Source organism: Ammospiza caudacuta, chromosome 4 (genome assembly GCF_027887145.1).
Source record: "Ammospiza caudacuta isolate bAmmCau1 chromosome 4, bAmmCau1.pri, whole genome shotgun sequence".
NCBI lineage: Eukaryota > Metazoa > Chordata > Aves > Passeriformes > Passerellidae > Ammospiza > Ammospiza caudacuta.
The window spans coordinates 31,521,075-31,593,163 of record NC_080596.1 but is presented as its reverse complement, the minus strand read 5'-3'; the positions used below and the strand labels follow the sequence as shown (position 1 = coordinate 31,593,163).

At 36.7% G+C, this 72,089-nt stretch overlaps 1 long non-coding RNA gene across 1 annotated transcript; it reads right to left on the bottom strand.

The window, feature by feature from the left end:
• Positions 1-35,055: 35,055 nt before the first annotated feature.
• LOC131557179 (uncharacterized) lies at positions 35,056-52,575 on the bottom strand. The gene is made up of 4 exons (XR_009274699.1): positions 52,519-52,575; positions 45,696-45,806; positions 38,762-38,846; positions 35,056-36,439 (listed from the first exon to the last, which is right to left on the bottom strand). It is a non-coding gene; the product is annotated as an uncharacterized LOC131557179 (long non-coding RNA).
• Positions 52,576-72,089: the final 19,514 nt, after the last annotated feature.

Genomic DNA, 72,089 nt, shown 5'->3' with positions numbered 1-72,089 from the left:
ATTCAGCAAGGTGTTTGAACCTACACAGATGGCAGCATCTCTCCTTTGAGGAACACACTTCAAATTTCCATGTACTGCTTTAAAAATGCTGTGTTTCAAGCAGTCATATTGATAATAATTTGATTGCTTGATTGGCTATTGTATTTGCCAGGTGCCCCATCAAAGGAAAGAATGATGAATCTGACTCCATGTTCTCAGAAGGCTGATTTATTATTTTATTATATTATATTAAAGAATACTAAACTATATTAAAGAATACAGAAAGGATACTTTTAGAAGGCTAAAAAGATAATAATGAAAACTTGAGACTCTCTCCAGAGTCCCAGCACAGCTTGGCCCCAGTTGGCCAATGAGTGAAAACAACTCATACAAGAAACCAATGAAACAATCACCTGTGAGTAAACAATCTCCAAACTCATCCCACATGAGCACAACACAGGAGAAGCAAATGAGATAAGAATTGTTTTCCTTTTCTCTGAGGCTTCTTAGCTTCCCAGGAGAAAAATCCTGGGCGAAGGGATTCTTCCAGAGATTGTGAATGTGACAACTGGCCATAATTTGATTAATGGCAATAATTAGTTGCTGGGGAAGGTCGAACATCTACCCAGAGGTTTCATTTCAGCCCACAAATCTTGAGGCACTGGTTATGCTTTGTCACTCAAGTGCACAAGGAGTTATTTCCTGAAGCCTTTACCCCTGTTCCAGGACACCAAGGCTTCACTGCACTGAGTTTTAGCTGCTGAAATTTGGATTTCACATAAAGTCTGATGTACTAAAACCCTGAAAAAACAGCTGTTGCTCTCTTTTCCCAACCTAGTCAGCAGTCACACACAGGAGATAGGGCTAGGAGGAGCCTGAGCACAGACCTCAAAGCAAGTGGAGCAAGCACCCCATGTTTGTAACATTTACAGGGAAAAGAGTTTCAGCTTCATTGAACTGGACTCTCCCAAGTGCTGCAGTTCTTTTGCAGTCCAATTTAGCATCAAGGCTAGGAAAATAATAAGGCTTGTGCAGAATGAGGGGATTGAGCCCTCAGAGAAGCATTGGTAAAAATTTCAGGGGGAGTACCTGTTTTCAGCATTGTAAGAACCAAGCATTTGGTAATATTGATGCAATCAACCTATACTTCAGGTGGAATGGAAGGGCACATGGATATTTCCAGGTGGAAAAGTCCCTTCATAAAACGTGTTTTTTACAAGAAGAATACTACACAGGTTTCCAGCCCTCTGACCCAATCCACCTCCTGCCCAACACAAAGATACCCAGGCAAAATGTTCAAAGAAATAGTCCAGACTGAGGGTTTAACAGAGCCATTTGCTCTCCCAGGTTTTGAAAGAAAAAGGTGAGAATTGAGTTGTCATTAGCAACTAAATATACATTTACCAGCATAGGTATATGGGATTTTTTTGGTCTGGAAAAGGTGAATTTTACAAATGCTGATAACTGCATGCTTACAACAAATTGCATTAAGAGGAATGGAAATAGTTCTGACTGTAGGGCATCCACCTGTGAAATACCACATGCATGCATTTTGCTGGCTCCTGTGAGCTCCCTTTTGAACAAATCAACCACCAAACCACTCAGGAGATGGAAAAGTGGAAAGAAGTGGGAGTTAGGGGATACATTTTGTGATGTGGTATAACACAGCAGTAGTGTTCTAATTAACTTTTATTTTTTTTCAAGTTAGTAACAAAGCCTACCACTGGCGCATTAAACATAGGATAAATGAGAAAATAAATGAAAATAAGTGGGGAAGCTAAACATTGATTTCCTTTTATGTAATTCTGGTAATGATCAGGGTCTCATGATATGCTGCTCCTCTAAAAAGCTGTGTGACCCTATCATTCACAGCCTCGTGCTGCCATAAAGATGATCTGAAGCTGACTACCTGTGAAAACTCATGCAAGAAAGTTTTAGAAGCAGCATAAAATTAAAAAAAAATCACTCAATAGCATGAAATAGCCAGAATAACATGGGTGTTAAATAGCTTCATGATTTCTGGAGATCATGGGTATCTCCTAGCAGTAATTTTTGAAGTTACTCCCAAAAAGAGGTGCAATCATGTTAAAATAAAGGCAGAAAAACCCATGAAGTCTACCATCCACCTTTCAGCTGCAATGGCTGCAACTGCAATTAGCAGCAGCCAGATTTTAGATTTTTCTAAGCTTCCTGTCCTATATGGAGAAGCAGTTTGGTAAGAAATGCTGAAATACACCCTTGGATGCCCTTCACCTGAGTTGCCTTGTGTGTTTCTTACCAGCAGCCAAGGATCTGGGCCATTAAGTTCAAAGGATATAACCTGCTCAAACTTCAGCATTCCATTTAACACTAATTTATAGCTGAACTTTTATGGAACTACAAAAGCTTTACTATCTTTATTAAAGCCACGTTTATTATGTAGTGAAACTACAGCAAGGAGATTCTGGGTTGAATATTTCAGTGATGTAATTTTTTTTAATTTTAATTTTAAAACAAAAATCTTGGAGAAATTTAGTGAAGGCAAGGTCTCTGTGCCCACATACTTCAAATAGAAAATGATGACTTTTTCTGAGGTAAACTTCCACACAGGTTCTTTGTCAGAGTTAGAATTAAGAAAACATCTTTCAGAGTTTGAGAAAAAGCTGTATAAATATTCCTCTCCCTACCTTGCCATCTATTTTACCATCCTTGCTATTTTTCATGTTGACCTGCTCACACACATCACAACGAAGTCATTAGCTGCATTTTAATTTACTTCTCATGCCTTAGGAGGTCATAGGTCTGGTCCATTAACAGAAAATTCTTCTCTCTACTGCAACTTGCATGAATTAAAGAAAAAAAAATGTTTAAAGTCAATATTTGAGCTAAGAAGATGCGACAATTTTAAAAACAATTGGGGAAGAAAACAATGTCTGACACATCAAAGCAGGGATGTTTTCTACAAGTAAAGAATCCATAATGCATGAAAAAACCTAATGGGATGCTGGGGATGTGGAGCCACAAAGATTCTGAAGCACTGACTGTAGGAACAACCACGTGTTGTCTGACATGGGGACCAGTGTTATTAGCATGAAGTTTTTCTCACCGATGGCAACTTTTTTTTAAATATAGTAATGCATTTCTTTATAATTTTTCTTTACTTCATAATCCTAAAAAAGGAAATCATATGCATAATTTGAATTTTGTAAACTAAACATTACAGAGCTCAAGAAATTTCACTTAGTACTCGTGGATTTACTTTTTAATACACTGGGAAAAAAATTTCAAAAAAAATTACAGATGACCAAAACATTCCCAGAATGTTTTGTAATTTTTTTTTCATTCCCAGAATGTTTTGTTCATCTGTAACAGCATATATTCTATAGGAAAATGAAAACTGAAAGGGAATATTCTCCCACTTTCAGCAATAGAGAGAGAATGAGGAAAGGTATTAAGGCAGGCAGAAGCCCCAAAAGCTAGACACAAACCCACAATTTATTTTCAAGACCATCATTTGAAGACCCAAAGGTATAGGAAAGACATTTTTTTTATGATAAGGGTGGTGAAACACTGGAGCAGGTTGCCCAAAGAGGTGGTGGGTGTCCCTTCCCTGGAAACATCCAAGGCCAGGTTGGATGGAGCTTAGAGCAACCAGGTCCAATGGAAGGTGTCCCTGCCCATGGTAGAGTATTTTGGACCAGAAAACCTGTAAATGTCTCTTTCAACCCAAACCATTCCATGATTCTGTGACCTCCTCACTTTCCTTAATGCATGGAAATTTCCCCACAGGCTTAGGGAACACTAAAAGAAGGAGGGACAAACTTACCTGAGTAAGCTGAAGAATTCATAGCTGCTCCTAAAAATGTTGTATATAGGCAGATGCTGCATGGCCTCCATAGAGGAATCAGCCCACTTTTACAAATAAAATCTCAAAGCAGGGCAGAATTTAAGTGTAAAAGTGATCTTTTTCTAAACAAGGGGCAGGGAGGGAAATGAAGACCTCTTTTGCTTCCCTCAGAGCTGCTTTTGAAACATTCTGCTAGTCATGCAGAGAGTGAGAAGTTGTGCACAGGGCACTCCTAACAGAGGCAGAAATATGAGTGAGGCAAATTATTGTAGAGAAGGAACCAGCCTTTTGCAGAAAATCCAGCACAGTGCTCATGCCATATAGTCACCAATGTTAAATTAATAATGCTCCCAGAAAGTTAAAAATGCCTTTTTTCCCCTCACAGTTGCCACCTTCAACTTTCTAGTTAGTATAATTCACAGAAAAGCAACGGAGGTTTTGACAAAGTAATAGTTTGAAAATAGATAAAACTGAGTGAGATGGGACAACTTGAACGAAACTTTTTATTTATTATTTTCATTTATGTGGCTAGATCCCCACGCAAACCTTTTATTCAGCTGTGTCCTTTTTTATTATCTTTATTAAAAAACAGACTTTGGTAGAGTAAGGATCAGAATGGGTGGAGATGCTCTAATTTCTTACAGACCTCTCTTCAGTTTTGTTTCACCATTTTTTTCCAGGGGATTCTTGTTTATGTAGCATCTGATGCTTTTCCCTGTCTCCCAATAACCACAATAGGTATCACAGATACTCCCTCCTACCTTACCTCAGCTGTCTTTAGGCTCTGAAACTTCTGATTTCTCATAATGTCACGAGCAAAAACTGAACTTGTCCCATGAATTTTAATGATTGTTTAAAACTTTTCTTTTAACTGCTAATGCTTCCAGGATTTTTTGCTGTTTGATGTTGAGAAGTATGGACACGTAAAGAAAAGATCAAAGTACACTTTTGGTTAATAAAACTCAGCAAAAATTACTGCTCAAAATGCTGGCAAAATTAGACTTCATCAAAGAATCATGGATGGTTGAGGATTGAGGGGAAACATTAAAAATCAGGGTAGAAATATTTCTTAAAAAACAGAGGAAGGAAGAAAAATTTGGTTTTAGCAGGGCAGCAGGGAAAGATGTTACACATCATTATCAAATTTCATACTTTCATTTTCACATTGGTTTTCAGATAAAGTATCAGAAAGCAGATTTTAAATTCTGTAGATTAATAATATTGGCAGTGACTTATGCGCATATCTTCTGAATGAAGGTAGAATATTTAAATTTGATGTCATAAGACTACATAGTTAGTAGTAGTACTATTTTACTACATAGTTAAATTACTCATAAAATACAGAAAAACTACAGTCTCCTTTTCCAGGACAAGAACTTTAGATATAAATTTTTATTTAAAATACTTTCTTTGCATTTTATTTAGAAAACTCTGTTGTGTAAGGTACCTCCTACATGTTTGAACAGCCATCCTTAATTTGAGTGTGTAGATGAGTACTTGGGTTACTCTTCCATGTTTTTCCTTACAAATTATTTAGAGAAATATAATCAAAAACTTCTGTCTGCCTCTGCAATAAGAGAGAATGCTTCCAGTCACTCCTCCATGTGAGTAATCCAAATAGGACAGGGAGTTCAAGGTGAAAACCCTGCTGATTTTTTAAAGTTGTCCTATTTCACTATTGACTCCTCCAGTCCTTCATGCAAACCAAACCTTACCTGGCCTGGCTGTTACTGGGCACCTGAACAGGTGTTTCATTACACTTCTCCCAAAAGATGGCAATTTTTTCTCTTGATAAGCAAGACACTGAAAAGGGAAATAGATTCCACCTGACAGGTGGGAGCTTTATTAAACCAGCCCCACAGGAAAATGAGAGAGATGAAGAACAGTGTGATCACAAAGTGTTATTTAAATTCTCCAGTGCAGTCAGACTAGAGGATTTGCACACCAGTGTAGGGTGATGGCACTGAGGTTCCCCTGCAGAGCACTGGGACAAGGATTCAGGGGCACTGAGTGCCCAGGGGGCTTCACCTCTTCAGAAGAGGAATGAGAAAGGCAGAGGCATTCACTCAGACTGAGTGAAATTTAAACCCACGCACAACCTCAGCCTTGCCTCTCAAACTGCTCCAGCTGCTGTGTGGGAGCTGAACAAAAAATATGTCCTGTGCAGTGGCAAATTCATTTCTTCTGACCTGGGAAAAAGGTCAGAGTCTGGAATATTCCAGAAAACCAGTCTTTCCCTAAGAAGAAGAGAGCAATAAGAACAAAGGAAGAAGGAAGTAAGGAAATGCCACTACCTTCTACTTTGCCATGTTATAAGTGGTAAATGTTTTCTAAATTGAGACAGTTGGTTTAGATGGGCAGTGGGGCTCGTGGCTATTTTTACTCTTTGACTGCATTTTGCACATAGATTTCAATTGCTGTAACCCAATTAAACTCATAAATGATGAAAGGAAGGAAGTGGCGGAAGGAAGGAAGGAAGGGGCGGAAGGAAGGAAGAAGAAAGAGAGAAAGAAAGAGAGAAAAAGAGAGAGGAAGAAAGAAAGGGGGAAGGGAAAGGGAAAGGGAAAAGGAAAGGGAAAGAGAAAGGGAAAAGGAAAAGGAAAAAGAAAAGGGAAAGGAAAAAAGGGAGAAGGGAGAAGGAATGATAGGTCTTTCCCATTACCTTTTTTCTTGGAATAGAGAGTCATACACTGTTCATGTGTTCATTTGTTATTTTCCATAACTGAGATTAACTAGTGAAAAAAAAAACAACCAAACCCATAAGAAAACCACCATAAGCAGACTCCCTAAAAATTCACAAAGCACCGACCCCCTTTCTGGGAGACATCATTGAGTTAAGGCCTTAAACCTTTCACTTTTGTTATGATTATAATAGATTTAAATTATTTTCAGTAAAGTTTGCAGAGCTTCTTGGGATTTAGCTTTCCAGTCACAAGTTAAAAAAAAATTTGCTTTCAAGCAATTGAATAAATTCTAATATCAGATTCTCTGAGTAGAAATAAACAAACAGAGCTTTGTACTGATTCCTGGAGAAGAATCTTATTCAGTGGATATTTGGCAGTTGGGATTCCAATCTCCTTTTTTTCCTGCTTTGCTCTCACAGGAAAAGCAGAGTATTTTTAACCAGTTACTCACTAGAAACATTTTAGAAATTATGATTTTTAATCTGATTCCTTTACAATGCAGAGGTCTCATATCTCACAAACTATTTGTCATGAACCTTTTTGTGTTTTTCATTTCTTCCTTATAATTTAATATTTCTTCCTTTTTGTTCTTTAATATGCCCCATTTTGCTTCCTTCTTTTCCATTTTTTCAATATACAGTGCATTTCACATCCTTTTACATTTCTTCCATCTTCTTTGCTTCTTTTTTGTCCTATTGTTTTCCTCCAATCCTTTCCCACCACTATTTCTCTTGGAGCTGATCCTTCACTCTTTCCCCTCCATCAATCTTTTAATGGAAAGGTTGATGTCTTGATTTGATACTAAAATAATTTCAGTACCACAGGAACATTCAGGTGTACACAAGGCATGTTCATTTCCAAGCCATTACATTGACATTGGAAAACTGAAACCACTGAATGATTTCACTAGCACAAGATTCAATAATTTCATAATAATTGTGAAGAATTTCACAATAGTTTCACTAGTAATTTCACATTATTCCATTTTGCTTCTTCAGAGGTTGTAAGTTTGCCAGCTAGGCACAAAAATCACGTGTACCAGAGTCATGCCCATCAAAAGTGGAGTCTGTGCCCTGCCCTGCTCAAACTAGGGTCTGCTGCCAGATTGCTTGAAAGAATTCACAGGAAAGCACACAGCTGTGGCAGTTTCCAACTAAATGAATAATGCAGCATCAACATCTGTAGGATTTTTGAAATGCTAAACACCCAGCTCTGAAGCCTCTGACGAGGACACAGATGGCAATGGTGTTGTTCTTGCAGTGGTTCCACCAGGATTGGTTGGAGTTTCATAATCGGACTGGACACTTAATGCCTGAAACAATCCTTTCCTTTAGCAGCACCAGCTCTCAGTGCAGCACAGAATGATAAATGCTCACTTTGTGGGCTGCATTTAATTCCAAGCTTTGTTAAGCTAAAAAAAGGCCAGTAATGAATATGGACATCTTCAAGCATGAATACAGATGCCAACACCAGTTGATAGTACCCAGCAGGTCAATTTAAACTGACAACCCAAGCTAAGGTAGAATAATTAAAATAAATTTTCCATTCAATACAAAAAGCATAAGAAAGACCTGTATTTACTCAGGAAACTACAAACAGCTAAGCCAACTTCTCCTAGATGCAAAACAGTATTATTTCATGGGATAATGTGTATTTTTCTGCTTTTTAAATCGTATCAGTATGCACTGCCTACTGAAAGAATAGAAAGAAATAAAACACAATAAAAATACAATATAACAAATATAATATAAATAAATATTAAAGAAATACAATATAAATAAAATACAATACAAGCAAATGTATCTGTTCATCACCCACTGGTTTTAGGACATCAAAGGAGAGCACAATGTCATATAATTTATTTTTTCCCTTACTTTTTTCCTTCAATAAAAATTGTGTTTCAGAGACCTAGAGCAAATACAAAAAGAAAAAAGAAGCTGTTTTGCTCAAATTAGAATCCATCCCTGGATTCAGAAACAACCTAAAAGAACTATCTGAAAAGTCAACATAAAGGCAACAGTGCTGAGAATCAGAGGAATTAAAAGGAGCTGATAAGGAAAGCCATGACTACATAAAACAAGCTTTGACAGAAGGCATGATGCCACCAATCAGCTCCTCTGGACAGCTGTAGTCTGAACTCTTGATCCCAGACAAAACTTATCTTCTTAGCTGGGATAGGCTCTCCAGAAAAAGTGAGGATTAGCTCCTTCATGCATGGACACAGCTGAGACAAGTCCATTTTAACAAATGTTAAAAACTGTCCCCAAACCATAGAATAATATTTGGAAAGATTAAAATCCAGGGGGGAAGCTCAAGATGCAAACCCAGAAATTCCAGGAAGCCTGTCCAGACAAGGAAGGAAAAGGATGCCCTTCTTTAACAAGGGTTCTTGATTAACCCTATACATAACTTCATAAATAAATTAAAAAAAAAAATCTCTCTCTTCTCCCAGTTTGCTTTAAATTTAGGAAAAGGTAAGAACTTCAGCAAAAGAAACCAAATAAAGAGCAGTTATCTTTCCTCCTTCAATGGTGGAAACAGGATATTCAGAGACAACTTCTGACCTCTGCCAAACTTGGAATTCATAACCAGTGGGCTCTTTAGGCAACCAGCATCATTTCTTGGGGAAGGGATGAAACATTCTTATTCCTGTGAATGCTCTGAGGCAAAATCTGAAAAGGATAGGGTCTTTCATCAGCCACATGGCTCTCCTCAGGAGCTGCTGAGCAGCTTTGTGATCTCATCTTTTTGTCATGCCCAAACTACTTGCCTTTTCCTCCACATCTTGGTAAGAAACAGCTGTGTGCCTCTGCTGCTTGCTGACAGAGATGTCAAGAACAGCAGATTTCTGTTCTCCTTTTGGGTGCTTCTCTTTGAGCCCCTTCAAGTCTTGGGGTCATTGGCAGAAGGCTGGGCAGGCTCTCAGACTGGTGGTGCCAGCTGAGCAGAGCCTGAATACAACTCTGCCTTTATCCTTTCAGCAGAGAAAGAATTTTGTTATACCTAAAATCATATTTGAAAAAAAAAAAAAAAAATAAAAAACTGCTATCAGAAACACTTGGCAGGGTGGGCAGGGGGAGGGAAGACTGAAGGAAAGATAAAGAAGAGCACTTTGTAAAGTCAACAAATCCTACAGGGGCCTGGAGTGGGAGACTCTGGGGGACCATGAAATGGGCAGCAGTTCAGTGGTTGAATGTCCTCATAATATCACAAGAGGTGCAAAACTGTGCAAAAAATCCCCAGCTATAGTTTTAGGAGTGAGAAAGTTGCTATAAAAAAAGAGCCTCTCAGGTCATACTGTAATTTTCCAGGGGGAAAAGAAAGTGTACTGTTCCTCCCATGGGAGAAAGAGACTCATTCACAGCCAAAGGAGAGCCAGGCTGTGAGCTCTGGGGCTGCAAAAGCTGCAGCAGCCAAGATTTAAAACCAAAAAGATTTCTGCTTAAACAGAGAGGCAAAACTCAGGACCTCTGTTCTGCAAACTGAGTGACTTCTTCTACTAAACTAGCAGATAGGAGCAAAACATCCAGATAGGGATTGGAAATACACATGGAGAGAGTGTGTGTGTGTGCGTGTAGCACTGGCAAAAAGAAAGAAAAAAAAAAAAGAAATAAAAGTTTAAAAAATTAAAATAGTCACCTCTAGGATTCATGTTCCTACACAGAGGAAAAATATGTACACCTTGATGCACAGAATATTATTAGCATTTTGCACATGCAAGAATCTGAACTTTAAACTAAAACACAGAGGGCCTCAGCAACTTGCCCAAGGTCAAAATCTAAAATCCATGCAAGGCTCTTTGATTGTGATTTGCTTTCTAATGTAGAGAAAACTCCCCTGCTGAGGGATGTGCAGCATACAAGAGTTCCTTCTACCTAATCTACTATTCATATAAAACTTAAAGAATCTGATCTCAGTGGTTATTTGTTCACATCACAAAGCTACCATGTATTTTGAAGTACAAAGTTGGAGTCCAAAGACTCTGTAGAGGAAAGACTCAGAAACCCAGAACTGAAACAGAAGACATGTTACAAATCAGGATCAAAGGATATGCTGACACATGCAGTCAAGAACCTGAAATAATGTTTCCATGCTCTGTGAATAGTTTGAATCCAGGCTATCTTCTGTTAATATTCATATGTAAAGTATCTATCAAAAAGTTAATAATGAAATTATTGCAGTAATAAACCTCTGCTCTCTTGGGAAACTTTTAAAGTTGGTAAGGATCCACTTTTTTTTTTTCTGCCTCAGGAATCTTCTCCATTTCACCACATCTGCTTCTATTGCTAAATTTCTTAAAACCTTCTGATAGCTACTCAAACACGTTTATATTATTATATAACTATATTATATATATAATCTATATATTATGTATATATATATATGTATATATTATACGTTATATTATTATATAAGTATATTATCTATTTTATCTTTTTAATGTTAAATGTTAAATATTAATAATATAACTATATATAATGTCAATAAAATAAATATTAACTATATATTATCTATTTTCCATTGTATTATACTATATTATATTATACTATATTACATTATATTACATTACATTATATTATATTACATTATATATCAAAATGTATAATGACTATCTAATATAATGTATATTATATTGATATATAATATATTAATATATATGTGTTATATGTTTATGATAATATATATTATATACTATTAATATATCCTATATAATATATATTATATGTTGTATATTTATTGTATACAATCTGCTCTGATGCACTCAGGCATCTATAATAGATATAAAATATATATATATTATATATATGAAACATAAAAACATATATATTATATAAAAATATAAACATATATATATAAATATAAAATTGTATTAAAATATATAAATATGTAAATATATATAATATATTACATACTATATTATATATTTATTATATCTAAGTGTATTTTTATTTCCAGGAGAGAAGCACCACCCTAAATGAGCAAGCTGATCTGTAACAGGCACTGATACCACTGATTACCAATGCAAAGCCTCAGAACAAAGGATCTGTTTGGAAAGATTATGATTTGTAGACTTAAGATCTTAGCAGTGTTTCAGTGTGCTGGAGAACCTTACAGAGTGAGAACAAAATGTCTTATGAAAGTTTAAATTATGTAAAATACTGAGATGTATTATATGAGGCATTTTAAATAAGGGCAGAATAAAGGCTAAATACTTCTGAACTGTCTCAGAAAAATTAATCCTTCTAAATTCATGCACCATTACCAGACTCCCATATTAAAATGCCTTCTGCCTTTAGGCTGATGTGGTTATAATTATTCACTTGTTTTAATTCATATTTTATGTACTGTATGTATTTTTATGCAGCACCAATTGTAGTGGCATCCAACAATTAAAAACAGGCATAAATTAATCTCCCATTTACAGGGGAAACATCTTCAATTAATGAACTAAAGGACCTTCTACAATTTTTAATTAAAGTTCTGAATAAGCCAATACGTATATAAATCTTATGAAACGTGCACTTTTCAGGAGGATCTTTTTAACAATGCCTTGGAGGCCATTTCATCCCTGCTGTAAAAACAAGAGCCTGAGCTTTCTGTCTCCTTAACTACTCCTGGGTGCCCCAGGACCAGGCAATATCCTCCCAGCACCATTCCAGCAATAGTGAGGGTATTTACTTCCAGCCTCACAAGAGTTATGGGCCATTTTCAGCTCTCACTCCCTGAATGACCCTGGCAAAGAAAACTCTGTGGTTCCTCTGTCTCACAGAGGTGCCACCGTGCTGTGTGGAACTGTGTGGAAATTGCAATGTTTTTTCTGTAAATGTTGTTACAATCACCGGGCAGCACTTTCCCTGGCAGTCCTCATTCTCTAACACAGTTCTCATCTTGGATCCAAAGCTGCTATTTTGGATATAGGTCCAAATAAAAAATGAGTATCTGGAGCAAAACCCCCAAGCTTCTTTCTGGGGTGGGATGACTATAAGAAAACTCTTCATATTAATTAGGGTTTTGCAGTTCCAGAATGAGAAACAGGAGTAGTGTGGTGACTATTGCCAAATAACCTGAAATGTCACTACATCCAGCAGCCTAGCAGGCTCTTTCTTGTAGCCACTCACATGATGGCAGCTGAAAGGAGACTCTAGAATATATAAATCTCCCAAGCAGTCATGCTCCCAGAAGGCACTCAGACGAGAACATGTAATGAAAATGTTGAAGTTGGAACAACAGAATTCAGAGCTCATGGCAAACATGCCCCAAAGGAGAGGGAAAAAATTAGAAATAGAGATACATTTCTCATACATATATGTGACAGAAAACTTCCTTTTTTTAGACACTATCAGCCCCACGGCATCCTTTTGGTAAGAAAGCAAGAGATTTTGGCAAAGATCCAGCTCCCAAATAGCTGGGTGCTAAATGGACAAGTGGTTGAAAATTAAAAATCAACATTGCTTTTAACTTGGTACTGACCACCACTTTTCTGCCATTAAGTAAGCACCTGCTGTACAGATAGAGACATCATCCTATGAATACTTGACTGTTGAATATCAGAATTATCAATATTTAATGTGAATACTGCTCCTGAGTATGTTGCACTGCACAAGCTGTATTACAGACTAAATTCCAATAATGCATCCATAACTTAGTTACAGTGGAAATCTGTGACCGTAATAAAATAATATGTAATACTGTGTGTTAAGATTCAAACACACAGTAATAAAAGCATATGTATATAGTACTGATATTTTTGAAAAACATTTTTTAAATCTCCCTGTGGACTTTGGCAAAGCTGCCACCTTTCTTTAGATATAGAATGGCATTTCTGTCGTTACCTTTTGTAGGCTAGGAATATTCATGTTGAAATGACTGAGAGCACCACTCATCAATATTTAGATTTGAAAGACATCTGAGAAGGCTATCTGTACTAAACTCCTCCTCAAAGGATCTAAGATCACATTTAAAATTTTAGAAATAAAGCTAATGTTTGCAAACCTAAATATAGATTTAATCCTATACATCATGAAATATGTCCCTATCCTAAATCATGAGTAGGAAGTCTAATCAAAGATTAACCATCTTTATTGGGATAGCCAATTAGAATATTTTGAATAATTAATTGGTACACTGCTCCATGATTACTCCTGCACAAATGCATATATGTGTATATTTCCATAAAGACAGTTTTTGTACATAAGGGAGAAATGTAATTTTTAACAATAACCATCCTAAAACTTAAGGGCAAAAATAAATTGCTCAGTAAAGAGCCATGTATGTCTCTCTCCAGTGAAATTCTGTGTCTCTGCTTCATTAAAAAGGAACCACTACATGTAGGCAGAAGATTCCTGGAAATTAAATTAACTGTGCCATGCAGAGGAAATAAAACCAAGCAGCTCCACAGCACGGCAAAGTGAAATGATGATAAAGGCAGATTTTATAGTGCTTGCATCTGTCATATACTTGTCATATGTCCATTGTCATATACTTGCCATCCTGAATTATGTGATACCTTATAAATCTGCTTTTTAGTTTAAAAGTTACACAGTGTTCTAAAATTGTCTCAAACCAAGATAGGGACATATGTATAAGTATTTGTACAACCAGAGCTAAAGAGAAAGGTTATATTACAAACTTAAACACTGAGATACTGCCTAATGTCAGAAATACTTCTATTTAGAATTCCTGACTATATGATAGTGTTTAATTCCATTTTCACTTTATTTTCTAGAACCTCTTAAAACCTTACTCCCTGTTATCTTTAGCCCGTTGTCCTGATAAGCTGAGTTCCCTAGGTCCCAGGCCTGGTTTATCTGATCTAAGATACCCTGCCCAATTAACTCTCATCTGTTTTGCAGGAGGATTTATTAGCTGAAGCATAATGACACCCTGAATGCAATGCCTGGCCAACTCAGAAATGAGGCACAAAACCTTGTGTCTCACTCCAAAAGCTTCTATGGGCACACACTTTTTTTTTTGCCCAAATCCTCACCACAATATTCTCCACCTTGGGTTCCCACTCCCCAGCTCTTCCACACATATGAAACTCCATTATCTTTCCTAGATTCCATCTTAATTTTCATGCATAATGAACTGAATAGAGGGCAGTGATTTAATTTCAGTGGACAAGCAATCAGACCAGAGATATCATTCCTGCAGTAAACTTCACTGTCAATTTCAATGGGAGGAAACTTCCACAGGCCAATGTTAAACATTGTTCTGGAAATTGGTTGGGGACAAGCTGCTCACACCACAATGTGGTAACATGGAAGAAAAAAAATGGGATATTATCACTTAAAATAGGAACTTGGTATCTCCAGCAGCACAAGGCACAGGCAGTCCAAGGTAATGCTCCCATCTTGGTCTCCCCGTGCTAAACTTATTAGGATTTCTAGATGGTTCTTTTTATTTTAACTTTAAATAAAATAGGCACAGATGCACTGCTTAGTCTTGTACCTGGGACCTGATCTTGTGAAAAGCTGAGAATCCTGAACCAAAGCACAGCCAAAGAGACCAAAACCCATTGAAAGCTCTTACATAGCAGGCTTTTAATAACTCAAATAATTGTTTTTTCTTGTTTCTGTTCTGCAGGTGTGTGATGGTGTTCACAGGAGTTTCAGGTTAAGAGATGAGGATCTGACTCCATGTTTCACAAGGCTTGATTTATTATTTTATGTTATATATTACATTTAAAATATACTAAAAGAATAGAAGAAAGGATTTCTTCAGAAGGCTAACTAAGAACAGAATAAGAAAGAATGATAACAATGGCTTGTGGCTCAGACTCTTTTTCTGAGCCAGCTGACTGTGATTGGCCATTAATTACAAACATCCAACATGGGCCAATCACAGATGCACCTGTTGCATTCCACAGCAGCAGATAATCAATGCTTGCATTTTGTTCCTGAGGCCTCCCAGCTTCTCAGGAGGAAAAAGAATCCTAAAGAAAGGATTTTCCATAAAAGATGTCTGCAACACAGGAGTCACTGCATGAAAATGATGAAGGATGTTAAACACAACCAGGTACTTTTTAAAAGGTTTTTTACAGGGTGGTTTTCTTCACAGAAGTTACTAGCTAGAGTTTGGCTGAATATGTCAGGTTTATCAGATATGTTACTGACTCCAGCAGGGAGGGTTAGATGCAAAGCCTTATAAACAAGCCCTGTAGATACTGAGACAAGTTTCTCACCTCTGAAATGCTGCATATCCTGTGTTCATCGAGTCTTAAACCTTTTTTCCTTCTTTCCTGAAAGAATCTGTAGACAGGTTCTAAATAAAGAAAACTGCATTTCACTGGAGTGTGGGTCAAGTTCCTCCCTTCTGACTGATGACTGTTCTCATGCAAGGCAAACACTATCTAGAGCCTAAAATTGCATATCTGGACCACATATTAGAGGTACCTTTGAGTCTTAAAGAAGCCCTGCATGTTTTTGGAGGCAGGATAACTGTGGAGATCAAGCAGCATTGGTACTTTCACTCATCTTTAAGCTTTCTGCCAGGAAAGAAAAACTTAAGATCACAGTTCTACAGTATGCCCAGGAATTTAGTATGAAAAACAGCAGCTGATTTTTTCCTATTATAACTTCCCAGTTGGCAGATTTTCAGTTTAGAGGCCCTACAACCTGAGCTTCTGCCAACAGAAGTACAAACAGTTGATTAGAAAATAAATTCCCCACTTTACAGATAGAAAAATGCTATATCTCATCTGTTGCAGCCATCTTTTATGGAAAATCCTTTCCTTAGGATTTTTCCTCCTGAGAAGCTGGGAGGCCTCAGGAACAAAATGCAAACATTGATTATCTGCTGCTGTGCAATGCAACAGGTGCATCTGGGATTTGTAATTAATGGCCAATCACAGCCCAGCTGGCTCAGACAGAGAGCCGAGACACAAACCTTTGCTATCATTCTTTGCTATTCTATTCTTAGCTAGCCTTCTGATGAAATCCTTTCTTCTATTCTTTTAGTATATTTTAAATGTAATATATATAATAAAATAATAAATCAAGCCTTGTGAAACATGGAGTCAGATCCTCATCTCTTCCCTTATCCCGAGACCCCTGTGAGCACTGTCACATCATCAGAAGGGACATTCACAGGCAGAGGACGACAGAGACAGGTTCTCACACTTGGGTACACTGATAACTCTTTTGGAGGAGCCCACCTGGCAAACTGTAGGTAGTGAGCACAGTCCCCAGCACCAGCATCACCCTGAGCAGTAATTCTCAGCTCTGGGTTCCTGCCCCAATTCCTACTTCTCCAGGCTCTCATCACCCTAAATCTAGTCCCTGCATAAATCCCACATACTCAGGGCTGCTCTTTGGTGACAGATTTTGATTTCTGGGAACATTTTCAGTCATAAAAAAAAAATCACATTTTTCTAGCTACTTTAAGCTCTAACACTCATTACAGACATGAACCAACTCCCAAGGTTCTTTGTTGCCTTCCTTGAGGTTGAGATCAGGACCCGGAAACACAAATATTTCCAAACATCACTGTTGTTTTCAGTGAGAACCTGGCTTTTTCTGTATGAAGTATTCATAAGAAAATCTCAAACTGTATTACTCAGTGACTCAATAAATAACTCATGTCATGTTCAGCGCTTTTGGGTGGTAATTAAAGATTAAAGACATTCAACAAAAATGCCATTGCTAAATTAAAACCAATAAAAATTATTCCACATTTAAATATTTGCCTGTTGCCTCTCAGACTTTATTCTAGGTACATGATAGGATTTTTCTAGCTAATCTTACCTGAAGCAAGCAGGAAGCTCTTTTTCCCTGGATGAAAGAAAGAAACCATATTGTCTTGATCATCACACTGTTAAGAATTTTGTGTATCAATTCTTCAAACATGTGAAGAATAAATACATTAATTTCATTAGAGATAAAGGACAAATGGATACAGACTCTACTTTCATACTGCTTGTGTTTCTTTGTTGGAGTTGTGTTTATTATCCAATAAAGGATAATAAATGATCCACACGTGCTGTCATGGTGATAAATATGAAGCAGGATTCCTGTCATGACCCAGGAACTGAGTGATGTCTTCAAGGCTCTCAGACAATGTGCTCCTGGGGACTGGACAAAATAATGTTTTGGAGGCTTATTCTAGGTAATCTGACAGAAAAAAAGTCATATTAACCTTACTTTATAAGCTTGAAGGTCTATCCTTTGTTTTTTAATTTCTGGGTTTGGAGCTGTGGACACAAAAACAAATGGAAAATTGTGTTCAAAAGCACCTTCTCAAGTAAATATTTGTAAATCTTCCTTATTTTCTGGATGAACAGTACTTAGGCCTATACTGAGGTAAGAAGCAGCAAGGAAGAATGAAAATTTTATAAAACAAAGTTTTGTAAAGTTACCTCAGTGGACCAAAATATTTTCACATAACAGATGGCACCTAATGTGGATTTTTTTCACCACTATGATTACATCATAAAATATTCTTCTAGCAGAGAAGAATATTAAAATAAAAATATAAATTTAATATAAACACATAAAATTTATAATAAATATCTATTACATATTAAATATCTAATTTATAAATTAAATAAACTCTAATAAATAATATATAAAATAAATATTTAAAATTAAATCTATTAAAGAAATAAAATAATTATATTATATTTATATTAAATAAATTAATTATAAATAATATATATTAAATAAATATTATATTATATATTAAATACATATTAATATAGCATATAATATATAAAATATTCAATATAAATTCTCCAGTAAAATGCTTAATTCCACTCTCCTGAATCCATGTCAGAAGCTTTCTCACTGTTATCCTGTCCTTGATTTCATTTTCTCCATTACTTTCATTTTCATTTAGTAATTATAAGTTATTCTTTTTATTCTGCATAACCATATGGCAAATTCAATAATAGCATAAGTTTTCAGGTGTTACGTATATTTTAATTTCATCTAATGAAAGATGAAAGGATTATTAATACTAAATATTTTGGCTTACCCTAGCACACTGTATTTAATTTTCCACTTTAAGTGGTGGTATGGGCATTTTTATTAACTGGTCTTTGCTTCTTAGCATCTTACTTTCCTCATAGGCTTCACAATTTTGATACCTTTAAAAGCCTTTGATCTGCCTTGCACCTTAAAATATTTAAACTCTTTTTGATTTGATGTAATCATTCTTGTGGTGTTCTTTTGATGCCTTCATTGTATTCACTGCATTCCTATATCTATTTTTGCTTTTAAAGAGTCCTCTTTGATCAGAGACAGATATTAATTTACCAACGCTATATTCCTGGCATGACCATCTACAAAAATATGCATTCTTTATTTTTAATTTGAGTGGCTTTTAGATTATGCCAATTCCTAACCCTTACCTTCATTCTATGACATCCACGATTGCTAAACACAATGAAAATGCATCCTCTTATATTTGGCACTTTTCAAGATTGCTCCAACATCAATAAAGGTTAAATGAAGGACATAGAGCAGGAGAGCAAAAACTTCTTGAGATATTAAGAAAATATTTTGATGCTTTTTTGCACCGTGCTGTCGGCCGGTTGATATGCAGATACTTGAGCCTTTTATGTTTTGCCAATTTTTTTCTGCATCTTAAAAATTAACTAAGAATAATGCAGTGTGCTTCAGCTTCTTAATAATGTGAGTGAAAACAGTGCAGAGAACTGATGGCAGCAGGCTGGCCATCCAACCTTTCTATGTACTGCAAACTGCATGCTTAGACCTAAAAATTTCAGTGGCCTGATACTTTTCTACCAGATTTTTAATTATAGGTGGTTGTTGCAGTAAGGTAGAAAAATCATAAAGAAAATCTTGATAAAATCAAGCCTGCTCTCCTGGAATCGGGGGCTGGCCTTGTCAAAGCCAGCATTTTGCAAGTTCCCATGTGAAAACAAACCTGCTGTGAGCAATTCATTAACATAACAAGGTAATCCTGGGTAAAATAACAACTTGCACCTGTATAAACAGGTTTTGCACCGTTAGATAGAAAAATGAAAACTATCTTTCACAAACAAGTCCCTGAGAGTTTGAGTGACCAATCAACACAGAATAACAACTTGTTACTAATCGGCAAGAAACTACTAACCAATTGGAGCCACACAGGAGTTCTGTAAAACTGTGTTTTACAAAAAAAGGAATGATGTGATGTGAAGAAACAGGCTTTTTCCACTGCAAAGAAAATGGAGTCCCGTGTGATTTATTCCCATAGGTGGTGGTACATAGCCTTCCAGGAACAGTACGATTCCCTGACTGCCTGATCTCCTGTAGCTTGTGACCATGTGTAATTTACTGGAGAACATTTCTAGGATGCTCATTTCAAGTCTCCTGTGTGGATGATAAAAACTTCTTACCAGACACTCGGCACGCTCAATTAGAGGAAGCATCCCCCGAGTGCCCAGAATGCTGCAATATTGAATATCTCCTTTCTACTACTCAAAACTGTCTTCGAAAGTTTCTATCTGACCAATTTTGGTGTCAACATCCATCTGTGACAGTGGGATTTATCCAGAGGAAAGAAATCCCCAGCTTGTTCACTCATATAGAGTCACAGTCTATTGTTACGAGCAGATCAAAATGGATTTAGGACAACACAGAATCTGTTCTCATTCACTGGGTCATAATAGACCAGAACTATTTTCAGTCTCACTGAAAATGCAGTAACAGAAGCAGAACATATCTGTTCTAGGGATTTGATTATTAAGTTGATCTCCCTGTAGCTGATCAGAGTTCCTAGAATCAAGTGACTGCATAAGAATTTCAGCTTTCATGTGAAAGACATTGGAAGTTTTTCTCCACCATGACTGTCAACACCAGCAGGCAAATAAAACACTCTAACCTCAGAAATGGAGACTCAAATAAGACATGAAATGAATTAATCATTTTATATTTTATTTTCGAGAACTTTGCATTTTTGGGAGACACTGAAGAACTGATTTATGGCAATAAAGTCTTCCAGGACACCAAGACCCCTGCACTTTCACCTCATTTTTGAAGTGATGCTACAAGTCAAGATCAAGGCATATTCCCCATGTTTTGTGCTGTAGAAGTTCAGTTTCCAGTACCTGTCATTCATAATTTCCCAATGGACCACAGCACAACACAGACACTTTGCTTTCCCCAGGCAAAGACATAATTTGCAAGAGAGGGGTCACACTCAAATTTTATCCCCCAAAAAGAGAGAAGACATTTCTTTTGTGACTTTTTTTGGTGACAATAAATAAATCAAATAAATGAAAATTGAGGGCTTTCTTTAGTAAACTATTTCTGCACCTTTCAGTCATGCAACCCTTCCCTCATATCTTTTTCAGTATTAGTTTTATCATAAAAGAAATAGTATAAAGGACATCAGAATCCTGTGCCTTGCTAAACGTAAATGAATTGGTAAAAATGCTTTGACAATATCTTTACATGCTTCCTTTCCATACAAAAAATAATCTTCACATTCTGTATGCCAGACAACCAACACTCTTTCATAATTTCAAGGTCACTATTCCCATTTTAAAAGTACTCTCTGTGAAACAAAGAATATGGTGGAAGTTGTGCTGCACTTTTGCAGCACTGGGTAAAATGGATGCTTTCAAGGTTTAATTATTTGTGTGACTGTATCTCTGCATTATCTGGGTAAATAATATTGAGAAAGGTTAACTACTCTATTAGTGCTGGTTTTTAAATAAATGTCATTTTGGGAAGCTGAATAGAGGGGGACTAACATCAAGATGAAATTACCAACAAAGAAATTGTCCTTTCACTGAAGTAAGCCCCACAGACATTGTAATGTAATTTCTTGTTAATGAAAGCATTAATAGAACTTTATCACAGAAGAACCCTCTGAATTTTAAACTATCATAGATTGTTGTTCAAACAGGGTATGACAAAACCATTTTATATTGATTATATATTTCATTTGCACAGCTGGATGCACTAATGAAAGATTCTGAGTATATTTCCCAGTAACTCAGAAACAGCAATTAAAATAATTAAAATTCTTTCCACATCATAAAAATTTGACAAGTATACTGTCATTTGCAGATCCATCATGAAGGCCTCTGTGATGTACTGGGGGTTTTACATGGACATGTCTGCTGAAATCAAAGGGCAGTAAAAATATATACAATGAGAATATTCTTTGCCTCCCTTCTTGCTCATGTATCCAAGAGCTGAGCATGAAAGATGACCTACAAGGGTTTTTAGTAGACTTCCTGCATTACTATTAAGCAAAGAGCAGCCCCTATCTCCATGCACTCATCCAAGAGGATTTCCTGCTGCAATCCTGAAGTTTATACGGGTTCCTTGTGAGGAACACGAGCACCACAACCAGTTTGCATAGAAATCCTAGACATTAACTATAATTGCATATAAACATACCTGCATATTTCCATATTTGCATGGACAACGGTGTGTGGTGGCTCAAGTTCATTAGCAGCACCAGCCAGCAGCTCTGCTCCAGTGTCCCCATCCCTCAGATCCAGGGAGAGGGCAGCTGGAGACCACAGCAGATCCCATCTGGCCCTGCACATTACATGGCCCCAGCTCCACTGTTTGATGTTCTGAACAATGTCTGGTTTCCTCCTGGGCATGTGAACTGATAATGGGATTGCTTTGGTGCTCCCAATCTCAGCAGCCTTCTCACAAAGGCTGTTTTCTGGCTTTCGCAGCTGCCTGAAAGGGAAAGGGATGTAAGCACCAGAGGTGAAAACAATTGCTGTGTAAGTTACAAGACAAACAAAAGCTGCTGATTCAAGAGACAGGTGTAAACTGGCCACAGTTGAATAGCAATTTTGTTCTCTTCTGATACATGTCATGTCGAGTATTTATTTAAAATACTGTTCAGGTGGACGGGCTTAAAGAAAGTGGCATCATATTTTCACCTGAAACTTGAGAACAGCAGATAAACACTGCAAATGCCTTGCAAGCACTCAAACAGCACCCTGCACCATGTGATCTTTCTGTGTACACAGCATGCCAAGAGATCTGCTTTACACCAGCCACAAAGCCAACGATGGGTTAAACGCACCATCAGGCAATGCAGCATCACTTCTGCTTTCAGATGTTATGACAGTCCATACTTGCTGCTCTAATTCTCACCCAACACTTGGGCTATGGCATAATTTCTAGTTGTCAGTGTAATTCTATTTTAAATTTTGCCAAAGTGCAGTCTTGAGAAAGTCCAAACAGCAGGGGCCAGATTTTAATAAGTGTCTCTGTTACCATCACTTCAGCAACACGATTCCCATTGCTGTAATCACAGGGGGCCTTTAACATGCCTTCAGGGACACACAGTTAAAGCCAAGAAAAATGTCACAATTATTAACAGATTGCAAAGAAAGAAAAGTAAGGAAGCTGTTCTAGCATTGCTGGAAAAGCACTCTGCTAATTAGTGCATTAGAACATTGTTATATTTCTCTCTTCGGCACCAAGTGGTGGTGACATCTATATTTATAGAGGGGTTAAATGACAAGACACTGACCTTTCTTGCAATTTGTAGCTGAGGATTCTCTTACAGTGTCCAAGAACTCCCAGGACTTTTTTTCAGCTGTTGTGTTGTGCATGCCCTGTCTTGTCTCCTTCCCCACATCAAACATGACATGTGGGGGGAATGTCACAGCCCCCTCCCTATCCAGGGACATCCAGCAAGGCACCCCCAATTTATGCTTTTCCCTTCTTCTGTTTTAAGCTGTTTTCCAGCTGAGCTTGACCACCTAATGGCAAACACATGCAGCACTTGCGAGGCTTTGTCTGCCAGTAACCAGGGGAATCTTTTATTCCAGAAGTCCCTAATAAACGCAATAGTAAGCCACAAAGCAAACACTTGGGAAAATTAAAATAAGCTGCTTGTGAGGTCAGTGGGTGCAGCTACATCACTAATTTGGTTTGTTGTAGGGTTTTTTTTGAGAGAGAGGTTTGCTTGTGTCCATATTTGGTGTCCCCTGATATTCCTTAGCAGGAGAACTCTCATTCCAAGCCCTGGCAGATACAACAAACATGGAGCACCCAGGTCTGTCTCCAAAGATTCCCAGTAAATCTCATAAAGGAAACCAGTGTGAAATTCATGCTGAGAAAGTGCAGTGTGGATGCAGATTTAAGGGACATAACAACTCAAATAAAATCTAACCCCATGCCTCTTAGTAAAGTAGATGGACGCACTGAGCAAATTCCACTTTCCCTTATCACTTACAGAATTATTAAATTACTCCAGAAAATTGCATTGAAGTGGGAGAACTAAGTAGAAATAGGAAGTTAAACACAGTAATAGATTCTTTCTCATTTTTGTTAATAGTTCCATAAAGAACAAAACTAATAGTCATGTCATGAGGTGGGGAACAGGATGTGGCCCAGGGAGGAGGAAAAGTCACCTGAGTGAATCAACCAAATGTGCCTCAGGTTGAGTGTCTGCCCTAATCCAATGCAAGAGCACACAGCCCTTTGGGGAGGAAATGCTGAAAAATGGAGCTCTCCGAGCACCCGTACAATTCAATTTTCACTGATCTCCGAGTGGTGTCTGAACCCAATGCTTATTAATTTACTCCAGGAATTGAATTTGGTCCTGTTACCATTAACCAAATCTATCCATTTTTCCTAACACAAAGCATAATAATAGTTTAAAGTCCTTCACTGTTTCCCTGGTGAGACAACTGTTGAGAGCACTCACTGACTTCCAAACTACCCTCCTGGGATATCAACCTGCAAATTTTGGTTATAAAACCACAGGGTTTTACTGCCTATCCAATCAGGTAGCTTTGGACTTTATTTTCAGCATGCGAATAAAAAATTATGAATTTTTTTATATCTCTACAAATCATGATTCCAAGGGCCTCTCACATATGAAAAGAAAATTAAAAAAAAATTAAATTCACAGCTGTTATTTTTATGTAAATAAATATGGAATTTTACAGAAACACAAGCATTTTCCATACCTTAGACTCATTCTGTGTCAAAAGATTATTTAAGACTTCTCTCTAAGCAATAGGTGGTCATTATTCTAAATTTTATAATCACGAAAACATTTGTGACTACCACTAAATTTCGGAGAAAGTGCAGGAAAGTTTTATTTCAATTTGTAATGAAAATATTGCCATCATGAGCATATGTATTTAAAATATATGTCTACAGGAGTTCAGAAATTTCTGACCTACAGGAATTTAGATAAGCATAAATAGTGGGAGCAGAGTAACCTCTTAAATCATTGGTTAGTTATCTGCCTCTAGTTTTGGTCAACTCTGCTTTGCAACTTTCAGGTAATAAAGTTCTTTGGAAGACTCTCCTAGATTAAACAGAACTTGCAAAACAAAGATTCAAAAGAAAAAAGAAATTTAAAAAATCGTAACAGTAACAGGAAAATTACCTTAGGAGCAAGCAGAAAGGAAATGGAGTCCATGTGAATTTCCAGCAAGGAAGGACTCAGAGAATTTCACTGATTTAGAAGTTACAGTAAAGCTACTGCAAAATCATACACAGGAGTGAACTTTATGCACTTCAGGTCCTGAAAAAGAGTCAATATTGTAAAACACAGTGCAAGAGAAAAGGAATTTCTGCACCATCTGGAAAGGACAAGTTTTGCTCCCAGCCCCTGTGAGACTGATGTGTATTTTGGGCAATGCACCTCCATCAGTCAGTCAGGGCCAGGAGATTTGGGAGAGAGGGAGGATTTTCCATCCATTTTGCACTAGGTGTGAAAGAGAAGGACAATGATGTGGCATTTATTTCAGTTCCTCACATCACAGATCATACACAAAAATATAACTCATTGATGTCGCTCTACAAAAGGCAAGACATTTTAGCAGAAAATGCTGTTCTACCTGATTACAGTACTGGTTTAATTAATGCAATTTGTAGCCAGGACAGTAGCAGGATAAGTAAACAAGCTGCTACATTTAACAAGACTGTGTTTTGAAAGTGAAATACGCTTCTAGCATGCTAATGATTTTTTTGTAATTCTAAGAATAAGGATGACACATTCAAAAATAGTTTTCTGCGCACAGTTTTGCTTTGCCTTCTTTATATAATTATCCTTACAAGTTCATCTGAGTTATTATTTAAGCAATTACATGGAGCACACCTTTCTGGAAGAGAATAGTTTACAATCTAGGGCTGTGTAGATCAAATTAGATCTCAGCTGCATAAATCATCCAGGAAATTTCAGCATTTGCGCAACACATTTATTCCGGTGGAATTTAATTAAACCCAGCAAATTAAAGCTGACTACTGACTCATTTCAGAGCATTGGAGCAGAGACACAGACAGTGACACTGGAAGAAATTTGCAACCATCTAGGACACTGTCATCTCTCAGTAGCCCTCAATTAGCAATTAATAATTTTGTGAAATTTAAATTTGATTTGCACTGTGCAAAAACCAATTTGAGAAGGGAGACCTGTTAAGTTATTCATTTCAACAAGGATTGTCACTGTCATACTTTCTGAAAAATCCTCTTTGCCCAGGATTTTCTCCTCAGCTTCTCCTGTGTTTGCTACTCTGGAATGTGGTCTGGAGGTTGTTCATCCAACAAGTGAAATGTTTTAACTTAATGGCCAATCATGGTCCAGCTGTGTCAGACTCTGAGGAGTCACGAGTTTTTATTATTCATTCTTGTTAAGCCTTCTGTGTCCTTTCTCCTTTTTTAGTATAGTTTTAGTATAGCATAATATATAATAAAATATAAAATATAAATAATACAAATAATATAATATAAATAATATAATGTAAATAATATAAATAATATAATATAATATAATGTAATATAATGTAATATAATATATAACATGATATATGATATGCTATATTATATATAATGAATATATTATAGTATATTATACTATATTATTATATATAATATTAATATATATTAGTTTATATTATTTTATATTATACTATAATGTATAATAATTATATATAGTATTATTAATAATATACATCAATATATTATTATATATTTTAAGATATATAATGAATATATTTTATTAATATAATATAATCATAAAATAATAAATCAGCCTTCTGAGAACATGGGAGTCAGATTCTCATTTCTCACCTCGCCCTTGGGGACGCCTGAAAATACCACAAAGGCTCTCAAAATGTGCAAGCACTTAAGTACACACATTTTGAGCCCCACAAGCGAATTGTAAGCACACTGGATACTGTGTATAAATACATGTACCTAATCCAAACTCCCTTGGTGCAATTCCAGACAATTTCATCTTTGTATCCCCATGGACAACAAAAATAATCAATTCCTTTAAATCTTAAAGCAATCTATATATTTTGAAAACTGTCATTTTGCCCTCTCTTTTATTTTCCTTTAGAAAAAACAACCCTACATCCAGGAGTCTTTTTGCTCTCCTTGTCTTCCCTCTGGAGCTGCTGATTTTAGAAGTTGTGCAATTTCCACAATAGTTCACAAATCCAAAAAAATTGTCTTACAAGACTGAGTGGCCAGAAGCCTCGCCACAAAAAAATGAAGGTTCAAGAGCTTAGGCTGTGGCCCATGACAGGGTATCACCAAAATGCACAAGCTGCATTGATGCTGCAGTAACTGAAGAGGAGAAATAGCTTAAATATTCCACATCTTTCCTAGAGAAATAGATTATACAAAATAGCCTTGCTATGTTCCCATAGGTTTAAGCATTTAAGCATTTTCAAAACAAAATCGGCCTCAAAAATACACATTTTGAAAGCAGAGGGAAACATAAATCACTGCAATTGCTAAAACAAGTGAAAAATAAGGGATGAAACTAAAAATAAGTATCACATAGCACAGAGAATTTCAACAGAGTAAAATGGTGCTCAGGACATGTTCACAACATTTAAATAGCTGAGGATGATTTTCCCTTAACTGGAGAAAAAAAAAAAGCCCTCTGTGGAAGCAATTGCAGAAAGAAAAACTGGTAAGTAAATTTAAAAACAAAATCACAGCAGAAGGAAAGAATCAGAGTTGGCATCACCAAAAAAACCGTGAAAAAAGAAATCTTCTGATTTGCTCTTGAAGATGAGGAGCACTTAGCTAGGGCAGATAACAAACAGATAAGTCTCAACATTAAATTTTTCCAACAGAGCCATCTTCTGTGTGGTTTTATCATCTCATGTGCTAAACCACAGAGGCTGTTCATACAAGCACAGAGGAAAAGCACAGACATCCTTTGTTTTACAAGGTGGAAGGCTCTGAAACTGCTCTGTGAGCTTGGGAGGTTGGGGCTCAGCCTGGAGAAGAGAAAGCTCTTCTATTAGGAGAATATTTGCAGACTTGCATTACTCAAAGGGAGCTTATAAGAAAGTTTGGAGAGACTTTTTAGTAGAGCCTGCTCCAACAGGACAAGGAGAAACGGTTTTAAACTAAAAGCAGATGGATTCAGACTAAGTGTCAGAAGAAACTTTTTGTTATGAGCATGGTGAAACACTGGCAACTCCTCATTCCCAGAGAGCTGGTGGATGCTCCATCCCTGGGAACATTTGAGGCCAGGCTGGATGGGGTTCTGAGCAACCTGGTCCAGTTGAAGATAACCCTGCTTGCTGCAGAAAGGCTGGACTAGATGGCCTTTGAAGGTGCCTCCTGCCTAAACCATTCTGTCATTCTGTTTCTAGTCCTACACTTCATGAAGCCAAAAAATACTCATTACACAAAGAAATGCCTAGGGCTACCCAGACAAACTATAAACCAAATTCTTTCATTACAGCTGTAATTTAATTGTGCAGAGACCAAATGAAGATAGAGCTGAATAGGTGGGCAATATGCAAAATTTCCATGTACCTTGTGCTGACTGGAAGGTAATAGAGATATCACTCTCTTTACATGAATATTATTTAGTACCACCTTAGTTCTATTACATTTATGAATTGTTCATAAGCAAGGTCTCATTTTCTTTAATGCATTTGCTATGTGTTAAGTTCTCCTGGAACAGTTCAGAAAACTCATTTTCAGGCTATTTTTGGTGAAATATTTGGTTTATGTGATCTCAGATCTGATAGTGTGTCACAGACATCTTTTATGGAAAATCCTTTCCTTCGGATTTTTCCTCCTGAGAAGCTGGGAGGCCTCAGGAACAAAATGCAAACATTGATTATCTGCTGCTGTGCAATGCAACAGGTGCATCTGGGATTGGCCCATGTTGGATGTTTGTAATTAATGGCCAATCACAGCCCAGCTGGCTCGGACAGAGAGCCGAGCCACGAACCTTTGTTATCACTCTTTGCTATTCTATTCTTAGCTAGCCTTTTGAGGAAATCCTTTCTTCTATTCATTTAGTATAGTTTTAATGTAATATATACCATAAAATAATAAATCAAGCCTTGTGAAACATGGAGTCAGATCCTCATCTCTTCCCTCATCCTGAGACCTCTGTGAACACGGTCACTATAGTGGGTGCTTGCTGGACTCTTTCAATTATTATATTGGCTAGCAATCCTTCTGCAAATAACAACAAATCCTCCTCCCATCCCATCCCCTCACTGGCATGTCCTGGAGTAATATTTAGATGCATCATTTCTCCATTTCAAACAATTAAAGCATCTGAGACTGGTGAACATTTGTGCACTCAACCAGAAGATTTTGGAGATTCATGGCCTGTGATCAGCAGCTCACTATGGAGCACAACTGTTCCAAATCTGACCCCTGTGCTCAGAAACCTACTTGTACTTATGAATTTGATTTAAAAACCTTTTCTTACTTTTGAACCAGCTGTAGAAACTAGCTTGGAAATTAGTTTTACTGCTGTACCAAAGTAGAAAAAGCAGTCAGGGCAGATGCGGGTGCTGCAGGCATGATGTTTGGCTGGGATAAATCCACAGATTTCACACAAAACTGGGCTCACTTTGACAACTGCAGAGATCTGGCCAGAGTTATTCATCAGACAGATAATAGATCTGAAACTTCAGAATTAGGCAGGGGCTCCACCTCTTTGCTTTTAATATTAATGCCATAAGGGCATACAAAAATAAGGCTACAATTTTCCCAGATATCACTAAGCAGAAAAAGGGGCAGAATGGTGACTGTGCTTAGACATAAGAAGGAGAATGGAATGATATTTTGATTTGGCAACTGGATCAGAATTAAGAGCACAAGAATACTTTGTAAATGAAAACATACACATGAAATTATTTACTAAGAGAAGAGTGCATTAAACCCATCAATGAACATAGATTTAAAACATTGGCAAATGGTCATCTCTAAAGACTGCAGAGACTATGGAAACATAAGCTGTGAAAAAGCTACAAACCTAAACTACTGAATCCCTTCCTAGATTCTAGAAATGTCCCTTTTCAGCTGCATATTCTCCCCCACAAAAAAAAAAATATAATTTATTATATCGGTGAAAGTAGACTTACTAAATATTAAATAATGTGAAAACAGTAGAATTCTAAATTTACAAAGCACTATGCAACATTTTTACTTAAATGCTTAAAATGCAAAGCCCTAATTTTACAAATATTTCACAGAGATTGTTACCAGGTACCTTACAGCACAGTTAATTGAGCTACACAGAATAAATTATGCTTGATTGTAATTAACTATTTGCAAAATTATCCCTAAAAGAGACAATGTTACAGGTTAGGAATTCAATGTTAAACATCACCTAATAAAACACTGAAACAATGTTGCAATTAATAATTCCAAGTAATGAAGGAGTAGATGATATTTTTCAATTATATTATAATTATAATTATATATAATATATTATATACTGTATAATATATAATATTTATTATATTATGTAATTACATATTATATTATAATTATATTGTTATACTATACTATAATATAATATATTATAATTGCCATACATTATAAAATATTATATAAAATATAATTATATATAATATATTATGTAATATAATATATAGTAATATATACTGTATTATATATTATGTTATTATTACTTTATATTATGTTATATTATAGATTATAATATAATAATAATTCAATTATATGATAAATTTTATTTAACCTATAGAAATGAAATATTAACTTGAGTTATTGAGCACAGTACAAGTGACTGAGTGTAAAAATACCAATCAAGGGAAGCATTCAGGATTCAAACTGAGAAGAATTTAAATTAAATGACATTAAAATTATTTTGATAAAGGTTTTGTTATTTGGACTGTTCAAGATATCTACCATTTTCCCCACTACATGGCATGTCTATGCTGTTTTATTGAGGTGTTTTTTTTCCAATACCTACTCCAGTTATTATTTTTAGGGAAGGAGGGCAGACACAGGTGTCTGTCTAGACTTTTCATGGGTCAGATAAGGATTTTTTCCTTGTATAACACATTAACATCCTTGAAAGATTAACAGATTTGTTAAAGAGTCCTTACAAGGTGATACAGTTTAGTATTCAGTCAGTTATTCCCCAAAGTTTGAACATTAGAAATGACATCACTAACACAGTGACTGATAATCCTTTCATTTCTATGGCAATAGTCAAATTCAGATTTATCTACATATTTTTTCAAAATCTACTACCATCTGCATAAGGTTTTTTGGATGACAATATTTTTTTTCAGTGGATTATCTTGGAAAAATCGAAAGTGATACAGCCAGACTAATATATTCCCTGTGTTTTGAGGTACAGCATGTAGAGATTCAGCAGGGAAATAATTTCTCCTTTCTTTGTTAAAAAGTCTACTTATTTTTTTTCTATTGAATAGCTGTGCGGTTATTTCCCTTCTTCCCAGTCTAGTCATGTCACTTGTGCGTTCTTCCCTGCAACAGCAGAAAGAAAAAAAATAGGAAAGTGTGACTGTAATTCCACAAAAAACTGACTGACAAGACCCTCTAGGAAGCCAGCTGCTTCTAAAATTCCTGAGAATGAGATTTCAAGTTCATGGCTTTCTCCTAATGCTTGTAAAAGACAGAGCTCTGAGAGCCTGCAAAGCTCCCATCTTTCCTCATTACTTCTGTAGAACAAACTGCAGCTGCAGTACAAGACCTCCCAACTTCACAGACAAACACCTTACCCTTTTCTCAAAGGATCAGCTCTGTTGGAGTGCAGCAGTAAATTGTGGCGTTATCTCCTGGGATGACCCTGCCAAGCTGCAGTGCTGAGTGGCATTCTCTTGGCCAGCTGGAGACACACAATGCGCACCTCAACATCTTCAGGAGCTGGAAAAATGCTTAAAGAACACTGCAGAGGTTATTTTACCTTGAAATATATCTGCCTTAGATCTCATTTCTCCAACTCTTTGAAGGCTCAATGGGGAAAAAAAGGAACCTACTGAAAAGGAAAATTGATTATGCTGAATTTTCAACACTGAGCTGCTATTCCCAGCTGCTGAGAACTCCAGAAGTTGACATAGCTTGCATACAAGAGAGAGGAATGCTTTGGCAGCTCCTTATCAGGTGTCAGCAAATCTTCTGCCCTTTCACATCTGTGTCTTGGAGGTAAGAGAGAGATGGATGTGGTCCCCCAGAAAATATGAACTAGAAATTATCAATCTAAGTCTGCTTTCTTTCTGCTGCTGCCAATAGCTATGAGGAGCTCTTTTCTCCTCATAGAAATTTATGAAAATTTCTTTTCTCAAATATTTTTGATGGTTTAGATAGCCATAAACATAAACAATTCCATTGTTCAATATGATCAATACAACTTTTAAGCTGCTTTAGCACTGACAGAAAGTTGTTTTATTTTTAGTTTCTAGTGAGGAGAAAAATCTCTGTCTGTAGATTCTGAGTCTTTAGCTTAACGTGGCTACCATTTCTATTAACTGCAAATTTAGAACAGGAAATTTGGCTGAACATTTCCATCACCAAGCATTGCATGATCTCAGAACAGTACCAGGTTAAAAGATGCAATAGCATTTACATTAAAAAGAAGCTGCTGTGCATTGATTTCATTAACATGTCAGTCACTGATTCTATTTTATGATCCCAGATAATAAATTTACTCTCTGTTTTACTCATTGTCTCTGTTGTGAAATGAGTCCTTAATAACATTCAGGTGTTGGCTATTGTAGGACTCTGTGAAAAGGGGGCCTGAAACTGATTTGTTTTCATCAAATAAATAAGATAGGCTGATATTTTTATGCATTTAAATGCATAACAATTCTCAGGGCACTTAACAAAGAATCAAGGGAGGAAAAAAGTCTTCTAATGTTCTGTCCTTCCAAAAGTATACTCAGCAGAGTCCATAATAAATTTAATTGAATAAATCACCAACCAGGAATATATAAAAAAGCACATAACTGCACTAGAAATATTTCCTTGTATGTTTTGCCACTTTTGAAGTAAACCTCTGAATTTATTCACCCTCTGTAATCATAGCTCCTCTCTTTATTCACTCCTTTACATTTACAGACTTAGCAACTTTTTCACTGACTGTACAAGCTGTGATGACATATCAGGTTTGCTCGCTTTAATTTCATGCCTCACAAAGCAAAATTTCACTGGCTTTGCTAACTAACATTAGGACAGAAAATAAAAAAAAAAAAAAGGAAACAGAAGAGTATTTACTTGCAATTTGAAACTTGTAACCTGCAATCTTTGGTTTTACTGATCTGAGCCCAAGTCTACACTGTGGGGGGAGATCTGAAGTCCTGGTCCATAATCAAACATTTCTCATTTATATCTAAAGGAATGGACAGTATAAAACAGGAGAAAGAGTCTAAAACTTAATTTGGCACGGACACAGACTGGGCCTGCATTTATTGCTTGGAGACAGATTGCTCAAAGACAGATACAGAACAATTTTCCTGCTCTCTGATCCAAAAGAATTCGGAATATAACAAATGTGATTTAATTAAATGTTCACAAGACCTGTGTGCTTTTGTCCCCTTGAAGGGTTTCTGGCCCTCTGTCTTAGATCCTTAGGAATCACAAACAATCTATTCATTGTAATACCACTGAGAAAAACATTCAAACAAGGGACAAGTGCACAGTCTAAATAGGAAGAGGTTTCTTAAGGTTTTGTTCTTGATTCTTTTGCCCAGTGTGCCCACAAAAAAGCCCTATAAAGTGCATTCCAAACCCAGCTCTTGCTCTGATAGTCACCTCTTTTGGCTATGCCAGTGCAGACACTCCAAGGGATACAACTGAGCAAGAGCAAACCTTGGTAAGGACACAAGGCAGGCCCAGACACAGCTTTACAAAGATGCAGAAACACCACCAGGTTCTTTTCTGCAGCAGGCTACATCCTTGTCCCTCTAGATATGGCTAAAATAGGATAGGACAATTCCCAAACAGGAATACATCTCAGAGACTGTAAAGAGTCATAAGCTGGTGCTGCCATACATTGTATTGTGCAGAAGGGAGATTGCAAAGCACAGGTTTCAGAAAGTGCAGGTGCAGTGGGGTGTAAAAGCTGACAGTGACCCAGCCACACATAAGCAACATTAAAATCAACAGCAGTTTCAACACCATTTGGGATTACAGCTTTCAGTCAAACAGCTGACGTCCCTCATATCGTCACAAACCTGTGGCTAAATTAAACTTCCAATTTATCCACAATAATTTGTAACATTACATATCTACAACCTAACAAATCCACCATCTACAACAAATGCTGATTTTACCTTACATTCATCATATTCCTGCTTCCAGATTCACTGCCTTCCATACTTTCAGGTTCTTAGGAGTAAATGCATAGCAGGCTTAATTCTGCAGTTTCTCAATGAATATGTTAATTTTGATCTCTTCCTTCTCTGGAAATCTATCAGTGAGGCATGGAAGTGTAAAGAAAAAAATGTAAATCCATTAATACCAAATTGTTGGTGAATACAACCTCAAAATGTTAAAAACTAGTGCCTTGATCAACAAGCAAATACCAGTTGAGAATTTCACAAGGAAAAATTCCAGTTCATGAACAAATAATACAGAGAAGTAACCAGCATCTTTTACTGAATGTAAAGGAGTGAATTCCAAATATCTGTTATTTATGTATCTATCTGGATTTTCACATTACCAACATTATACCAGAACCCAGATATTTAAGGTCTATACAGACAAAAGATGGAGAACATAGGAACAAATGAACATTTTCCTTGCTTGGAGGCACAAGTGGAGTCTAACACCCAGTGACTCCCAGGCTGCTGTTTAAGCCCAGAATATGGAATGATGGACCCAAATTTTCCTGTGGCAAGCCAGCAGGAGCCCACATCTTGTGTGTTACACCAGCCTGCTATCAAAATTACATTTCCTACCGGTCTGCAGAAGCGTGGATATTATTGCCATGTCTCTCAGAAATTGTGCAAACAATCCTTTGCACCCCAGAGATGTGAGAGGGGTTCATTGCTTTTATTGTATCTTTGAAAAAATTTTCTGATTACCAAAACTACAAATAGACAACACAGGAAGCTTTGCATTCACACTGATTCTAGCACCCCTACACAACAGCGTGCTCAAATAGTACAGCAAGAACTTTCTTTGAGCAAATCCAATCTTTGCTGAACTCTCCTTCCTCTTCCTTTCAGAAGGCCATAAATTTAAGAATGAATGGAGACAACGAAACTAAATAAAAATCTTATTTCAGTTTTATCAAAGGACAGGAAAATGCCTGCTCTACAAATACATCTCCTCATGGAGACAGACACATCCACCACAGACACCTACCTCTTGGAGCTGGCTCTGCACCTTTTGCCTTTTAAGTCTATCCAAAACTGATAATGCAGGGAAAGAAGTGGATGTCAGAGAGGAGTTTCATTTACATCTGTTCTTGCCCAGCACTGAGTCCAGCAGAGACAATATGTCACCAATGTAGATTTGACAAGCTCTTTGGCTTTTCCATTTCTGCCTGCAAGTGATTTGGACTATTATACAGGGTTAGAGAGCTGTAACTCAGTTTCCTCCAGCCACAGGATGAAAGGTTGCTTTGGATGGTGATTTACATTGAGATTAATCACAATCATGGCCATGGCAAATGTTTACCCTTCTGTGTTTGCTAGTAATTTAATTTTACTGCACTGAACAAATCGAAGACAACTGAGTTTGTACTCTTGGTGCACTTTGGAAGCGTCCTTATTGCTGCTACTGCACATTGGCTGCTGGAGTCAAATGGTTATTTGGTTATTTTTTTATGGTTAATTTTTTAAACACAGCTGGGTGCTAAGCCTTGTGTCATCATCATGAGTCAATTGTTAAAGTAAATTGTGAAATAAAAGTGGACAGTTAGGAGCAGGAGCCTGAACATCTGATGGGCCATGGGGTGCCTGGATCCAAAGCTGTGTTTTAGCACGGGATGCACATGTGGGCAGCTGCACCATTTATCTGTGGATCCAGGTTCAGGCTGAACCACCCCAGGCTGGTTTCAATGCTTCCTTCCAAAGTCCAGTGGGTTTCAGCCCGCTGGTTTTCACTTGGGCCCATTTTTTAACAAAAGCAAATGCAAATGAGGAGCTACCCAGAAACAGTGCTGCATAACAATTTCCTACATAAATTTATAATGCAATGGAAACAGATGGTACATTCAGCACTGTCAGAGAAAGCCATTTGGGTTTTGGTGACTATTTCTTTTTTTATTTTTGATGGTATATTTACTCTGTCTATTTTCATTGCTGAGTTGTTTCAACACCTGTATAAAACAGAAATCCACCCTAAGTGAGAGCTGTGTAAACTAATCTTGGTAACAGATGCAGCTTTGTCAGTCCTGATGAGATTTTCTGACCACTGATGTAAATTGTACAGCACACCACTTTTTGATGGCAATCAACAATGTTCACTTGGGTTCTACTTCCAGAAAGAGGGATTAATTTATGAGGGATCATTAGAAACCATTTCCAAAAGCATGAAAGCCTCCTTCAATTTTTATGAGGCAAGTTTTGTGTTAAAGATGTAGCAACAGATAATTTATTTTGGTGCGGTATTTCACACGGTATGTGTATTCTACATTTTCTACAATATTTACAGGAAAGGCCAGTGATGGTGATCTAAATTCAGGACACACAGCTCAGAGAAGATTAATTTAGACCAGGCTTGGGGCAGCACATAGCTTATGCAATTTACTGTCACCATTTCCACTGAATCTTTGCAGATTAATTCAGCTGCAGAAAAAAAAAATAAAATAAACAAAATTGACCACAGGGTTTTTTTAAGGGAGGAGCATGATGTTGTACAGGTCTGAAGTGACCCCCTCTAGTGTCTTCAGCCTGTAAGAAACTCAGTTAAATGTTTTCATCAGAAATTTTTCATTCACAGAGGCTCAACCACCAAAATCCACCAAATATCTCATGCCCAGAAGAAAATTTATGGCCATGATGAAAAAAAGCAATGCAAAAGCCCAGCTGTCTACTGTTGGCACACAAAGAAGCTGATTTAATCTTGAGGAATGGACCTCAGTTTTCCGTTTTCCAGCGTCCCCCACTCACTGTTTTCTCTTGCATTCTGCAAGTCTTATTCTGCCTTGCTAGAATAAGAGTTGCAGAACGTGGGAGGTGATTACTTCCCAGGAAAAACTGCTACTTGAATTCCAATCTCAGGAAAATAACAAAATTGCCAAGCTAGAAAGTATTTAATCTGCTTGGTCTTCTTTTCCCTACCCTCAAGCCCACTGTATTGAATCTTTTAAGGAGAAAATTATCTCAGAATAATAGAACCATTTGCCTTCAAGCAGAGTTTCTCTTTGGACAAAATGGGCAAATAAATATGCATGTTTTCTCAGAAAGCACTGAACACCAATTTTTACAGTATTTCTCAGAGTTCACTGTACTGCAAATATCTACACTGGATAGATGGATACAAGATTTTTACAGAATCACAGAATTTCAAGACTGGAAGAGACCTATAAGATCATGAAACAGTTTCCCTGTATGCATCAAAGGTATATTAAGACTAATGGGGAGTATAGCAACAGTTCTCACACCAGCTCAGACAAATAATAAGTTTGGCAACTCAAATAAACAGTCATTGGGTTGTGAATGACATCCTGAAAGGCAAATACTGAAAACTAGGGGTGGTGGGGGAGGAAGAGGGGAAAAGAAGAGAACAAGAACTCATGTTCTGTGCTCCTGAAAGGTGAGAGGAAAATTACTGAGTTCAATGTAAGCCATGAAGGAGGGAAAATACCTGAATTAACAGTGTAGTTAAAAATCAACAAGTGTTCTTCTCAGGGATGTAAAACAAATTATTTAAATTTTAAAGCAGTCTCATGAAATGGGGAGCAGACATTCATGTTTTGCTTGATCTACTTGTAATGTGATGTCTCCACAGCAGGGCCTGTGGGACCTGGCCCAGTCTGATCAGATCACAACTTCGGTCTTTCCATTTTAGGTAACGGAATAATTATCAATAATTATCAATGAACCTTATTTTTTCTGTATTCATGATAGCACAGTCTCCTGGACTGCTGCTGTTAGTAATAACACTGAAATTAAGAGCAATTTCAACTGGGTTGCTGTTGGGTGTCAGCATGGAGAGCTCCATAGTAGCCATGGGAAGACAGGAAATCCCACTGGAAATTCATTGCACAAGCACTGTTTGAGGCAAAAATAGAAAGCTAAGAAGTATTTACTTGCCAGTGCAGGATGTGATTAAAATGAGATTTCCACTGAGAAACAAATGAGTACATTATGCTATTTTCAGGTATCAAAAAATATGGATGACTGCAAAAAGACTCTGTTTACATATTGAAATCTGTTTATCTGATATTTACAGATAAACAAAACAGACAAGAATCTGGAATTTATCAATGCAAATCATATGTTTTTCTTCATCCATTGAACATTATTTTCTGTGAATTTGTTGATAACCTATTATTTCAATAATGAAAAACAAGTAAAAACTTCCCCCAAATGAGCAAATTCCTTTCCTACTTACTATGCAAATAGAAACAAACTATATTTTCCATTTCTAATTAAACCTCTACCTGTTCCTCAATCAGGTAAATTGCTAATAGCTTCTTGCTATATTATTTTTGGGACTGAGCAGAACTATTCTGGTGGCTATAATTAAGACTTCTAAAATTAATATTTAAATTTTTATAAATGCTGGACTACGACATCCTGAGAAATAATAAACACAGGTCTGATTGCAGAGCTGAAGGGAGCTGTTATGTGCATTTTATGACTTTCCTTTATCCTGCACTCTGCACCCCTGTTCACTTGAATGCTATTAAGTTCTGAAGCTGATTACATGGGTTGGTTTGTGACTCAGCCAGCCAGCCCTTCAGGCACCTAAAAATAATGTTCTGATGCTTTTGTTAAGGAAAAAAAAAAATAAAATAAATGCCTGTACCACTTCAAGCAACCTGAGCTAGACCTGAGAGTGAAAGCCAAGCCTGGTCCAACCAATTCAAAACCCTCACATCATAACTAAAGCACTGCTTTTTTCAGGGCTGAAGGCAGGGAACAGAAAATTTGTGATCTCACCAGCTGAACATGGAGCTGAGATGGATCTTGCCAAGTCTGCCTGCAGCTCTGGTCTCCAGGTCTAAGACTCTCCAGGCTTTGATTCCTGCAGGGAATTTGAGGTAGGGAACGCAAGAAATGAGTAAAGTAATTGCTCAAAAATAGCAAATTAATCCAACACAGGTCATTGTCTGCAGTGGGGTTGTGTTTGGGAATGGGAGAGAGAATTCAGTGTGCTTATAAAACCCATAATGATGAAATTCATGGAAAAACAAGGAGAAACACAAATAACTTTAAGGAATGTTATGAAAGAGTTCAGTTCAAGGCAGAGAGCAGCTATCCATTACCTTTCATGCCAGTGTTTAAAGATCTTCAAGAAAAGACTGGACTTCTTCAGATGTTTCAAAGGACCAATGTTGTAACATTTATTCTAACTTTTTTTACCTTTTTTTTTTTTTTTTCATCCTTGGAAATCATGTTCTGAATCAGAGTTTTGATTCCTGTACGTTCACCCAAACATTAAGAGCAGGTCAATATAAAGAAGGGTAGGAAAAGGGAGACAGATGAAATAAAAAATTCTGCTATGGCACGAAAATGAGAAATGAACCCCTTTAAGAGTCTGGTTTTTAAAACTTTGAACCTCACCCCTATAATGTGAAACAGCATAACAACCATTTGTTAGCAAAAAGATGATTAAGGCTCAGTGGAGAAAGGCTGCTTGTCCTGCAGTGACAGAGTTAATGGAAGGCCTGAATTGCCCTCCAGAAGCTTCTCTCTATTGATTTACACAAGAACCCAGGACAACTACACTGCTAATTAGGATTTTCAATTAAGTGCTCAAAATTTGGTGGGATTGGTGCCAACCAAAGCAATTGCTCTCACTTTTTTTGTACAAATAGAATGCTGCATCATGTCTGGAAGATTCATCAGTGAAGGTGCAGATCTTGGACTGAGAAAAAATGGGTGTTTACCCCTTTCTGTGCTGTCTTCATTTAAGGACCTCTTGGAGAGCTAAAATGGAATTTGCAGTACCAAAAATCAATACAACCAGGCAAGGACATTTGCAAATAGCCCCCAAATGAACCTGCCCTTCATTAAAGAACTGTAGTCTCCTCCTGTATGAAAGCTCTTCTTTTGCTCCACCATTTCAACTCCTTATCAGTAATTTCACCACAGCTTTCCTAGAAGATGGCCACAGGAAATGGATGATCATTAGGTTCCCTACCATATATTTGTAAAACTTCACAAATCCCAATTTCATCTTCCTTCTCATTGCCCTTTCCATTTTCCTATGCTTATATTCAAAAGTTAAAAATATAACATATAACTGCTATTAGTTTGCATCTTGCTACAATCATTGCACAGCAGTTCCACACACAACTAATTAGGCACCAAGCATCAGTCTGAACTACAGCTCACCAACATTTTTAGAGAGAATTTCAAAAGAACAGAGAATTCAGCCAGCTCTTGCTTTGTGTGATTTAGCTTGTCAATAAGAGAGGAGGTTATGATATTTTCACCTTAATTATCCTAATTTTAAAATTCCTCTTTCAAATAAGAACAGTATTGCAGAATGGATTTCATGGTTTTAATTATTCCAAAATCATGCACTGCCTACAAAAATTAACAACTGCCTGTAATTATGGGTGCATAGGGGTTTCTCTGCTTAATGCAAAGTGCCCTGTTCAAAGTCAAGGCATTTTAGTGGGGGAAGGACATAAAATGTCACAGAATATGCTGAACAGAAGGCTTTGCTCTTCTGATAGAGTGTTATATAAATTTCTTTTCAAATTACACTTTAATTTATTTTATCATCTTTAAAAACATGCCAATCTATTCTAAAAACCATAAAGAAGCATGTAAAGATATAGAATGTATTTTCTAGAATTGCAAACAGGATTAATTTAATGACAGTACTGTTACTGCTGAGAAAATAACACTCTATGTGTGTGGTGAGGTGATTCTGGTGACCACATTCTGTTATTATTTTCAGAGTCAGGAATTAAAAATACCCATAATATTTACATCTGGTAAATAGGCATCTAAACAATTAATTACATTTTCAAATGGAGAAAGAGAAGATTATTCTGAAAATGATCAGCAACCTTTCTTTTTTTTTATTATTTTCCAACCAGGAATCTTTTTTTGCTCTGAATATAACAGTGTTGGCATTCACAATGATCAATGAGTTTGAAGCATTTTCTTGAAACAATATGTGAAAATCAGTCACCTGACTTTAAGTTTTCCACTAAGTTAGGCAACAATTGTTGTCAAATATATGAATTACTTGTGAATGGAATTATATTTGATTTTGATGTGTTCATGTTTTTAGTGTTCATCTTTGTCTACGTAGATTCATCTTTCCTAGCATTCATATACAGATCTATTCATCTTTCTTTCTTAAATAATAGCTATGCAACAACAGCATATTTAAAAATGTTTTATCCTGTAAGTTTTTTTCTGGTCAATTGACAGCTTGAGGACTGCTGTATGTACATTCACCCATGAATATTCACATGCACCGTGTGCAGAAATATTTCTATATTTCTCATAATGGGATGGAGATTTCCTCTTGCAGCTTTTGCTCAATAAAGAGAAACAAGGCATTTTGCAGTCAGGAATCAATGACCATTTGGAACCATTCAACCTGGACTCTTTCCTCTTGATTAGTGTGAATAGCAGCACTCCCAGTGAATGAAATTTTGGTTGTATTAAGTAGAACTGAAAAAAGTCCATTAGAAAAAATGCACTTTGCTATGTTTTCCTATAATGCTACTTCTTAAAAGAAAAAGTACCATATTTCTTTTGTCAATTGGCAAGCAGAAGCTGAAATTCATCCCAAATGTCTCTGTATTTGCTAAAAGAGCATTTCATTATAAAGATGCTGCTGCCATCTATTGGGTGACATTACTAAAGAATTAAGCCTTTTCTGGATACAGCAAGGACAAATAAATTGTGTCACCATTTTCCTGTGGACTTTTATTAGCAAGCAGGTTATAGCAACCTATATTTGGTTTGTAACACATCTTGTGTAAGGAGCTTGGTCCTGTCTTTGTCACCATTGCTGAATTTCATGGAGAGAGACATTTTGGAATAGCAGTGAACTTAAGTTTAACCATGTGGCACTGGAACAATGGATGGAAAAATTAAAAAATCAACAACAGACCCACCATTTAACACTGCCTCACATCTCAGAGATATCTTTTACAGATGTTTCCATGCTCGGTGTCGCTAGCGGAACTGCATCACTTGCTGTGTTTGAACAAAAACCTAATTTCCATAAAACTGGCAATCTTTTGCAATACAGATATTACTGGGATATACAGAAACTTCATAGTTGTTTGTTTGTTTTTTTTCTAAGCAACTTAGTGAGGCTTCAAAGAAGTATTTTGCCCCTCTAAGACTGATTTTATTTTGCAGAACAGAGGCCTTGAAAGCACTGCTCTGCTACAGAAAACAAACAAACAAATAATATTGACAAGAAAAAACAATGGCAAAAGAATGAACAAATCTCCTTCTCCGATTTCATCTATTGCCACATCTTTCTGACAATGAATAATTGTGTTTCTCCTCTCTCTTAGCTTTCAGAAGAGCAAGGAGGCATTTTACCTTTCATGGCCCAGAAGAAATTAGCTGACTGCAGAAAGTATCACACACATTGTTGATGCATACACCCCCAGTAACCTGCTTGACTTCTTGTTCCTAAAATGGACTGATAAAAGGCCAGCAGCCAAAAACAGCAGGAAAAAAAATTCCTCTCTATTTCTAAACAGAATATATATCATTCACAACACTGAAGCAACAGCAAGCTGGGACCTCACAATGCTAACTGCACAGGCCCTGCTGAATTGCACTTTGCAACCTCTTGGATTTTTTTATTACTGAGTTTAAGCCCAGAAAAATCTACCTAACTCTGTGCTGAGATCGAGAAAAGCCATCACAGACAGTACAACAATTCTTGACTGCCATTCTTGGAAAAGAACAATTTCTGCAGGCTAGTGTTCTCCTAGGTAAGTATAAATGCCTCCCATTACCATTAAAAGCACAGAAAGGACAGCTATTAAATATTAGACTAGAACTCAGGAGATCTTGCATCTAATTATACTTCTGCTAAAGCATTTCTGCATGACCTTGGGCCAGACACAAAAATCTATCTCTGCTTCAGGCTACCACTGGTAAATGGAGATAATGATATATTTGCCCCTTACAGCAGCGTTCTGAGGTTAAACTCAGGTTACTGTAATATTAACATTTGTTTTTCAGTATTGAAATATAAAAGCACTTAAAGGCCTACTGCAGTAAGATTAGAGGGGATTCTTTCTTTTTTTGTGTGTTCTTACCTTTTCATTAACACATCATTTAAAGAAAAAAAAATAAAAAGAAAAGGGTGTTATTTTGCAAACAGTCACTGTTAAGCTGGAAGATTTTTGTGTGGAAGAGCAGAAAAAGAATTTGCAGTAGAAAAATCCACTCCTGTGGAAGATGGCAGATCCTTCCAAAAGAAGGGCTGATAATATGAGCTCAGTGTGTTCTAAGAACCAGAATTTCTCCATTATTAAAGGGGAAATGTCTGCAGATGGCAACAGTGTGAAATTACAATCTCTGCTCTTCCAGCTCCAATTGCAAAGGAGATGTGAAAAAGTGGCACCAGCATAATATCTAAATCATGTTGTGAGGTTGGAATTTTTTTTTTGTGGTTTTTATAATTTTTATTTTGGAGTGGGTTTTTTTTGTTTTGTTTTGGATTTATTTGTTTGGGGTTTTTTTAGTTTTTGGGTTTGTCTTTTTTTTGCAGATGGAAAGAAAGTGAATTTACAGAAAATACAATTTAGATTTGCTTTAATACTAATTTATAGCAGTACAATTTGAGTTTTATTGTACTATGATTTTGATACTTCTACTGCCCCAACCAAATGACCTTTTTTTTATTCAAGTAGGGAGATGTTTTCCATAAGGATTCTTATCCTTTCTGCATTATCTATAGCTCAGTAATACTTTGCAGCTCCCTGGAGGGGTACTAGCCAAATTCTTACTTTAATAACCTCTTGGTCTTCGCTTTCACAGAACCTTATTTTTTCACTCCTAATCCTAACTTGGCAGAGTATCCACTGGTTGTACAGTAAATATGCCATAAGAATACGTTAAAAAGAAAGGAAAAGCCAGCATTTTACTTTATCCAAGCTGGTTTTCCATCTAGAGTAATGCCAAATGTCTAACAGCCATGGAATGCTTCTCTTGCAGCAATAAAAATTGTAAAGAGGAGGTCAAATATTTTCTTCCCTTTAAACCCAAGGGCTGCAATAGCAAGGAATGCTGTATGCTGAGGTGGCCTTTTAGCTGCTCTACAAAATGATGCTTGCAGCCTAATGTCTAAAAAAGCAAATTCTAGCTTTAAAAATGGTATTTTGAATGCTTTCTATAGTGCTGTAGAGGCTGTATGGACATAGGGTCAAAGATAAGGTTGCAGACACCACATCAATCTCATTTCTGCAGCAGTTAAATCTGGGTATGGATACCAAGTGATGATTGAAATGCCTTTTATTTTCTGGATTGGAATCTTTGTTTTATTTGTCTTGGAATGTGCCTATTAATTTAACACATTCAATTAAAATTACTAGAAATGTAAACAACTCCTTGTGTGTTGAACTGGCATCATGCTACCATTCACCCCAGGAACAGAATGACAGCTTGTCAGGGCAATGAAAAACAGGTTTTTTTCCATCTCTGACCTGATGGAGCACATGAAGAAATAGGACACAGGAGTGTGATGAGCTAGAGGAATATGGTGTTGGGACAGCATTTTTGGACTGGTTATCAAGAAAGGGAAAGAATTCACTTCTGGTTAGATAGCAATATATAAAAATATGTGTGTGTGTGAGTGTGTGAAATGCCTTCTCTCTGCTGTACAGTTATTCTTTGGTTCAGGGAATTAATTTAAATCACACTTTTCCTCTAGTGGCTACTTCAAGTGCCTCTTTTTGCATTACTCTGCTTCAGAGGTTTGAAGTCTGGTTTTCTAAAGATCTAAAGGCCAATAGCTAGAACTAAGTCAAAACCACTTGTATCCTGAATGCATGAAAGTCAAAACCCTGACTTTGCTAAAACAGTGAGTGCCAGGCTTGGCAGGCAGCTGTTTGGAATTGAAAAGACCTGAAATCAACCACTTGCCTCCTTGGAGGAGCAGAGAACTTCTCATGAAAGGAGATTAAAAAGGGAGGGTTCCCCCACAGCCTTATGTACAGTACTTTATTTCTGACTGCTTGGACAGGCAAGAGGGAGGAAATATGGAGCCAAAGTTCTGCTTTCCCATGGGTCACAGGGCTGGATTTTGAATTGGGAACTCTAAATGGCTCAGCAGGTGGACCATGATCAGATGTAGAAGGAGGCTGCTATATTGCATTTGGTACTCAAAGAAACTCAGTCTGTATCTCAAACAGGAAAGACAAGGGTCCTATCTGCCCAGAAAACCAGATGTAGCTGAAAGCTCATTAGCAGGACATGGCACCCCTAAAAATTCAGATCCTGTTTGTCTCAGGTCAGATATTTAAATTATTGGAAATATCACAGTTCCAGCCTCAATCACTTTGAGCCTCCTTTAAGGAAAAGAAAGCAATAAAACAATAGTTAAAAAAGAATTGTGGATGTATAATAATGGAACTCAGGATGATGAACCTTAACACTCCTGTCATCTCTGTCCTATGCAATGCACTACACAAGGTAACAAATTTGTACAGAAAATGGCAAAGATTTAGTGGAACTAAAGAGCCTATCACATAGTTTTGACATCAGGAATGGTGCAGCTGGAGATCAACCTTAATTCTTCTCTATGATAATTGATAAATTTCAGTGGTTGAATGTATTCATGTAACAAAGTTTAGGAATAATTCTGAGAAGAGAGAGGATTTTAATAGCTCACATTGACATAGATGCATTAGTGACTTTTTTTTTACCTTACCTTCTTAGTGTATTCCTCTCTATTTCACTTCTTCTCTTTCTTGCCTGTATTTTATCAGGCCCCTTCCTTTTCTTTCCAGGCTTCCAAACTTTTAAGTCTCAGTTTTCTGTACTGAACACAAATAAATCAAGGGTTTAACAACTTCTAAAATAAACAACAATGACCTTCTTCCCTCAGTTCCCTTTCCTCAGGAAAAAAAAAAAAAAAAAAAGAAATTGAGAGGGTTCATCTAATGGTACAAACTCTTTTTATTTACTTTTTATTTCAGCCTGTAAAGTAGTACTATGGATGGAAGGAGATAACTTATATGACAAAGGGCTTCTGGTATAAAGGGTTTTTGCTTCCTTTTGTAGCAACCCCTCAGAGAAACAATAAGTGAAGCAAAGAGATAGTTATTCTACAGCATTAAGTCTCTAAAGTGCAACCTAAAATATTTACTTGTACAGTTGAGTAGTACAGCAGAAACACGAGGCAGATTCTAGTTTATAATGTCACTGAAAACAGAAATTTTTTTGCAGCTTTTACATTTATGGGTTTTCATCCAAATGTCTCTGACTCCCAGTTTCATTTTAGACGTGCACTGCATTTCTCACCTTTCTCCTTTTCCCTCCCTTGACAAGCACTAATTATTTGCACGCCACATACTCCTGAAGGGCAGGCACTTGCTCACAGGCAAACAGAGACAAATATTTAAAGCTGGGGTGAAAACAGGAAAACATTTATTAGCCCCCAAAGTCAAGGCTTTGCAGGGCAGAGTCAGTAGTGCAATCATGCCTATAATAAGCAGAGATCATGGCAAAAAGGAGGAGCAGAGGACAGCAAGCTTCTTTCAGCATCCCCAGCTCCACTCAGGAGCAGCTGTTTGGGAAACCCATTAGAACAAATGTGTTGCCTTTCCTGTATGCTCTCTAATAAACATAAATAAGTCTGATAAAGGAGAAGCTTAGCTATAAACACTGAAAGGTTCTCAGTCATATTTTCTGTCAGCTCAGTCCGATGTCACTTCAGAAAATTCTGATTCCACTGCATAGAGTAGACATCTCCATAATTTAAGCTGTAGTTATCCTTTACAGAACCAGCTTGAGACAGTGGAATTAACTAAACTAAGAATTAAACCATGAGAAATGTAAAATAAAGTTAGAATAATAGTATCGAAATATAGAAAATTGACATTATTTAACTTCTGATTAAAATGAAAAATCATTTTTCCTGTCTGCTTATTGTGTTGGCACCTGAGACATCAGTTGAACAACAGAGAAAGAAAGAAGTGGTAAATTGTGATTGGATTGCAAGAAAACCCAAATTTGCTTTGTATTTGAGTCCTTATGAGTTAGTGAAATCAAGCAAAAGCCTCACATCAATCAAGCCCTGATCCTGAAGGACTCCTAATATTTGGGAACAGGCAGATGATCAGTGTGCTCCCAATTTGGTGGTTTGCTCTCCTCCTTTGGGCCCAGGTGTCCCTAAATCCAGGTGAGGCACCCAGCTGAAGATGCACAGTACCAAGATTCCCCACAGCTGATTCAAAAGCCTCGTTCCCTGAACGAGTTGAACCTTCACTACAATAATAACAAAACATTTGCTGTTTATCTTATGTCTATGTTCAGTTAATTTTTCCACACCAGCTCTCTAAAAAAGTCATGGCCTACAATAAATGAAGCTGTAGATAGCAAAGCAACTGTAAGGATCTATAGATTTGCACATTGTTTGAACCACAGAAACAGCTCCTTATGTTCACTACAATAACATTCAATTAGCTCTAATCAGTGTAAGTTTTAATGTTTAACCCAATGCCTCTCTAAGGATATGCTTGCAAGGAAGTGTAGCTATTAGCTGGTAAAATATAACACCATCTGATCAGGACAAATTATTTTCAAAACATAACTGCCATAAAAAGCTAGAATGAAAGATAAATTGACAGCACAACTGCTGCTATATTCTATTTCCATCATTGTAAATGGGATATTATACCATAATTTATTTTAATGAGTAACAATTAAGAAATGGTTTCTCAAGTTGCATGTAATTTCTTTCAGTTATTAGTTATTAGTTGTTCATGCATAAATGTGTTTTAATATTGGCTTATCTGAGCTCTAATAGGTGATTAAAGCCTTTCAGTATATCAATTTTTTTTAGTTGAGCATTGCAGAGACAATTCTAACACAAGGCACTCATAAGAAAGATGAGAGATATTCCTTAAGTATTACAAAAAATTATGCAGAGCAATATGATAAAGGTGTCAGAGAGAACCTCAATATGCTTAACACCGAGTTTTGGTCTATCTAACTGCAGGTACAGTTTAATGGCCTCTGTCTTAATGAAATATTTAAGTTCACGTGGCTGTAGAGTGACTAACTATACCAGAGATTCTTTCACTCTATTAGAATAAGGAAATATTATCATGGGAGGCCATGCTAACAAGCCTAGACGTTGCTTGTATTGTTGAAGAATAAGTTCACATCCCAGAGGAGCATAAAGACCCGGAGAAACTGGCACTTCTCTAGCAGAAAAGGCATTCTACTTCTCTCCCAGAAAGCAGCCTATTTTGTGCTCAGAATGGCTCAGAACAGCCTCTCTGCTACCAGCCACCCCGACACAACCCAGCATTTGTTGTGCTTGCTCTTACCCAGCCATGGGGGTCACGGGGTGGGGGGGGGAAGGAAGCAAATGCTGAGCAATTCTCTTCAGAAGGCAAACACCAACCTGACCTAACCCAGTGCATTGCAACCCCATCTCTGTCAATCTCGTGGGAATCAACGCCTCTTCTTACAAACTCACCCATGGAAATATTTTTAACCAGGATATAATGAATTATCTCAGTGCAGAGAATTTCCTTTCTTTAAACTTACAATACACTGTCAGGTTATATTTATGTTCTTCAGGACTCCATGCATCCAGAAACTTAAGAATAATGAATAAACCTTTGAGGATTATTTTGGTTGTTGAACTGTAGGTCATTAAATTTAGATTAAATTGCTCCAGTAAATGTGGATCTTTCTAACCACTGTGCAAATATTTTAAAACTTATTTCCTATTCCAGTTGTGTTTGGCTGTCTCAAAAGAACATCTCACTATAATTATTAATTTTCTACTGCAACAGTAGGCTTGTAAGTAATGCACCGTGATTTACAAACCACTCTTAATTACAAAGGGTCTTTGTGACAGCTGGAAATAAATAAATGTCAATTAGGATCACATTTCAGTGTCCTACAGACCTGAATTTCAGTAGAAACCAACAACTCTGCTTGTTTGAGCTATGCAGAGAGGCTTGGTACTTAGGTAATTTTTAACCATTAAAAGAATTGAAGAAAAAAAATAGTTATTTTATTTTACTCTTTCTAAACAAATTGAGTTTTGTCTGGGTAAGACTGAGGTGATCAGCACGAAGGTTTCCTGCATGCCATTTCTCAGGATGTCAGGGATGCTTTTGTGAGACCTCTTCACTTGTTTTTCCATTGCAATGAAGCAAAGCCTGTTTTGTGGAGATACAAGGTTGACTAAATCCTTCTTAAGGCAGCAGCACAGAGTACATGAGCAATGCAACACAAGGAGCATTAGAGTCTGCATAACAAATTTATTGAAGCCCTTATTTTCCTGCACATTTAAAATCTTTTCTTTTCCTGCTGAAGATTATACTCATTGTGAAACATTACCCTTCAAGTGTTAAAATGACAAGTGCTGATGAAGGTAAAGCTGATCAGCTGCTAGACTCCCACTGCTGAACATTATAAAGTTTCTGTTGTTCAAACAGCTCAGTTAATTACCCAAATGTGAAGGATATCAGGAGGGGACCTGCTGAGCTTTACAGCTGAATTCCAGGGATTTATCCATAATAGAGCTGTTATGAGAAAATTATGACAGACACAACGTGCAGGGACCTCTGCTTACCTCCCTGGAGGATTTGTGCAGGACCTTATAATGAAACTGAGTTAGGACTTTCCTCAGAATCAAAGGGAAGCTCCACTTCAACTTCATGGTGTTTTATCTCACAAACCCAGAGAGGATTCTAGACTCATGCATTTTAATTGCCCACTGCAAAATAAAATGACTGGCATTCCTCTGGTGCCAGGGACTACTTGCTCAAATTTAGGTTCTCAAAATTATTATCATGCCTTGCCCACAGTTAAAAATGTAGTCCTTGCTGCTTCTGTGTGAGGTTTTTGAGAAGCCATAATGTTCCTTTACAACAAGCACTCATAGAGGGTCTTTATGTGATAACAGTTTGGGCTTTTTAAGCTGTTATGGTCAACATTTCATGAACCTGGGACATCTCCCAGAAAAATAATTAAAAATAATTGAGGAGGCTTCAGTGGCTACTAACGAGTGCAAAAGAATGAGCTGCATTGAGGTGAATTGAGTAAAACATGGAATCTGTTCAAATCAGAAAAGCCAGAACTTGAACAAATCTGCAAAGCACTGGCTGATGTTGGCACAGCTAAAAATCTGTGACATCTTTATTTGATGGTCACAGTCACCTGGGCTAAACCAAAAGACAAACCCCTTCCTACCATCCCAGAAACCTTAATTTATGCACACACCACATGCTGCACCAGCGCAATGCCACTTAGTAGTTGTTATTTTTCGCTCTTTCCAGTATTCACTCTCCAGTACAACTGCAAAGAATTTAATTCACCTGTGTGGGCGTGCCCTGGCTGGGGAAAATTGCATGGACTTTTGTTCAAGCTCTGAAAGAGAAAACTGAAGGCACTGAGGAAGGTTTTACTGAGAAGTTGGTCTTTGAAAACAAACTGAATTAGTTTAGCCAAATTAAATACTTAATTTCCTATGACAAACAGAGGGAAACATTAATACTATCATATCTTACACCAAAGTTCACCATTATAATGAGACAAGTCAATCACCCTTGCATCTAGATGCTATCAATTAATAATCTCTAGACATTCTTAATTTTTCATCTCTCTTTGAAACATTATTAAACTTTGCAGTATACCTTCTTAGCAGGTGCACCTAACAGCTTCTATGAAATAATGTGCAGCAGAATGAGCAATTTGGGGTGTGATAATATCAGTGAAATTTATGCCCTGCAGTTATTACCATAAAGTCATAAATAGGATGATATAATAATGGAATGGTAATGGAAACCACATTGCCATAATTAAGAAAATCCACATTCTGTAGTGCCACAGGTTAATCTGCAAAATTAATTTGATCTGATAAATGATTATCAAATTTTCATTATATTAAGCAAAACCAGTGAAACATTTCCCTGATAGAACCATTTCCTTCCTTCATCCCTCCCTCCCTGTGTTTGCAGACTTAGACACTGAAAACTATATAGTTTTTTTTCTACCAAGTACTTCAGCATCAAGATTGGAAAACCCAAGAAGCTTTACAGATTTTAGACTACAAGCCCTAGAAAAAAGACTGTAAGAGTATTGTTCACTATCTGTGTCAACTAAAATGTCCTGTTATTGGAAATATCTCAGTTATTTTGACAGTGTCTAATTGTAATTTATGTCTCTTTAACCATCAGGTTGCCTTAAGGAAATAGGATTAGCTGTTTGTTCTCTGAGCCCTATACCTGAACTGCTCCTCCTCTCTTTTAGAATTGCCTTATCAAACTTCTTAAAGTTGCAAAAGCAAACATCTTGATATATTTGTACATTAATGTCCTGCCAAACACTGAGTAGGAAGCTGATGGAATTTTCAATGTGAAACTCCTCAGATGTCACTGTAGGCTGAGGCCAAAGTTCCAGGCAGCATTCTGGAAAAGGAAAATGGCTCACAGCAGGAAGCTTTTGGTTTATGAAAGCAACAATTACACTCTACTATTATTGGGAAACCATCTAGCTAAACAAAAATTAAATTTGCCTTAAATGCAAAGAACACGCTTTAAATATTTGGACTATAAAGTCACAGATGCAACCTTCCCATTCCATGTTCTCTCCAGATCAGTGTCTTGGCAGCCCATTGGATTTATAGGATTAATTGATTCTTCCACTCAACACTTAAATAAAAACCACAAACCAAAGTACACCCACGCCCAAGTCTACTCTTGGTGTAAAGAAGGGAGATGTGTATGCATAGATGTCAGGACAATTGATTTTTATAAAATGCGATGTATTGTTCCCTAAACACGTCTTATATATCAAGAGTTCTAGTATCATTATAATTCAAGGATTCCATATCACCACAGTTCCATAGCTTCTCAATGTTTCTCACAGCCAGCTCCTCTGAGCACTGACTGTTCCTGGTCCTTGCAGCAGCCATCTGACTCCAGAGCCCACCAATCCACTCTTTTATACCACTGCTCTTGTTGGCCACAGGTGTGGCCTGTTAACATCAGGCCTGCTCCTGATCTTTAGTAATTGCTCCAGCTGCAACTCCTTAAGGGGTAAGGTTATTTTCCATACAACCTTATATTGTATCCCCCTACAACTCCCCCTTTTTCTCTTAATTACAGAGTTGCAGCATTTCTAGAAGTACATATTCAAATAAATTGACATTATGACACATTTATACATTTCACATAGAACTAAGAGTTATACAAGTGTTCAAACAGCATCTTATAGTATAGATATCTATATATATTTCTAAATGTTAGTTCAGTTCTATAGCTTTTCCCAGTTTACAAAGCACTTATCTTCAAAGTCTTTTACACTTAGATTTAACAAACACCAATAGCGGTAATTGATATATTTTGCCAATAGTTTAGTATTCAAATCCAGCTTCCCCAAACCCACGGGGTTATATGATGTAGCCCCAAATTACATTGGGGTCACCATTGGTGACCATTGTCTTATATACCAAGAATTCTATTATCAATACAATGCAATGATTCCATACCCTCAGAGTTCCATACCTCCTCAGTGTTTCTCACAGGCATCTTCTCTGAGTACTGACTGTTCCTGGTCCTTGCAGCAGCCATCTGACTCCAGAGCCCACCAATCCACTCTTTTATACCACTGCTCTTATTGGTTACAGGTGTGGCCTGTTAATATCAGGCCTGCTCCTAATCTTTAGTAATTGGTTCAGCTGCAACTCCTTAAGGGGTAAGATTACTTTCTGTACAACCTTATATTGTATCCCCCTACATAAACAAAAGCCATTAACGGAAAAAGTACATGTTACAGAAAATACTCATATTACTTTAAATATTTTTTCACTTCAAACACTTTGCAAGGAGGAAAAAGCATTTCCACAGAATTTCTTGTATTTCTGGAAATGAATCCTTGGTATTTCAAATGAATAGCCCAGCAATACAAGTGTTCATTCACTCAGAACAAGAGGCCTTAATTTCTATCATCACTACTGAAATAGAGCAGAATTTTCCAATGGTTCATGAAAGTGTTTTAACCACTGAGCTATTGGTTACACACAGATCAGAACACTAGGAAGTATTGTCTTTAAAGGTGGAACACAGGATGTTTCTGCATAATAAAGCTGCTTTGTAGTTCTGAGAGAAAAAAGAAAATTTTGACTCTGCTACCTGCAGTCTGGCAGATTGCACATTCCCTAAGCAATGTCTCTTACTAAGATCACTGAAGACCACAGAAATAAAACTAAAGAAAAAAAAATCACAGCAAATAGTGCTTTTAATCTAGACAAGCCCTGACAAACATCAGCCTTCCTTGTCCTATGAAATTATGATACCATTTTATTTTAAGACAACCCCCTGTTGACTTCAATATGACATGCATACCTTACCTTTACTCTTCTCAACCTGCTGATTTTACATGGCTCAAGATGAGTTTATTTCTGGGAGGACAAAATTAATCCTATTCTAACAGGAAGATCTGCAAAGTCATTAACATTTTCAGTGAATGCACCATTTTCCCCCTGTTTCTCTAGAAGTATCATTCTTTATTGTAATCTCTCTCCTTCACGCTGCAATGTCTCATTTAAAGAATCAGTGTAAGTAAACAATGTCTCCTGAAGCAACAGACAAGGCTTTCATGAGAAATAATTGTTTGACTGGTATATTTCCCAAGTGGCTACAAAAATTATTTCCAAACTACACCATCCAGGAGAATAAAATATCCAGCCATTTCTCATTAAACAAGGTCTCTTGGGGGCCAGCTCCCAGGGATGCTTCTGTGCTATCTAGATACTTTTTTACACTAAATTCCCAAACCCCAAATTGATTTTAATCAACTTTGTTTTATTCCTCAACTCATTCCACATGCGCTCACTCTCTATTTTTATTTATTTATATTTTAAAGTCCAGTGATTTTGAGATATTGTCTTTCATATTTATACCCTCAAGGGCATTTGAAGTTCTGATGACATTGAGATCACTAAATTCTAGCTAACTCTCAACTCTTATCTTATTTATCATCCTTGTCTTGTTTTCCAGCAATATGAGGAGCAAGTACAAAATAGCCTGTGCTTTTACTGAGTAGCCTGCAAAATCAGAATGGAGTCCTGTCCTCCAGGAAGAGGTACCCCTTATCAAGTCCATAATTTCCAGCCAGTCAATATAAACTAATTGAATTTCCAATGATTAATGATCTATCCTTTTTACAGGCTTTCCTTATCTTTCTTTTCTTTTAAATCATGCCTGGGAGGTCTATACCAATTTTCAGTGATTTTTAGGTTTTAATTTGCCTATCTTTCTTCTTCATCTAAACTGTCCCTACTCAGGTGTTCAAACTACATATGCCATTTATTTCTTTGGTCCAGAAGGCTTCTTTGTCCATATTGCCATATGTCTTTATGTCCTGCTCTGTCTATGCCTTTTACTATATATATTTATCAAGGTGTTCCAACCTTTATTCTTGGAACATATTTACAAAATGGGTATTAAGAAAAATATATATTTGTGTACCTAATTAAAATCCTACTGACAGATTTGTTTTTATAAGAAAGCTGGCACCTCTGCCTGCATGGCATAAGGAGTACTCTGATAATGCATGCAATCCTGAGGAAATGAGGTATTTCAATGAGTGTGGCTTTCCTGGACAGTGGCAGTTAAATCCAGACATTTTGCTGTTCAGCAGAAGCTGCAGATATCCACCTCAACTGAAAAATCTGACCCTTAATTGCTTAGTATTAAGCAGCCATATCTGAAAATCATCATTTCAAAGAGTCTGTGCTACAGTATCCATGTGTGCTTGATGGGAATAAGAATACTTATCACCTGTAAAGTTATGTTTACAATTTTTACAGAACATTGAAGACTCTTTCTACGAGACAGCAGTGCTGTTTTTTTGAGCCAAACACCTACACAAATGAAGAAGCAGCTATTGCAACCAGGAATGATGAAACTGTAATCAGACATAGACTAAGCTGGGAAGCTCTGACCCTTCTGTGTGTTTACACTGTTTGATGCTAACTCTACTCTAATGTTATGAAGCAGGATTAGGTCAAAGATAAAGATTTCTCACTGTCAAAACTCCATTTCATTCAGAAGGTCAAAAGATAATGGAAAACAGAAATCAGTCTGTGCTGCTGTACGTGCATCAAGCAGCCTGGGGCAGTCAGGGCTGCTCAGCACTGTGACTTCTGCTTTAGTGCAGTATCTATGCTACCCTCAGTGATTTTAACTTGTAGAGCTCAAGCAGAGCAGAAACCTGAATTTCTGAAACTACAGACTTACCCCTTACAGAATTTTTCTGAATGTCATGAAAGAGTTTAGGGTTACTTACCTAAACCACTTATGTAGCATGGCACAAGAATGCCTTGATTTGCTTAGTGGAAGGCTTTGATTCTTTTTACATCCATCACCTTGGAAACAAAATGTGAATATGTGGTTGTTCCCTTTCCAGCTCGAGGAGTGCTGGATTTAGAGCCTTGACAGCTGATGTGCTGTTCATAGCCACTGACATGCACAGTTCAGCAGTAAAAGGTTGGAGCTTTCTTTTACTGTCCTGCCAAGATGCCTCCATCCTGATTGGGAAAGAAACTGCAGGTAAGGACACACACATAGCTCCCACCTTCCCACAATTTCTTCCTAAAGAGAATAAATTAAACAAATTAAATAAATTAAATAAAATAAATCTGTCATTCTTCTTGTAGTTTTCGTGACTCAGGGAAAAGACTCCTAGTCCATACTTATTAAAATGATTGAAACACAAGTTTAAAGAGTTTCAGTATAAAGACCTTTTTTTCTTATTTAAATAATATATTTTCTATATATTAAATGAACCAAAAGAAATCTCATGCTGGCTAGTTATAATGTTATTCATGGTCCTGCTTTCACCAGGCAATATGATGCTAACGGAGAAAAACACCTACTAATTTTGTACATCATCAGATTATATGATATTGAAACTGACAACTAAAATTTGAGAAATGCTTAGCCTCAAAACTTACTTTCTCTTTAAGTAATTGCCTTAATTGCAGGTAAGATTCAAAGGGAGGATGTCTTCAGTGTTTGCTACTTTATATGCTGTGCAATAGACAGTGGAGAGATAAACACATCCATGGAGAAAGGGAAGGAGTCACCTCAATGAATATGTTGTGCTGTGTGGTTATTCTTGCTAAATCTCTTGAGATGCCTCCCCTTAGAGCTTTTCCTGGAGGTTTACCACGTCCTTCTGTTGATGTAGTAAGGCACACAAAGCACAGCCACATTCCTCCTTTGCCAACCACGGATACATTTTCAATTTCAATTACTTTTGACTGCTAGATAAAATTTTAACTCTGACTTGACTTTTAGGAGCAGTTGCAAAAGAGTGCAGAATAATAATCAGGATCCCCTTGAGCATAAACACAGACTTATTTGGGCTCATGGACTCACTCAACTGCAGAACACTTGTTGCCAGCTTGGATTCTTTTTACTGATGCATATGTGAGGCTGGTTTAGTAACAGAAGAGGTTATAATAATCCAGCTGCTTTACAGTAAAACAACAAAAAAATGGAATAGACTAGATTTGAGTGACTTGAAAATGTCTTCAGTTCCCTTAGCAGAACAAAAAATCTGTTCTATGTGAAAAATTACTCCAATGTTACTCATGTAAGTACTCACTGAAGTACCCCGACCAACAGCCCCTTTTTCCAGTGTTCAGATGTGGTTTTACTCCCCTTAAACCCATCAGAAAAATAAAATTATTGCAAAACTACTTGTTACTAAAATGGGTTATATTTGCAGACATCAATCCATGCAGTTCTGGAGGCCTGGCAACAAGTTAATGAGGTTTGAGTATTCAGCAAGTGAGGTAAAACTGACCCAGAGAAACAACAGAGCTGTCAGGCTGTCATTTCTAGCTGGCAGCATAATAAAACCTACAAGAGAGGGCAGTTAAGAATAAATGCATAATAATAATCTGGTTGGAAATAACACTCTAACAATCCTTTTCCTTATTTAGGGATAGCCCTTCTTAACTCAGTAAATTGTTTGTGTATTTATTTATTTGACAGATATGCAGCAAAGGCAGTTACCACGTGGAGTAAATGTGGGCTTATTTAGCAATTTTTTTTTTTTTTTTTGGCTAGGCACAGACACTATTTAATTTTAAAAACAATTCTCCAGGAGAATAATTAAATTCATGTAACTCAAGTATTACTGCCAAAATACCTCTCACAGGGTTGAGCAGCACTTAAATATATACTGCTTGAATTCTGATGTCAGTGCTCCCAATTGTAAGATGACAAAAACTGAAAACATATTATAGCTGAATATTAAATACACTGTTTGGAAAATACTCAGGGCACATAAAAAATGTGGATGTTCATTATAAACACCTCCATCAGAAATTAATTTCTCCTCCACAATCTGAGTCAAGGAGAAGAAATGAACCCAACTTTCTCCACTTCCCAAAAAGAGAATTTGCCTCTATTTCCTCAGATGTGCTCAGCACTTGCTATCTGTGTGCTCCAGAGTTTCTGATGCACCCAGCCTGTCTGCAGCAAAGGAAAACAAATGGAAGCTGTTCCAGCATTCATCCAATAGTTTCTTGCTGTAAACAGATATTACTGATTGTAGTTGCTCACCATGGAGTGCGAGTAACTCACATCCCTGACATCCCTGCCTCTGTGCCTTACACTGGGTCACAAATGGAACAGAGGGAACTTTGGGAACAGAGGGAACATTCCACAAATGGAACAGAGGGAACTTTGCATCAACTACTTAGACAGCAATTGTGTCAGATGCCAGAAACAAAAATAACTGCAATACGGAGCCCAGGACATTCCACCAGGTAGGTGGAACATAAGTAAAAGTTCCTGAAAAGAGAACTCATAGAAGAATAAATACCCTAATCTATGGGATACAGAGGGAAATGAGGAAAAAATACCACTTCCATTCTATGGCAGTTTTTTGAATGTGGTACTTCATTTCTCTGTCTTTTTTTGCAATCATTGAAACACTTCCATGTTTCAGAACTACTGTTTCAGCATTTCATTCTCATTCCAGCACTCCTGAAAGGGCATTTTTGAGGAACAAGTAATGTAAAAGGAAAATACAATTCAGCTCTGACTTTGGAGTGATCTGATTGCCTTGTATCTCTCCATCATCTGGTCAGCACCTACAAAATATTTCCCAAGTTGTATAGTTTGGTGTGAATTGCAAAAAGTTAGACAATATATTCCTTCTCATATTTAAAACAGAAGTGAAACTGAAAAAATAACCTGAAATGTTGTGGAAATGGCCTCCTTCTCCAAAGATTATTAAAATCAACCAACAAAAAAACCTTCCACTCTTTTCCAACTTGAAAAGTGTTTACATAATAAGGGAACATAAAACTGACATGCATTTCCTTTTCTGTCTTAGAAATCTATTGTCTAAGAATTGTTTTGGAAATTTCAGTTTAACCTTGCTGAAGCTTTATCTACACTATATATGTTTAGAAATACAGGGAACTCCTTAATTCCAGGCCAGAACATGTGGGTGATGCTCCTATACAAATGCTAGGAACATAAGCATTTAAATTTGCTTTTCCTTGTTATTGCCAAGACTTTTGAATATTCTGTGTGTGACTGTTTCCCTCTGTCATCTATTAACTTACATTTTTTCAAGTTTTATTGCATCTTTTCTATGCTATATTATGTGTTAAATTCTCCTTTTAAATAGAGCTGGAATTACACTTTAGCTCAAGATCAGGAAATAGTAAATTTTCATGTCTGGCGCTAGGCAGTAAAAACCTGTATATCACTCTCATAAATATGGCATGTCTAAGAGAATAGAAAATGTTCCAGGATGTATTTATTTTTTTTCTTTCTGTTGAACAATATTGGTAACCCAACATGAAAAATCATTCCATTTAGGATTTCCACAGCAGCATATGATACAATTTCAGGGGGGAATAAAGATACTTTTTAAGTCTTTAACTATTTCCTCCTCATTGACCCAAATATGTTAAGTGTCACTTAACACTCTGGGTCAGTGATCTTCAGGAGGCATCATGGAAAGAGTTAAAAAGCTGAAGAACTGTTCTTCTGCTGTAATCTTGGTACAAAAAGGAGCATTAATTTTACTTTAAAGGCCTTTTACCCTGCTTTGACAAAATCATTCTCGGAACACTATTGTCAATTCTATTTTAAAAATATCTTACTGCTGGAAAGGTAATGGAAAAAAAAATGTAATTGCATTGATCTGAGTGCTGGAAATTTGCATGAGTTATGAATGACAGCCTGAGAAATCCCAATCAATTAAAAAAGGGAACTTTGGAGATCATTTAATTGAAGTAGAGAAAGTAAAACTTCAGTAACGTCAACGGGAAAGTTACCGCTTTCAGCTCAGTGCACACGATAAGACTTTGAGAGTCCTAAGCACCTAATACCATTTCAGGAATTTAGTAGAGGGTAAAGATTAAAGCTTACTGTCTCCACAGGGTGCTGAGCTCTTGATTCATGTTTTTTATAACATCAAGTCTGGATTATTGTAATACCCTGTTTGTACGCCTCTTTGATACAGCGGTTTGTCGCTCACGAGCTTCAGCATGCACAGCTTAAAACAACTCAGATCCTCAGTGGAATTGAACTGTATCAACATCCTACCAGACTTGATTGCCTCTTTGTCAGATTTAAAATGATTTTTAAATGTGTGTGTTACACATTTTTTTCACCTCTTTTTTTTTTTTTTTTCAGGCTAACCTAATGATTTCTCATTTTCTCTGCTTGCTGCATATTACGGTGACAACTGTACTATGGGCTACAGACTCTGAGAGCAGCTGTGCCCTCAGCACAACAAGAAATACGGTGAGATAAACTATTCACACTAGGATAGTTATTAGAAACTCTACAGAACAGATAATGCATGTTTTTGTTGTTCTCTTTCATGTTTCTGAGTGTGTCTGGCTGTGGAGAAGCAGCACTGAAAACTTGAGAACCACAAGACAATTCAGTCTTTTTTAAATATACTTTTCACAGTTAAAAAATGTCATTGGAGAATGAGATATAACATTTTATGAATGTATACAAATTAGCTATTCCAGTTGTATATTCTAATGAATCAAGGCAGTGATACAAATGATTTCTGAGAAGTCATGGAAGTGGGAAGAGGCAGTAAGTGATTGGAGAAAAATAGTACCAGTGGGTAATAGTGGTAGCCTAAAGGTAAAAGAAGAGGGTGTCATGAGTGGTGCACCACCATGGAGAGTAAATCTTTTAAATTATCATTCACTGTATCTATTTGAATAAAGAAATATTTAAAGTAGAAAAAATAATAATCAAATACTTAGGCTTAATTTCAAGAGAATTCAGCACTCCAAGGACAACTGCAAATTCCATTGCAACCTTCTAGTTAAGTAAATTAGGTGTTACTTGAATTGTAGGGAATACCAATACAAAACTTACTGCAACTCCAGCTCTGGAAAGAAATGTGCACAACACAAATGTGTACAAGAATTGAGTGAAATATTGCATGAAAATTTCACTCTTTTAAACAATTAATTACAGCTTTCCAGTGGATTGAAAGACTTAAAATTGAACCCTAGGAGACTATTGTGTAAGGGATCTTATCCCTCTTCTAGGTAGGTAAGAGAAATATGTAGATAAGTAAGAAAAACTGCCATGTCACAGAATGCAATGTCAATTATCTGTAAGTATCTGAAGGTATAAACAACACTTGCACACAGAAATTATTCAGGCTGGTCTACAGGAATTTAGTTGTGATTTTGCAGAAAATGGAGGAAAAGGAATTATTGTAAGCATTACAAGTCTTACAAAATGACAGAAGTCTTGCCTGTTGCAACAGGCAAAACACCAGAAGCTGCAATGTCTCAAACCATCTTGTAGTTTTTGTAAGAATCCATTGGATTAATGGATAATCCCATTTGGCTAAACAGAAATAAACACAAATCTTTCTTACCCTAATATCACCCCAATTAATTACAGGTGCAAGACCAATATTATGTTCATCATTTCAAAGCCTTTTCCAGTATGAGTGTTTAGCTTTATTTTTGCCTTAGATAGTTTTGCATTTTATATGCCTTTATCCTGATTGCATAATTCCCTAGTTACAGCGATAAAACACCTTCAGAATAAAAAAATGCTTTTTAGGAATTCAGCCTTGGGTTCTTTCTTTCCAGATTAGTTTCTCCTCTAAAGCACTACTTCAGTATAACCATCTCAGATTTACATCAGGTTTGCTGAATTTTCAGATTCCCTGACTACAGTAGTGCAGACAAGAATCTTCCCCATTCCGATTTTCTTGGAGTCCTTTTCTTCTACTCATTATTCCTTGTTTTTAATAAAACCACAGATTTCCTCAGAAGATTTTTTATTTTCTTTTCTCTCTCTTATTTGTTTATTTGTTTGTCTAGGTCAACTGCTTTCTTTGCTATGAATACATTTCAAAATGGGTTTCATTGATGTGTCTGCTGGATCTGCTGCTTGCACCATTTATTTATTCCCTGCCTGCACTTCACTGGAGGGCTCTCTGAGTTATGGTGATAAGGACAGCAGAGCAGAGCAGCCCTTTGCTCTGATAAGGACTGGAGAACAGAGCAGCCTTGGAGAAGCAGATAAAGGGTGTAGCTTGGGCAAACTGAAGTCATGAAAAATGCAAGCAGGGCACCAGCTCAGCTCTGCAGGGCTGACAAAGCAGAAGTCAGGCAAAGCAATGATACTGCATTCACCCAAAAGCAGGGGTCAAGGAACAGCCACCTGAAAAGGACACTGGACATAGACAAACCCAAAAGAACAATGAGACTTCTACCAATTAAAAACAAACCAAAAACTAAACTAGGTATTTCACAGAATTATTTAGGAATTTGGTTTTCCTTATTTGTCACATAACATGACTTCTCAAAGTGAAGAAAGAAAGGGGTGAAGGCACTGTGAGCTTGCCTTCCTGCTTTCTCTTTTTGACTCACTTCTAAAGAAAACAGAACTCTCAGTATTGAAAATACCAATAAAGGAAGGAGTTGCCAGAAAACATTGTATAAGATGCCCAAATCCCAGAGAGAGGCACACATGTCCCTGCTTTCCCCATTTCCTACTGGATTTCCTATATTGTTTTTCAGCTGCTTTTCTGCCTTGCATGGTTCTATCACTCATCTTCCTCACAGTGCTCAACTTGACAGAGTCTGCTCACAGAACAGATGCCTAAACAAGGGAGATTGTAACTTTGCACTAAAGATCCTTTGGGGCTCTAGGTGTTCCATTCAGTGTTACTCTACGCCACTGAGTTCAGGATTTACTTTTGACAGCAAGATAATTTACTAATCTCTGACTTTGAAGTCAGTTCCCTGCTTTTGTATCATTTCAGCTGCCAGCACTCTAAATGATGCAAATATTAGAATGAACTGTTGTAGTAAAAGAAATCTAGGAAAACAAAACGTTCCTCAGGCTTCTGGTAATTTTTTTTGCACTTGTGAGGGGGCATGGAACGGAAAGAGAGGAGCTAAGCCTGCCATTCACAATCCATTGCTTACTCAACCAGCAAACCCAGAGAGGTGAACACCTAAGTTATTTGGCAGATGTAAAGGCCAGCTAGATCCTTATAGCAGATATTCAAGCACATTTTCTTACAGCATATCTTATTTCCTTTCTTCAAATAGTCTACCCTGTTCTACACTAACTGCTGTAATCAACCTGAGAGCCTGGAAATCCACAGACACTTTATCATAAACAAAACCCCCCAGGCTGGGTAACACCACCACATCCCTCTTAAATTCACCATGGTCATGAAATTGAGCTCCTTAATTATCCTCTTTCACACTCCAGCTGATAATTTCCATCTGCATCTAAAATGTAGAGATTTGTCCACAAGTGTTTCTGCTTTTGTAGAGCTCAGATTAATTTTTCCTCCCTAATTCAAAAAGAACAGAAGCAGATGGAGTCCAAGGTAATTTTCCCTTTGGGAAGGGCAGATATGTAAAATTGGATCTCTGGCATTTGATCCTGTAAATGCTCCCAGACAGAGAATGCCTTCCTAACATTTTTTTAAACTTAAATGTCATGATAAAAAGCAGAGACTGCAAAGACTGTAATAATATTACAGAGAGAGCTGAAACTGATTGACACCAGCCATAATAATATTATGAAAATGAGAGAAAAAATTGTATTTATGTGCATGAATTTAAAAAAAAAATCATTAAGTATTAAGCCTATTTAATTAAATCACAATATTCAACAGAGTTACCAGTCACTTATAAGAAAGATAAATCAGACTATAAATTACTTACCTTTAAATTGGGTAGAGTCTTACTCTCATTCAGAACTTCCCTTAGATATTATAGTTGTTCACTTAAGTCAGGTTTAGAAATGAGAGTTGCCTAATAAGGTAGTAAACATTTTAATGTTAAAGAATAAATTTTAAAACTTTTATTTCAATTTAGAGACATTATTTTTTAAATTTTATTTAAGATAACATTCTGATAGAGACCTTTGGTCTAGTTTAGTATTCATTCCATAGAAAACCCAAATATTTTTGCTCTAATGCACAATTGCTATTTACAGAGAAAGAATTCAAACAATGATGCATTAAGGACATTTTTTTCTCTTGCATTTTGTTTCCAGAAATCACACCTGAAGCACACCATCAAAATTATGTGATATTGATGCTACTCAAGGAACAGATAACAAAACACCCTAATGTCAAAAGTAATTTCATTTTTCCACCAAGAAGAATGAGGCCATCTCTAAACATATTAAAATATTATTCACTTTGACAATCAAACTAGTTCTGAGACATGAACTATTGCTATATTAGAGAAGGGAAGCAATCAGTATTTTTCATCTTCTAAAAATCTCTATAATACAAAAAATCCATCATTGTCTAATGGAATCATTAAGTACCTGGAAGGCAAATGTTTTTTCCTACTTCCAGTGTGAAATCTAGTTTGAAACAAGCACTTACAGTTAACTCACTTCTCTAACATCCAGGAAAGTTTGACCAGTAATGAATGAATATTATCCATATCTTTTTTTTGAAATTACATAAATTTTTCATTACTATTCCGTGGTGCATTGTTGTACCATTAAAGAGCCCTAAAGGGATATATATATATATATATATATATATGGAGCTGCACTAATACTCAACAGTGCTACAAATGATAATATTTCCAAAGATTTTAACTTAAAGCAGTTAATATTTCAAAGTTGTTAACTGCTGTTACTCACTTGTTATAATATTTTTTTGCTAATCTATTAAACTTATCACAGTGTGTTACACTAATGGCAACATTTGTGCTGTGTATGCCAGCTGCATTCTATAGAGGCATTTTTAAATGTTCTTAATGTCAGTTTTAAATCAAGCAATATGGCTGTTAAGGATAGAATATCATGCATTTCATTATGAAAAGCTTATTTTAACTACATGGTAATCATACCTTGTGGATTTAATGAAACACATGCTAATAAAAAAAATAAAAATAAGAAAAAGAATGTTGAGTAAACCTTTAAAATTAATTTCATGCATACAAATCAAGAGTTTGAGTACTCCAGCTGGGACAATGTGTAAATTTCCCTGACAATTTATAAATTGCGGCTGCTCTGGATCAGCTTTAGCAGTTCAGGGGTCATCACAGAGACCATTCCAGTTTCATGCCTCATGTAGTGTGTCTAACCCCTCCAATTTTATGGATCAAGAAGCTGCATCACTGTGATGGAATCTCTCTTTGCTTGAGAAAGAGAATTGCTCCTGATGCAGGGACAGGTATTTATTTTTAACTTACTTAAGACTCAACCAGCACAGCCATTCCATATCATTTGCTTCCTTCTCCATTCTACCCTGGGCTCACCCATATTGTGCTTCCTAAAATCCACTGCTGTGCCACACTCCTAGTGGAGCCAAGCTGCCAAAGGGACAAGCAAGCCTCAAAGACAGAAAATGAGCATTTTGTATCACGCTGTTTTCACAAGGAGTGAAATGAGACTAAAACACTTCGTCCTTTCCCACTGCATAGGATGGAGGAAAGTACTATCCTAATTAAAATTATAGTATTGAAGCCTACTGTCAGTTTTAGCAGCAATATTAATTACTTAAGCCAGTATGACTATCTTAATCATAGTTCTAGGCACCTGATTAACAGAGTTTGGAAGATGAAACATGTTGGGATTAGCTGACAGTTGGCTTTACTGTGGTGCTGGAGATAAAACACAGAAACCATAGCACACACACATCTCCAGATTTTTCCACCAGAGAGAAATCTCTTAGCTCAAGGTCTCTTAGTTGTATATTTTATCCCCATGGCATCATCTTCCCATCACCATTCCTAAAGCAGCCAATTCATTGCCATTAGAAGTATATTTCATAGTACTTGAAGAACTCTCTTAGCATCACAAGTCCTCTGAGTGGTGATATCAAATCACAGTCTTGAAACAGCTTTCTTTTCCTGCCAGCTCAAGCTGGTTTGGAAAGAACATAGAGATGTGCTTCAACATCTTACTAAAAGCCACTGAGCTATCTAGACACCTTTTGCTTTAGTTAGACTTTTAAAGGGTTTATAACATCATTATATTTTAAAACATATTTAAACAAACCATTTAAACGGTGTATTGAATCATAGTTTTCTGTAATTTTAAATTGCTATGTTCTTTGTTTGATGTCTATCTTTTTGCAAATGTGCTCTGCTTAGTGGGAGTTTACAAAATTCAAAATTAATGATCAGTTTTTTTACCTAAGACTAGTAGCTAACATCCCTTTTCTGTGTGAAAATACAAATACAAAAGCAAAGCATTCAGACAAAACTCTTAGTTTCTATGGTAATATCGTGAAGCGTGGTAGCAAATGTTATTTTAGAGCATTCTCCTATTTCCTATTCAAATGTTTAGTACAAAGTATTTTCCGGTATATTTAGTCAATAGCAGATCAATGTTTTTGTTTCCCTCCTGCCAGGCTACAGACAAGGGGGAGTCATACTGCTGAACTATATTGCTGTGGGAGATGGGATTAAAATAATCAATGTGACTTTTAACACATGTTTTTCATTTTGAAGGAAGCTGTAAAATACCAATTCTTGGATTGTCTCCTGCACTAGGAGGATGTTGTAATTATTATTTCCCACAGCAACTAACTGTAGCAATGCAGGGATTAACACACTAAATCCGATGCGGGGTTCATCTTGTCTGACAACCTTTTTCAGACTGCCTGATCATACAAGCCCTACCAAAACACACAAGAAAACTCATATTTCAGCAGAAAGAGGCTGGTTAGAGAGGCTCTAACTTTCATGCTGCTAGTGGAAAGGCTGTGTATGGTTGCAATGCCAGAACTATGCTGGGTGACCCACCATGAGGCTGCAACTCCTACTTGTAGTTATTGACTTCAGAGATTTCGATTCACAGATGGAATCGAGTGTTCCAATCACATGGGTTCTTCTGGAACTGTGACTTAAACAGCAAACATTGCCATGGAGGTCTTCCTTGCTCATCAAATCAATTGAGTTCCCATGAAACATTATAACTTATAGCTCAGCAAAGGCTCAGAGAGTCCTAGACCTCCCAAATTAATCAATTCATGTTGTTTTATGGGTGTGTGCCACAACAAATGTGGCACTTTGTCTTCTCCTGGGCACTGCAGTTTTGCACCAGCTCTCTTTAATGGAGTGCATTGGCCACAGTCCCAGGCAGGCTAAATTATCATAGTTTCATCTGTGGAAAAAAACACCTAGAGTGTATTTCCTAAGGCAGAATCTATTTCTTCTAAGTTCTCCCACTGTCTACAAAGGCAGTATATTAGAGTTGGATGGAGACAGTATTGCCTCATCCAGCATTATCCCCCTTCACTGGCAGCACTGCTGCACAAGCCAGTGTCCAACTGCCCATCTGCTGGTAACTCTTTCACAGAAAGGGGCTCCCATTTATGAGGGCAAACAGGCATTAATTCTCACACTGCTAAAAATTGTATGAGTGTCGCTGTCAAATTTTCTGAAAAATCCCCTTACCCAGGATTCTTCTGCTGGGAAGCTGAGAAGCCTCAGAGAAAAAGGAAAACAATAATTATCTGATTGCTTCTCCTGTGTTTTGCTGCTTTGGAATGTGGTTTGGACATTGTTTGCCAACTGGTCATTGTTTCATTGGTTTCATGTGAATTGTTTTTGCTTAATTACCAACCACTGCCAAGCTGTGTCGGGACTCTGACAAGAGTCACAAGTTTTTCATTATTATCTTCTAGCCTTCTGTCTGTATCCTTTCTTTATTCTTTACTATAGTATTCTTTTATATAATATAATATAATATAATATAATATAATATAATATAATATAATATAATATAATATAATATAATATAATATAATAAAATATTAGCCTTCTAAGAACATGGAGTCAGATTCCTTCATTCCTCCTCCATCTGGAGAACCCTAAAAATACCACGTACGAGTAATACATTCAATCATATACTCAGATAGAGTAAGAGATGAAGAAAGCCGCAAGAAGGAATTTAAAATAATACATATTTATATAGTATCACCTTGATTACCAAGAACTCATTATATATTAACATCTTAATTACTAAGTACAAAAGCAAATTTTTCAAAGCAGGTCTCATGAGTCCAGAGCAAGACAAGAAAACTTCCTGTTCAGAAACCTAGAACAAATTATTCTTGCCAAAACAGGACAAATAAATTTTAAAAAAATCCCCAAACAGTTTAATTTTTCAATAATGTTCTGTTGTGCATGGCTGTTCTTATATTATTAATCCATTCTCCTCTCTCCTAAATTTTGAATTTGAGCTACTACTAAAGGTGTCACTTAGAGGGAGCCTGAATAAAATCTTGCTGAACAAGAAGCATGCTCGTTCAGTTATGTGTCCTCTTGCTTTCTATATATGCCTCTAAAGTTTAAATTTCTTCTTAAGTCATTGGTGATTTGGGGTTTTCTCAATTTGAAATTCAAACACCTGCTGTAGTTTTAAAGTATTTTGCACATAATTGGGCATCTCTTCAGAAAAAGAAAACAGTCAAGGATGATTTACTGAAATTATTTGTGTCAGGGGCCAAACAGCATGAAATTTCAATCAAATTGTTTCTGCCAAGGGGAAAAAAAAAAAAAAGAGGAAAAAAGGAAACATGCTTATCCTGGCATTTCTTATACTCTTCACATTACAGAGAAATGTATCAAAATTTAAATGTATATAAGCAGGAATATAGGAATTTATTTGCACACTACGTTAGTTGTTGGATACAGACTCACTCATGGGAGTGGGGAGATCAAAGTTAATGTTCTTAATTTGAAAATGGGGGGAATTTCAAAAATTTGAACATTAAGAATAAGATTTTCAACATTAAGAAATTCTTAATTTAAACATTAAAAATAAGAATTTGAACATTCAGAAATTCTTAATTTGAACATGAAGAATTTCAAGAATTTGGGTGAGGCTGGGAGAGGTCAGTGTTCCACCCTGGATGATCACATGCCCCTGAACCACATGAGGAGCAATAGCAGCACCTCTGTCTCCTTTGGCTACCCAAGACTTCCAAATTTCCTCTGTATGGCTAAAAATGACTTCAATAGAATTGTAATCATCTTTTCAAGTTTTGTAGACCTTTTTTTCCTCTGCTTACTTTCTAGGGAGACACTCCTAAATCTATTTTGCATCCAATTTCAGTCTTGGCAAGGTAAATTTGGAGCTTCTGGCATGTTTGAAAGAGTGTAACCATCATATATTCTGAAAATTCCCCTTGCCCAGGATTCTTCTCCTGGGAATCTGAGAAGCCTCAGAGAAAAAGGAAAACAATAATTATCTCATTTTCTTCTCCTCAGTTTTGCCGCTTTGGAATGTGGTTTGGAGATTGTTTACCAACAGGTGATTGTTTCATTGGTTTCATGTGAATTGTTTTGACTTAATTACCAATCAACATCAGCTGTGTCAGGGCTCTGGAAAAAGTCACAAGTTTTCATTATCAATCTTTGTAGCCTTCTGTGTGCATCCTTTCTCTATTCTTTAGTACAGTTAGTGTAGCATTATTTTATATAATATAATATCAAAAATTAATAAATTAGTCTTCTAAGAACATGGAGTCAGGTTCATTCCTTTCTCCTCATGCCCAGAAAATATCACAGGAAGAGAGCAAAAAATTTTTAATAATGCCCCATGTGTTCCATGAATAAGGTTGGTAATATCTATAAGACAAAATGGTAAAGTGCCTTTTGTTTTCAAGTTACACTTCAACAATTGATCTAAAAAATGTCTAAAAATAATGTCCCAGGTTTCAGAGACTGACCCTGCAACTGTTATTCATACAAAGCTTGATTTCACAAATTACAGAGGAGTCAAGGCTTCAAAAAAAAGTCACATGCTGAATTTACATCATAGAGCTAGCATTCATGCAATCACAAAATCTCCTCAGTTTGAAGGGGCCCACAGAGATCATCAAAGTCAGTCCCTAGCCCTGCACAGAATAGCCCCAAAATCACACCATTTGGCCTGAGAGCTTTGCCTAAATGCTTCTTGAACTGTGGCAGATAACAATAACTGAATAAAATTATACTACTAACAAATACAAGTTTGTTTCTTCTCTGATCTCAGGTCAAAAAAAAAAAAATCCAGCAACTCTTTGAGCTAAAAAAATCCCATGGAATTAAAGCAATTGAATTAAAAAATTCATACGGGGATGAGATCTTTAATTTGCATAAAGAAATAGTGGAATTGCTTTCTCTCAAGTATGCTACCAACTCACTTCATTTCCATCTTGCTGTAGAAATTCACCACTATTCCTGAAAGACTTACAGAAACACAATTAGGGAAAAGACCAAAAAAAAGAGATATCCAGGTAAAATATGACAGCATTTCAGACTGTGAACTTCTTAGGTGAAGGGACCACCATTCAAAAATTATGAATTTTATTTTCTGTTAGAATATTTGCATTGCTCTGCAAATAAAACACTGGAGTCAGCTGTTCATCACAGCTTTTTTTTATCTATTTAATCCTCCTGGGTTTTGTAGTAAATGAAGTGATTTGAAGGTTTTCTCTAAATTTCTAAAATGTAAGGGATGAAACTTGCCAGTGTTTAAATATCTGTTGTTTTAATTGTGAGGAAGATCCGTCACAGGGACAGACAGTCTGTAAAAAAAAAGAGAAGTATCAAAGTGTTTCATTCTACAGCTTTTATTTTTTTCTTAGCCTCCTATTTACATTTTCTAAATTGTTTCTGCTTTTATTTTAATACACAGGGGAGCTCTGTCAGCTCTTGGCACTGTCAGAACAAGTCTCAGACTTAAGCAATCCAATAGCAAGTTTCGTTTTCTCATTCTCTTCAGAAAAATTGCAGTACACACAATCACTCACATTGTTCTTTCTTTTTTTGAAAGCTGACATTCTACTCAAACCACTAAACTTTGTAAAATGAGATATTAGCACCAGTTCTGAGGAGATCTCACTTTTTTTTTTCCATTTATATATATATATATATATATATACACACAGATGGAACTAAGACTATGGAGCTAGCTTTACTTAAATATTTGGTGTATACTATGGGATAGAAATGGGAATTGTGGGATAGAAAGGCATCAAAAAATGACAACATTCTTTTATAGGGATTTTGAGCAGCTTACCATAAAGAAATTGAATTTTTGTTTTAAGTTGTGCCTGATCTATACTTAGCTCCTGTGCTTTTCCCATGAACATGGCTGGAGAATTTCAACAAATGAAGATGATTTGTCTTTTTCTAGAATGAGAAGAGAGACATATGAATAGTTGTGACAGGATCCTATTTAGTACTGTTGTATAATAAATAGAAGTTCAGAAATCACACTGAATTAAGTGACAGTTTGAATAAAAAAGAATAGATTATCTCATCTCCTAGGATGTGACCATGTACTCCTTTTAATGGGCCTCACAAACGCAGAAGCTCAGCTCTCATGAGGAAAAAGCTGAAACATTCCACCAGCCAAGCAATTTAAATTCTAACCATTTACCAGGAGACACAAAGGTCAGATATGTACCAGTATCTCTAGGCACACAGATACCTTATCTCCATCTCTGAAGGAAAAAAAAAAAAAAATATTAAAGGGAGATGGTACCTGAGACTCAGAAATTAGATGCAGGCACTTCTACTGGAAATAGCATCAGGTGAAATCTCACCCATGGGATAAAAAATCCTCCCAAACTCAAGATCTAAAAGATTCTGTGGATTAAAGGAGAATATTCAACATCAGTCCCAAAGCATGATTATTCTTATTGAGGGTTCTTTTTATTCTTACTGACCCACTGTGTGAACTGTTATTCTCACATGGATATTTTGGGATAACACAGCCAATGGAAGTATGACTAATAGCAAGTAAATAGTGGGGGAGTAAAGATGCTGAGAATTCATCACAAAGAGTGACTCTGACTGTGGATGCCTGGATAATTGGGATTCCAATGTCTTTTCCTTTAAAAAAAATCCACAGTCTTATATCACTTTGAATAATGGAAACCAAATGAAAGCTGCACAGTAATTTGTTTTATTTTAGCCTCCCTCCAAAGCTTTGTTTCCCCAATGCTCAGTTCACACTACTGGCTAGAGCTGATCTCCCTCATAAATGAACCTCTTTGGAGATATAACTCTATTTATAAATAGAAAACAAATCAAGCAGGCAGACAGAGCAGTCTCTGTGAACGCTGAGCTGAGACAAAGTTTTTTATCTGGGAAAGAAAAAATAACTCTTATAAATTCTTTGTTAAAATGCAATTGCTAAATTAGGGGTGTGTGGCTACCAACCCTGGCATGGATTTAACTTGGCAATGACTGGGAAATCAGCAGGGGCAGAACACAAAGTCAGGAGGATGAGGTAGCACAGAACAAGCCATGTTGAACTGCAAAGCCATTTGCATTAACAAAATAAAAATCAGGATTCTGTTGCTCATTCAGATCCTGCTAGATCCAACCATGCAGTTGAAAGACAATAGTTGCACTCTCAGTCCCCAAATTATTCCCAATCAGTACAATATTTCCAAAATAGATGGAGATATGGTTAGGGTTTGGTTTGTTTTTTTGTTTCTTTTTTTTTTTTCCCTTTATTCTTCTCTTTTAGTTCTCTTTTAACATAAGTTTTAGCAGCAATTGATTCATTGCCCAGTTAAATCAACTCTAGGTACATGAGAATCGCTTCATGAA